Source organism: Psammomys obesus, unplaced genomic scaffold (genome assembly GCF_907164565.1).
Source record: "Psammomys obesus unplaced genomic scaffold, mPsaObe1.curated_primary_1811, whole genome shotgun sequence".
Classification (NCBI taxonomy): domain Eukaryota; kingdom Metazoa; phylum Chordata; class Mammalia; order Rodentia; family Muridae; genus Psammomys; species Psammomys obesus.
This window is the reverse complement of record NW_026596125.1, coordinates 33,956-105,549: the sequence shown is the minus strand read 5'-3', so window position 1 is coordinate 105,549 and position 71,594 is coordinate 33,956. Positions and strand designations below refer to the sequence as shown.

Genomic DNA, 71,594 nt, shown 5'->3' with positions numbered 1-71,594 from the left:
TGTGTCTCGAGGGACAGAGTGATGGCTAATGTTGAACCCTTGAGTGTGTGGGAGGGGCTCTGCAATGTATATGTCGCAGGTGCTAGTGATGATCGCAGTGCAATTTCTGGCATTAACTGCCTTAACTCCTCAATTAGACCCACAGAGCAGGAACTTCAATGTTCCAAGTGCCCCTCTGTTTCCCAAAGTGGGTATATGGGTGGGAGGGGGTTCGATGCCTGGCTTCTGTTTTAGAAGGACCCAGGATCAGTGGAGCTGCAGATTCTCAAGGGTGCACTCACTTACAGGCAGGTCACTTGGCAGAGATCGGGGTATCTAGGCTCTCTGCTCTCTGGTTTTGCCCTGCTTCTTTGATGTGCTCTGCCAGTTCCGTGTTGTTGTCACTGCCAGGTTATGAGGTCTTGCTGCAGCTGGAGATTTCAGGGTGGTCACGTCAGTAGGAATCGGGGTAACCAGCCTTTCTGTTCTCTGGTTTGGCCCTGGTTAGTCTTAAACTGGAGGGCTGATGTGCCCCGCCAGCTCAGTGCTGCTCCGCCGCCAGGTTAGAAAGTCCCGCTGTAACTGGAGACTGGGTTGCTAGTCCAGATGATTTCTGGGAAGTCCTGGGGTCTCTTCACTGTGCTCTCCAAGCTTCGGAGGCCCAGCGCCTGGTGTGTCTAGCTTGTATGGCGTTTCTGTCTGGTTTTGGTGAGTATATAGCGTATTCTCTGTCACTGTGGGATTGGGCGGGCTGTACCGTCAGTGATGGCGCTCCTGCGGAGCTAGTATGGCGTCTAGCAGACTCGGGCCCTGGGAGAATGGTGCAGCCGCCGCACGAATCTGGGGCTCCAAGACACAGTACTGCTGGCCTTTGCCGATCGATTTCCTTGTTTATAATAGCTGAGTAATATTCCATTTTGTAAATATACCACAATTTCTTTATCCATTCTCCTGCTGTAGAACATCTAGGTTGTTTCTGACTATTACAAATACATCTTCTATGAACATAATTGAGCAAGTGTACTTGTGGCATAATAGAACATCTTTCAGTTATATGTGCAGAAAGTATAGCTGGGTCTTAAGGAAGAACTATTCTCGGTCTTCTGAGAAAATGCCAAATTGATTTCCAAAGTGGTTGTATAAGTTTGCACTCCCACCAGCAATGGAGGAGTGTTCTCATTTCTCCATATCCTTTCCAGTATGAGCTGTCACTTGAGTTTTCTTCATTATTATTCTGACTGGTGTAAGATGTAATCTCAGATTTCTTTTGCTTTGCATTTCCCTGATACTAAGGACACTAAATATTTCTTTAAGTGCTTCTCCACTATAAGACATTCTTCTGTTGAGAACTGTCTGTTTAGCTCTGCACTGCACTTTTAATTGTGTTGTTAGTTTTGTTGGTGTCTACTTTATTGAGTTCTTTATATATCTTGGATATCAGCCTTCTGTCAAATGCAGTGTCGGTGAAGATCTTTTCCCAATCTATAGGTTGCCATTTTGTCCTATTGACAGTGTCCTTTACCTTACTAAAGCATTGCAGTTTTATGTGGTCCGATTTATTAATTGTTGATTTTGGTGCTTGAATTGTTGGTATTCTGTTCAGGAAGTTGTCTCTTGTGCTTATGTGTTGAAGGCTATTCCCCACTTTCCTTTTTACCAGATTTAGTGTATCTAGTTTTATGTTGAGGTCTTTGGTCCTCTTGGACTTGAATTTTTGCAGAGTGATAACTATGGATCTATTTGCATTCTTCTACATTCAGACATTCAGTTAGACCAGCACCATATGTTGAAGATGCTTTCATTTTTCCATTGTATAGTTTTGCATTCTTTGTAAAAAATCAAGTGTCCATAGGTGTATGGGTTTATTTCTATGTCTTTGGTTTGATTCTCTTGATCAACTTGTCTGTTTTTATGCCAATACCATGTAGTTTTTATTACTATTGATCTGTGGTACAGCTTTAAATAAGGCATGGTGATACCTCCAGAAGTTCTTTTATTAGACAGGATTGTTTTAGATATCCTGGCTTTTTTGCTTTTCCATATGAAGTTGAGTATTGCTCTTTCAAGATCTATAAAGAACTGTGTTGGAATTTTGATGAGAATTGCATTGAATATGCACATTGCTGTTGGTAAGATGGCCATTTTTACTATTTTAATCCTACCAATCCATGAGCATGGGAGACATTTCCATCTTCTGATACTTTCCAATTTCTTTAAGTACTTGAAGTTCTGTCATATAGGCCTTTCACTTGCTTGGTTAGAGTTACAACAGCATACTTTATGTTTTAAGTGGCTATTGTGAAGGGTGTTATTTTTATAATTTCTTCCTCAGCCCATTTATCATTTCTATGGAGGAGGCCTACTGGATTTTTGAAGTTTATTTTTTATCCAGTTACTTTGCTGAAAGTATTTTTCAGCTTTAGGAGTTCTCTGGTAAAACTGTCATGGTCAGTTATGTATACTATCATATCATATGCAAATAGGGATACTTTGACATCTTTCTTTCCAATTTTTATCCCCTTGATCTTCACTAGCTGTCTTATTGTTCTAAGTAAAACTTTAAGTACTGTATTGAATAGACATGGAGACAGAGAGCAGCCTTGGGTTGTGCCTAATTTTAGTGGAATTCTTTGTTTCCACTTAATTTGATGTTGGCTGTCAGCTTGCTATGCATTACCTTTATTGTCTTTAGGTATGTCCCTTGCAGTCCTGATCTGCTCAATACTTTTAACATGAAAAGGTGTTGGATTTGGTGAAAGGCTTTTTCAGAATCTAATGAAATGATCATGTGGATTTTTTTGTTTTTGTTTTGTTTTTTTAGTTTGTTTATATGGTGGGTTACATTGATAGATTTTCATATGTTGAACTATCCCTCTGTCTCTGGGATGAAGCCTACTTGATCGTGGTGGATGATGTTTTTTGATGGATTTAGTTTCTGAGTATTTTATTGAATAGTTTGGCATCATTGTTCATAAGGGAAACTGGTGTGAAATTCTCTTTCTTTTTTGAGTCTTTGTGTGGTTTATGTATCAGGTTGACTGTGGCTTCATAGAATGAGTTTGGCAATGATCCTTCTGTTTCTCTTTGAAGGAGTATTGGTATTAGCTCTTCTTTGAATGTCTGGTAGAATTCTGCACAAAAAACATTTGGCCCTGAATCTTTTTTGGTTGGAAGTCTTTTAACAACCTCTTCTACTTCTTTAGAAAACATATGTCTATGTAAGTTGTTTACCTGATTTTGATATAACTTTGCTAAGTGGTATCTATCAAGAAAATAATTGATTTCGTTTAGATTTTAGTATAAGTTTCCGGAATAAAGCATAATGATTCTTTGGATTTCCTCAGTGTCTTTTTATTTTGTTGATATGGATAGTCTCTTGCTTATTTGCTTTCTCTCTCTCTCTCTCTCTCTCTCTCTCTCTCTCTGCTTTTTAGTTAGTTTGGCATAGGGTTTGTCTATTTTCTTGCTTTTCCTAAAGAACCACCTCTTGGTTATGTTGATTCTTTATATTGTTCCCCCCCCCTTTTTTGTATTCATTGATTTTAGCCCTGTGTTTGATTATTTTCTGCCATTTACTCCTTTTGGATGTGTTTGCTTCTGGATTGAGAGCTTTCAGGTGTGCTATTAAATTCCTCAGAAGATCTGTCCAATTTCTTTTTGAAGGCCCTTAGTGTTATAAACTTTCCTTTTAGCCCCGCTTTTATTGTGTCCCATAAGTTTGGGTATGGTGTGCCTTCAATTTCATTGAATTCTAGAAAGTCATTAATTTTTTTCTTTATTTCTTCCCTTGCTCAGTAGTCACTGAGTAGAGAGTAGTTCAGTTTTCATGATTTTGCGGGTTTTCTGTTGTTTTTGTTGTTGCTGAAGTCCAGTTTTAATGTATTGTGGTCTACTAAGAATCAAGGAGTTAATTTCAATTTTCTTGTATTTGTTGAGGTTTGCTTTGTGACTGACTATATGGTCTGTTTTTGACAAGGTTACATGAGGTGCTGAGAAGATACATTTTTTTGTGTTTGGATAAAATGTTCTATAGATAAATGCTGGGTCTACTTGATTTATAACATCTGTCAGTTGCGTTAATTCTCTGTTAGTTTCAGTCTAGATGACCTGCCCATTGGTGATAGTGGGGTGTTGAAGTCTCTCACCATTAAAGTGTGGGGTTTGACATGTGATTTATGCTTTAGCAATGTTTCTTTTATGAATGTGAGTACCCTCGCATTTGGGGCATATATATTCAGAACTGAGATGTCATCTTGGTAGAGTTTTCCTTTGATGAGTATGAAGTGTCCTTCCCTGTCTCTTTGGTTTAATTTTGGTTGAAAGTCTATTTTATTAGATATTAGAATCATACTCCAGCTTGGGTAGCTTCCTGGGTCTGTTTGCTTTTTTTCAGCCCCTTATTCTGAGTTAATGCCTATCTTTGTTCCTGAGGTATGTTTCTTGTTTGCAGCAGAATATTGAATCCCATTTTTGCATCTATTCTGTTAACTTGTTTTTTTCATTTTGTTTTGTTTTTTAAATTTGGGGAATTGAGTACATTGATGTTGAGAAATATTAATAACCAATGACTGTTAATTCCTGTTATTTTGATGGTGGTTGTGGTAGTGTGTGTTTGTGTGTTTCCTTTCTTTATTTTTGCTGTTGCAAAGTTATTTATTTCCTATAGGGTTTTTTTTTGGGGGGGGTGTAATTAACTTCCTTGTGTTGGAGTTTATTTTCTAGTACAGAATTTTCTATAGGGTTGGATTTATGCATAAACATTTTTGAAATTTGGTTTTGCCTTGGAATTTCTTATTTTCTTCATCTACGGTGATTGAAAGTTTTGCTGGGTATAGTAGTCTGGGCTGGCATGTGTTGTCCCTTAGGGTATGCAAAACATATGTCCAGACCCTTACAGCTTTTAGTGTCTCTGTTGAGAAGTTGGGTGTAATTGTTATAGGCCTAACTTTGTATGTTACTTAGCCTTTTTCTCTTATAACTTTTATTATTCTTTCTTTGCTCTGTACATTTAGTGCTTTGATTATTATGTCACAGGAGGATTTTCTTTTCTGGTCCAGTCTAATTGGTATTCTATAAACTTCTTGTATGTTTATAAGCATTAAGCATTTCTTTCTTTCTTTCTTGGTTTTTTTTTTTCCTAAAATTTTTTTAAATTTTTTTATTAATTACACTTTATTCATTTTGTATCCCCCCATAAGCCCCTCCCACCCTCCCTCCCCTTTCTGCATGCATGCCACTCCCCAAGTCCACTGATAAGGGAGGTTCTCCTCTTCTTTCTGATCTTAGTCTATCAGTTCTCATCAAAAGTGGCTGCATTGTCCTCTACTGTGGCCTGATAAGGCTGCTCTCCCCTCAGGGGGAAGTGATCAACGAGCAGGCCAATCAGATTATGTCAGAGGCAGTCCCTCTTCCCATTACTATGTAACCCACTTGGACACTGAACTGCCATGGGCTACACCTGTGCAGGGGTTCCAGGTCATCTCCACGAATAGTCCTTGGTTGGAGTATGGGTCTCTGGGAAGTTCCCTGTGTTCAAATTATCTTGTTCTGTTGCTCTCCTTGTGGAGTTCCCATCCCCTCCAGCTCTTACTATTTCCCACTTCTTACATAGAATTCCATTCACTCTGCCCATCAGTTGGCCATCAGGCTCAGCATCTGCTTTGACGGTCTATACTGCAGAAGCTTTCAGAGGGCCTCTGTGGCAGGTTTCAAGGTTATTTCCTGTTTTCTTCTGGCTTTCAGAGGTCCTCTGTAGCAGGTTTTTTGAGACAGGATTTCTCTGTGTAGCCTTGGCCGTCCTGGACTCACTTTGTATACATCACTGGCCTTAAACTCACAGTGATCCTCCTGCCTCTGCCTCTGCTTCTGCCTCCCTGAGTGCTAGGATTACAGCCACACTGTGCCTGGCATGGCATCTCTAGGTTAGGAATTTTTTTGTTGAAAATATCTTCTGGGCCTTGGAGCTGAGATTCCTCACTTCTTCTATTCCAATTATGCACAGGTTAGGTTTTTTCATAGCATCCCAGATTGCCTGTATGTTTTGTGTCAGGAATTTTTTAAACTTAACATTTTCTTTGACTCATATATTGATTTCTTCACTCTACTTCAGTCGTGTCTTCTTAGCTAGAGATTTTTCTGTCTCATGTATTCTGTTGGTGATGCTTGCTTCTGTTGTTTCTATTCTCTTCCCTAGGTCTTCTATCTCCATGATTCCCTCCATTTGTGCTTTCTTTATTGCTTCTACTTTCATTTTCAGGTCTTGAACAGTTTTATTAATTTCACTCACCTGTTCAATTATATTTATCTGTTTTTCTTTAAAGGATTTCTTTATTTTAGATATCTTTAAAGGTCTGTCATCTTTAGAATATTAGATTTAAAGTCATTTTCTTGTGCAGCAACTGTGTTAAGATATTGAAGGCTTTTTGTAGTAGAATAGCTGGGCTCTGGAGGGCCCATATTGCTCTGGCTTTTCTTGATTGTGTTCTTAGGCTAGCTTTAACCATATGCTTGTCTCCGGATGTTCCTGTGCAGCAAGCCTCCATAAAGCAGTCATGGGCTAGATAATGACACTTAGGGGACACTGTAGAGTTCATGGCAGCTGGGCATGCCCAAGCAGACCCAGTGAGCTTGGGACTGAGTGGGAGTTGTCTAACCTGAATTTTTCTGGTAAAGGCAGGCAGAGCCATATTTCTATCCTTCTTTATGGGGTGTCCATAAGAAATTTTGCCTTAACTGTATTGGGTAGTAGTTGACCAAATATTACTGACAAATGTGAGCAGTAAAAGAGATATTTATAATGTTAATCTATCTCAAAAATGCTTTAATCTTTCAAAAATATTTTATTCTTTGAAATTAAAATATAATTGTCATTTTCCTTTTTTTCCTTATCCTTAAACTTCTTTAGCCTTTTATATTTATAATTCCTTGATTTCTTTCTAATCCATGACCCCTTTTTTCATGATTTTATATATTTATATGTATACACACATCCATATTCCTAAAGATACAAATACTTGAGTTAACTTCTAAATAAATTGAAATTCCTCAAAGGTCTCTATTTTTGGATTAGTGTTCACATAAAATTGTATGTTTTATGGATATTTTATGTGTATATGATAATTAAAAAATAAAGTCTTACTGTGTAGTTCAAGATGGCCTCAAGCTTAATGCTCTTCTTCTGCTTCCTCATATGGCTGGAAATAGATACAATATTTGTATGTTTGGCTGTGTATTTAAAGTAATTCTGACAAAATAAGCATCTTGACATACATTCTCCATAATAAATCCTTAGAACATTATTATTTATGCTTGGAGAAACATAACTAAGGCAAAAGGTGCTTTATATTAATCACACTTTTTAAAATAAGAAAATATATTGATTTTACTATATGGATTTACTATATATGTATTTACTATATATGGATTTTACTATTATAGAACCCAGTTGTGGAAGATTCAGATTACTGAATTTTTCTATTGGCAAGAAGGATATCCAGTGTCTAGCAGCACATAGCTGGAAGAACTTGGAATTTAATGTGATTATTTTGTGATTACAGGTACTTGTTTTGACTTTACCACAACTGCCCAGATTATTAAGATTCTCAATGTCCCATCATTTCAGAAGTAAGCTTGGTCCAGCTTAACTGAGCAGAAGACAATAAATGAAAGCTTTTGAAGAAGTGTATCTTCTAGGCTTTAAAATATCCCCAAAGATATTGCTGTTGTTCCCATTTAAGAATCAGAATCAATTCATACAGTGTAATGAAAATTTATAAAACAGCATTTGTTGTGATCAAAAAGCATGAGTGCTATGGCTGTTAAAATATTACTATACAAAGACCAATGTGGGCAGAACTGAATGACTATAAATGGTTATCAAAGGAACTTCATTACCAGAAGAATGACATTTATTATTTGGTGGTAATGCCATTTTCTTTTTTAATTTAATTTAATTTTATTTTATTAATTACACTTTATTCACTCTGTATCCCCCATAAGCCCCTCCTTCTTCACCTCCCTGTCCCACCCTACCTCCTCCTTCTTCATGCATGCCCCTCCCCAAGTCCACTGATAAGGGAGGTCCTCCTCTCCTTCCTTCTGATCTTAGTCCATCAGATCACAACAGGAGTGGCTGCATTGTCATCTTCTGTGGCCTGGTAAGGCTGCTTCCCCCTCAGGGGGAGATGATCAAAGAGCAGGCCAATCAGAATATGTCAGAGGCAGTCCCTCTTCCCATTGCTATGGAACCCACTTGGACATTGAACTGCCATGGGCTACATCTGTGCAGGGGTTCTAGGTTATCTCCATGCATGGTATTTGATTGGAGTATGAGTCTCCTGGAAGACCCTTGTGTTCAAATTTTCTGGTTCTGTTGCTCTCCTTGTGGGGTTCCTGTCCTCTCCAGATGTTACTATTTACCACTTATTACATAAGATTCCATGCACTCTGTCCAACAGTTGGCCATAAGTCTCGGCATCTGCTTTGATAGTCTGCAGGGCAGAGCCTTTCAGATGCCCTCTGTGGCAGATTAATAGGTTGGTTTCAGTTTCTTCTTCTTCTGATGTCCATCCTCTTTGCCTTTCAGGATGGGGATTGAGCATTTTAGTCAAGGTCTTCTCTCTTAATTAGTTTCTTTAGATGTACAGATTTTACTAGGTTTATCTTATGTTATATGTCTATATGAGTGAGTATATACCTTGTGTGTCTTTTGCTTCTGGGATAGCTCACTCAGAATGATCCTTTCTAGGACCCACCATTTACCTGCAAATTTCATGATTTCCTTATTTTTCATTGCACAGTAATACTCCATTGTGTAGATGTACCACAATTTTTGCATCCATTCTTCAGTAGAGGGGCATATGGGCTGTTTCCAGCTTCTGACTATTATAAATAAAGCTGCTACAAACATGGTTGAGCAAATGTTCTTATTGTGTACTTGAGCCTCTCTTGGATATATGCCTAGGAAGTGGTATGGCTGGATCTTGAGGAAGCACTATTCCTAGTTGTCTGAGAAATCGCCAGATTGATTTCCAGAGTGGTTGTACAAGTTTACATTCCCACCAGCAGTGGAGAAGGGTTCCCCTTTCTACACAACTTCTCCAGCATGTATTGTCTCCTGAGTTTTTCATCTTGGCCATTCTGCTGGATGTAAGGTGAAATCTCAGGGTCGTTTTGATTTGCATTTCCCTAATAGCTAATGAGGTTGAGCATTTCTTTAAGTGTTTCTCTGCCATTCAATATTCCTCAACAGAGAGTTGTCTGTTTAGCTTTGTTCCCCGTTTTTTAATTGGATTACTTGGTTTGCTGCTTTTCAGCTTCTTTAGTTCTTTATATATACTGGATATTAGCCCTCTGTCAGATAAAGGGTTGGTGAAGATTCTTTCCCAATCTGCCTAGTCGCTTTGTTTTGATGTTGGTATCCTTTGCTTTATAGAAGCTTTTCAGTTTCATGAGGTCCCATTTATTGATTGTTGCTCTTAGAGCCTGTGCTATTGGTGTTCTGTTTGGGATGTTTCTCGTGTACCAATGAGTTCTAGGATTTTCCTCATTTTTCTTCTAACCAATTTAATGTCTGGTTTTATGTTGAGGTCTTTGATCCACTTGGACTTTAGTTTTGTGCAGGGTGATAAGTATGGGTCTATTTTTATTTTTCTACATGTAGACATCCAGTCAGTTCAGCACCATTTGTTGAAGATGTTATCTTTTTTTCCATTGTATGGGTTTGGCATCTTTGTCAAAGATCAGGTGGCCATAAGTGTGTTGGTTTATTTCTGGGTCTTCTGTTCAGTTCCATTGATCCACCATTCTGTTTCTATGCCAGTACCATGCAGTTTTTTATAACTATTGCTCTATAGTACAGCTTAATATCAGGGATGGAGATACCTCCAGAAGATATTTTATTGTAGAGGATTGTTTTAGCAATTCTGGGTTTCTTGTTATTCCATACAAAGTTGAGAATTTTTCTTTCCAGGTCTGTAAAGAATTGTGTTGATAATTTGTTGGGAATTGCATGGAATCTGTAGATTGCTTTTGGTAAGATGGCCATTTTTACTATGTTAATCTTGCCAAGCCATGAGCATGGGAGATCTTTCCCTCTTCTGATATCTTCTTCTAATTCTTTCTTCAGAGACTTGAAATTTTTTTCATACAAATCTTTGACTTGCTTGGTTAGGGTTACTCCAAGGTACTTTATGTCATTTATGGCTATTAGGGCGCTGTTTCCCTAATTTCGTTCTCGACCCTTTTGTGTTTTATATACAGGAGGGCTACTGATTTTATTGAGTTAATTTTGTATCCGGCCACTTTGCTGAAAGTGTTTATCAGCTGTAGGAGTTCTCTGGTAGAGTTTTTGGGGTCACTCATATATACTATCATATCATCTGCAAATAGTGATAATTTGATTTCTTCCTTTCCCATCTGTATCCCCTTGATCTCCTTCAACTGTCTTATTGCTCTAGCAAGGACTTCCAGAACTATGTTAAAGAAATATGGAGAGAGTGGGCACCCTTGTCTTGTCCCTGATTTCAGTGGGATTGCTTTAAGTTTCTCTCCGTTCAGTTTGATGTTGGCTATAGGCTTGCTGTATATCGCCTTTACTATGTTTAGATATGTGCCTTGTGTCCTTGATTTCTCCAATACTTTAAAAATGAATGGATGTTTGATTTTGTCAAATGCTTTTCCGGCACTAAGGAGATTATCATGTAGTTGGTTCTTTTTTTTTTTTTTTTTCAATTTGTTAATATGTTGGATCACATTGATGGATTTCTGTATATTGAACCACCCCTGCATACCTGGGATGAAGCCTACTTGGTCATAGTGGATGATATCTTTGATGTGTTCTTATATTCGGTTTGCAAGTATTTTGTTGAGTATTTTTACATCAATGTTCATAAGGCAGATTGGCCTGAAATTCTCTTTCTTTCTTCGGTCTTTGTGAGGTTTAGGTACCAAGGTGACTGTGGTTTCATAGGATGAGTTCTGTAGTGTTCCTTCTGTTTCTATTTTGTGGTATAGTTTGAAGAGATTTGGAGTTAGCTCTTCTTTGAAGTTCTGGTAGAATTCTGAGCTGAACCCATCTGGTCCTGGGCTTTTTTTGGATGGGAGACTTTTGATGACTGCTTCTATTTCCTTGGGGGATATAGGACTATTTAGTTGATTTACCTGGTTCTGATTCAGCTATGGTAAGTCGAATCAATCATTTCATTTAGATTTTCAAATTTTGTGGTATATAGACTTTTGAAGTAAGTCCTAATGATTGTTTGGATTTCCTCAGTGTCTGTAGTTATGTCCCCCTTTTCATTTCTGATTTTGTTGACTTGGATGGTGTCTCTATACCTTTTAGTTAGCTTGGCTAAGGGTTTGTCAAACTTGTTGATTTTCTCAAAGAACCAGCTCTTGGTTTCATTGATTCTTTGAATTGTTTTATTTGTTTCTAATTGATTGATTTCACCCCTGAGTTTGATTATTTCCAGCCGTCTAGTACTTTTTGGTGTGTCTGCTTCTTTTTTTTTTTCCTAGGGTTTTTAAGTGAGCCATTAAGTTGTTTGAATGAGCTGTCTTGAATTTCTTCTTGAAGGCACTTAGTGCTATGAGCTTTCCTCTTAGCACTGCTTTCATTGTGTCCTACAAGTTTGGGTATGTTGTGTCTTCATTTTCATTGAGTTCTAGGAAGACTTTAATTTCTTTCTTTATTTCTTCCCTGACCCAGCTGTCATTTAGTAGCACTTTGGTCAGTTTCCATGTGTGTGTAGGCTTTTTGCTATTTCTCTTGTTGTTGATGTCCAGCTGGTGATCAGACAGAACACAGGACATTAGTTCAATCTTCTTGTATCTGTTGAGGCTCACTTTGTGACCAACTATATGGTTTATTTTTGAGAAGGTTCCATGAGGTGTTGAGAAGAAGGTAAATTCTTTTGTGTATGGGTGTAAAGTTCTGTAACTGTCTGTTAGGTCCATTTGATTCATGAATTCTGTTAGAGATATTGTTTATTTGTTCAATTTCTGTTTTGGTGATGTTTCCTTTGTTTTGAGTGGGTGTTGAAGTCTCCCACTATTAATGTGTGGGGATCTATGTGTGGTTTTAGTTTTATCAATGTTTCTTTAACAAATGTGGGTGCTCTTGTATTTGGGGCATAGATGTTCAGGATTGTGATGTCTTCCTGGTGGAATTTTTCCTTGATGAGTATGAAGTGACCTTCCCCATCTCTTTTTATTAATTTTAGGTGAAAGTCTATTTTATCAAATATTAGAATGGCTACTTCTGCTTGCTTCTTGGGTCCATTTGCTTGGAAAGCTGTCTTCCAACCCTTTACCCTCAGGTAATGTCTATCTTTTTGGCTTAGGTGTGTTTCTTGTATGCAACAGATTGCTGGGTTTTGTTTACGTACCCATTCTGTTTATCTGTGTCCTTTTACTGGAGAGTTGAGTCCATTGATATTGAGAGAGATTAATGACCAGTGGCTGTTAGATCCTTTGATTTTGATGTTGGCTGTGGTCATCAGGTTGTCTGCTTGGTTGCTTTTTGTTTTACTGTAGTGAGGTTAATTATTTCCTATGTTTTCTTGAAAGTAGCTAGTTTTCTTGGGTTGTATTTTCCCTTCCAGTGTCTTCTGTAATGCTGGATTTGTGTGTAGGTATTGTTGAAATTTGTTTTTGTCATTGAATATCTTGTTTTCTCTGTCTATGAAGACTGAGAGTTTTGTGGGGTATTGTAGCCTGTGCTGACATCTGTGTTCTCTTAGGGTCTGCATGATATCCGTCCAGGCCCTTCTGGCTTTCATAGTCTCTGTTAAAAAGTCAGGTGTGATTCTAATGGGTTTGCCATTATATGTTACTTGGCCTTTTTCCCTTGCAGCTTTTAGTATTTTTTCTTTGTTCTATATACTTACTGTTTTGATTATTATGTGACAGGAGGATTTTCTTTTCCGGTCTAATTTATTGGGTGTTCTGTAGGTCTCTTGTATTCTTATTTGTCTCTCCTTTAAGTTTGGAAATTTTCTTCAATTATTTTGTTGAAAATATTTTCTGGGCCTTGGAGGAGAGAATCTTCTTTTTCCTCTATTCCTATTATTCTTAAGTTTTGTCTTTTTACGTTGTCTTGAATTTCTTGCACGGTCTGTATCAGGAATTTTTTATTATTTTTTTTTTTTGACAGATACATCTGTTTCTTCCATTGTATCTTCCACACCTGAGATTCTTTTTTCCATCTCTTGTAGTCTATTGGTTATGCTTACCTCTGTGGTTCTTGTTTTCTTCCCTATGTTCTTTCTCTCCCCAATTACCTCCATTTGTGTTTTCTTTAATTTTTCCAATTCTATCTTCAGATCTTGAGCAGTTTTTTGAATTCTGTCACCTGTCTGACTGTATTTTCCTGTTTTTCCTTCAATTCTTTCAGCTGTTTGTTTGAAATATCCTTTGTTCTATTTATTTCTTTCAGTGATTTAAGCATTTCCTCTCTAAAGGCCACAAACTGTTTGCCTGCAACTTCCTCTATTTCTTTATGGATGGCTATAATCTGGTGTTTTTATCTTCCTCTATTTCTTTACAGATGGCCATAATCTGTTTTAGTTTATCTTCCTCTAGTTTTTTACGCATTTTATTTGTTTCCTCTGTTATCCTTTTCAAGTGCATAAATGTTAGGTCATCTTCTTGAATTTCAGTTATGCTGGGTGTCCAGGCTACTTGTCCCTGGATAACTGGGTTCTGGATATGCCATATTGCTCTGTCTTTTGTTGGTTGAGCTTTCCTCTATCCATTGGGCTATCTTAGGCATCAGGAGTTAGTTTCTGGTGGTTCCTGGGATCATGTGGTGGAGAGAATCCCCTTGGCAGGAAGATGGTTTTTCCTGAAGGAAGCCTTCTCAGCTTTTTTGGTATAGTCACTCGATGCCCAGTGTTTTCAGGAGTTGCCACTGCTCACCTCAAGCATAGAGACCTGAGTGGTAACTGTGATACTTGTTAGTCAAGAGGGCTCTCCTCTCACCAGGAGAAGTCCTGAAGATAGCTGCCCTGCTTCTGGGTTTCTTGCTGTAAATTTAGTGATCTGTTGCTGTAACCTGTGTGTTCTGTGGTTTGTTCAGTTTTGTTGGTAATGCCATTTTCAGTCAATGGATCCCTCTGTAAAGATGTCATCATGTTCTAATTCCATTAAGCAGTTTCTCATAAACTTCTTCAATATGGGAAACTGTCTTCTTGATATTTTCTTACAACACATTTATTAGTCATTACTAAAGTGAGTCTATCAATTTTCACTTGTTAAACTTTTTTACATTTGTTCAACTTTCTTTTCTGGGAAAAATTATTCCCATTTGCACATGAGAAAGTGGGCTTTGTAGATTTATAACTTTAACAAAGCCAGTGAGTGAAGATGGTACATAATGACTCGAGCCTGCACCTCTTGAACCTCACCTTTTTCCCTGCACAGAAACGTTCCATTCCCTTGTACACACCACATTTACTGACTTTGCCCTATGGCTCAATATCTACCTCAATCAGAGTCAAACAAAGTAAACAAGGATCTGGTCAACAATGTTGTCATAGTTTTTATTGCATGGTGTTCAGAAAAGTTTGCTTTTGTAACTCATAGAACTTAAATAATGCAGACTCTAGGTTATTTCTACTATTCATAACATAGTAAGCAGTAAGTTTAACTTACTCACATTACTCTATATTCCCAGAAATTCATATATTTTATTTTGTGTGGACAGCTGCTGGGTTGGCAAGTTTCTTTGTTATTGAGTATTCAGCAAAAAACATGTTTTCTCCCTGGCCCTTACCCTGAAACAAAGATAAGTAGGGTGTTTTGCCAAGTTCCTTTAGCTTGTTTGTGTGACCTTAGACCATATCTGCTATACAGAGAAATGGTCTGAGAAAACAAGTTTGACTGTTCCACGAATGCCTTCTTATATTGATGTGCCTTGTTTTGCTTTGCCTATAAAAAGGAGCTGTTGAATAAACTTGGGGCTTTATTATTCACTGACAGTCCTTTCAAGCTGATCCCTTGTGTCTTGCTTTATTTCTTTCAGTCCTCACTCCCCACTCAGGTACTGTTTGACATTGCAGGCAGGTGGTACCAGAACAGGGATCTGAGATACAGGAAGGAGGTTGCAGTGAAACACTGGGGTGTTAGTGAGCTGGGACCATAAACTAAAGAGAAATGGGTACAGTGAGTGAAATTCAAAAGTAAAAATGGGACAAGGCAGTAGCCATGTGTTGTTTTTTGTTTGTTTGTTTTATTTATTTATTTTTTTTGTTTTGTTTTGGTTTTGTATGGATTTTAATTAGAGATAGTCTGGATCCATAGCACAAGACAGAGAAAGTGAAAGTTTCAGGGTTAGAGAGAAAAAGGAAAGATAAGCAGGAGGCTTCAGGACAAAATGAAACTGAATCATGGGCTCATCCTGAAGGATTATCTGTCTCTCCTGATGACAATAATTCCTTGTTAGGAGAAGACTTTGGGGACGACTTAGAAACTGATGAGGTTGCAGTGTTGGAAGAATAAGCAGCTAAGTATTGAGAGATATCCTCCTATTCAGGTTATGAATGTTAAAAAACTTGAGCCTTGGCAAAAATTAAAGGAAATAAAAAGAAAGAAGTTGGAATGGGACTTGGAGGAAATAAACAGAAAAAAGATGGAAAATTAATTACTAGGGAAAATAAGGCTCAATGCTCCACTCCAACTCCCTCATTGATCGCAGGCTTAGACCCTCCTCCTGGGATGGCTACAGTTGCTAGAGCTCAAAAGACAAGGGCGTCTTTTTCTTTGTCAACTGGGCAAGCAACTGTATCCCCTTTAAAAGTTTCTTTAGAACAAGCTAGACAGAAAAAAGAAGATACAACTGGGTTTATGGTTTTCCAGTTACAAAGCAACGTGATAGACTGGGTAATATGGTAAAAGTGCATGCTAACATACATTTTTCAAATTAATTAATTAATATTTTATTATTAGTTACATTTTATTAACTCTGTATCCCAGCTGTAACCACCCCCTCATTCCCTCCCAATCCCTCATCTCCTCCCTGTCCCTTTCCAAGTCCACTGATTGGGGAGGACCTCCTCCCCTTTCATCTTACTCTGTTTTATCAGGTCTCTTCAGGACTGGCTGCAAAGTCCTCCTATGTGGCCTAGCAGGACTGTTCCTCCCTTGGGGGGTGTGGAGGTCAAAGGGCCTGCCATTGAGTTCCTGTCAGAAATAGTCCCTGTTCCCCTTACTATGGGAAACCAGTTGGTTACTGAGCTACCATGGGCTACATCTGAGCAGAGGTTCTAGGTTATATCCATACATGGTCCTTGGTGGAGTGTCAGTCTCAGAAAAGACCCCTGTGCCCAGATATGTTTGGTCCTTGTGGAGCTCCTATCCTATCCACATCATACTAACTCCCCCTTTTTTCGTATGATTCCCTACACTGCCGAAGGTTTGGTTTTGAGTTTTAGTATCTGCTTTGATACTGCTACCTAGAGTCTTTGAGGCCCTCTGTGATAGGCTCCTGTCCTGTTACTTGTTTTCTTCTACATCCAATGCACATCCCATTTGTCTTTCTAAATGAGGATTGATCATCTTACCCTGGATCCTCTTTCCTGTTTATCTTCTTTAGGTGTATAGATTTCATTATGTTTATCATATCTTATAGGTCTATATAAGTGAGTATATACGATGTATGTCTTTCTTCTCCTGGGATACCTCACTCAGAATGATCTTTTCAAGATCCCACCATTTGCCTGTAAATTTCATGATTTCCTTGTTTTTGGTTGCTGAGTAGTATTCCATTGTGTAAAAATACCACAATTTCTATATCCATTCCTCCGTTGATGGACATCTTGGGTGTTTCCAGGTTCTGGCTATTACAAATAAAGCTGCTACAAACATGGTTGAGCAAATGTTGTGTACTTGAGAAAATTTTGGGTATATGCTTAAGAGTGGTATAGCTGGGTCTTGAGGAAGCACTATTCCTAATTGTCTGAGAAAGCGCCAGAATTATTTCCAAAGTGGTTGTACCAGTTTACATTTCCACCAGCAATGTAGGAGGGTCCCCCCTTCTCCACAACCTCTCTAGCAGGTTTTGGTGTTTCAGTTTTTGGTTTTAGCTATTTTGATGGGTGTAAGGTGAAATCTCAGGGTCATTTTGATTTGCATCTCCCTGATAGCTAAGGATGTGGAGCGTCTCTTTAAGTGTTTCTCTGGCATTCTATACTCCTCTACAGAGAATTATGTTTAGCTCCTCACCCCATTTTTTAATTGGATTACTTGATTTATTGCTTTTTAACTTCTTTAGTTCTTTATATATTCTGGATATTAGCCCTCTGTCAGATACAGGGTTGGTGAAGATCTTTTCCCATTCTGTAGGCAGTCGTTTTGTTCTGATGACAGTGTCTTTTGCTTTACAGAAGCTTTTCAGTTTCATGAGGTCCTATTTATTGATTGTTGCTCTTAGAGTCTGGGCTGTTGGTGTTCTGTTCAGGAAGTTGTCTCATGTGCCAATGAGTTTAAGGCTCTTCTCCACTTTTTCTTCTAACCGATTTAGAGTATCTGGTTTTATGTTGAAGTCTTTGATCCAGTTGGACTTTAGTTTTGTGCAGGGTGATAAGTATGGATCTATTTTCATTTTTCTGCATGTAGACATCGAGTTGGACCAGCACCATTTGTTGAAGATGCTGTCTTTTGCCATTGAATGCTTTTGGATTCTTTGTAAAACATCAAGTATTCATAGGTGTGTGTGTGTTTAATTCTGGGTCTTCTATTCAGTTACATTGATCCTCCTTTTTTTCTAAGCGAATATCATGCAGTTTTTATTACTATTGCTCTGTAGTACAGCTTAAGATCAAGCGTGGAGATACCTCCAGAAGATCTCTTGTTGTACAGGATCGTTTTGGAAATTCTGGGTTTTTGTTTTTCCATTTGAAGCTGAGAATCTTTCTTTCAAGGTCTGTAAAGAATTGAGTTGGTATTTTGATGGGAATTGCATTGAATCTGTAGATTGCTTTTGGCAGGATGGCCATTTTCACAATGTTAATCCTACCAATCCATGAGCATTGAAGATCTTTCCATCTTCTGATATCTTCTTCAATTTCTTTCTTCAGAGACTTAAAGTTTTTTCAAACAGGTGTTTCACTTTCTTGGTTAGAGTCACCTCAAGGTACTTTATGTTATTAGTGGCTATTGTGAAGGGTGTTGTTTCCATGGTTTCTTTCTCAGGCCTTTTGTCTTTGGTATAAAGGAGAGATTCTGATATTTTTGAGTTGATTTTGTATCCAACCATTTTGCTGAAGGTGTTTATCAGCTGAAGGAGTTCTCAGGTTGAATTTTTGGGGTCGCTTATATATACTATCATGTTATCTTTAAATAGTGACACTTTGACCTCTTCCTTTCTCATTTCTATCCCCTTATTCTCCTTTAGTTGTCTTTTTGCTTTAGCTAGGACTTCAAGTACTATGTTGAAGAGATATGGAGACAGTGGGCAGCCTTGCCTTGTCCCTGATTTCAGTGGGATTGATTTGAGTTTTTCTCCATTGAGTTTGATGTTGGCTATAGGCTTGCTGTATATTGCCTTTACTATGTTTACGTATGTGCCTTATATCTCTGATCCCTCCAAGACTTTATTTTTTATTTTATTTTATTTATTTTTTTTTTGGGGGGGGAAAGAAGAGTTTATTTCATCTTACAATTCCCAGGTCACAGTCCATTTTACCAAAGGAACTAAGGGTAGAAACTCAAGGCAAGAACCTGGAACGGAACATAAACTGAATCACAGACCATGGAGCAATGTTGCCTATGGACTTGTTTCTCATGGCTCACTCAGTTTGCTTTTTTATTCAACCCAGGACCACCTGGTCATGGGTGGCACTACTAACTATGGACTGAGTTCTCCCACATCATCATCAGTCAAGAAAATTCCTCCACAATGTTGCATAAAGGCCAATGTGGTAGATTCATTTCCTTAATGGAAGTTCCCACTTACCAGATGATGGTAGCTAATGTCAAGTCAACAACAACAAAAAGCCTAAACAGCACAATTGCTCCTTTTCAACTTGATACACATCTATCAATATTGAGCCCTAACCTTGCCTTTATTTTTTGTCCTCCAAAATGTCATATTAACACAAATATTACAATACAAACCCTGGTATAACTTAAAAAGTGTCACACCTTTAAAAAAATCCAAACACTTCAAAATTTCTGTCCTTTTAAACTATCCAAGTCTCTCAATTATAGGCTCCTATAAAAAATAAAGTTATATCATTCTTATTCCAAGAGTGAAGAGCACAGATACAATTAAATTAAATAAAAAACAGTATTTGTCAGTGTAAATCAATTCCTGTAGCTCACTATTTGAAATGTGGGTTCCCTCATAATCTTCTGGGACCCACAGGGCTTGGGTGGTGGCACCATTGCTCTGGCTCTGCTAGTCCACAGCGCACCCAGCTTGTTTCACAGTCTAAGACCAGGTTCCATCAGCTGATGTCCTTGGTAGTCATTCCTCAGTCCTGGTGTCTTCAACATGCTGTGATATGCACGACAGCTGAGGCTGCCCTTTTATGATTTGTCTCTCCTCCTGGGCTCTCTTCAGACACTACAACCCCAACACATGGTGCCAAGCCTAAGTTTATTTTTTTTTAATTTTATTTTTTTCTTATCAGTTATATTTTATTAACTCTGTATCCCAGCCGTGTCCCAATCCCTCATTCCCTCCCAGTCCCTCCCTCCCTCATCTCCACCGTGCCCCTTTCCAAGTCCACTGATAGGGGGAACCTCCTCCCCATTCATCTGATCCCGTTTTATCAGGTATCTTCAGGACTGGCTGCAAAGCTCTCCTCTGTGGCCTAATAGGACTGCTCCTCCCTTGGGGGGTGGGGAGGCCAAAGAGCCAGTCATTGAGTTCCTGTTAGAAATAGTCCTTGTTCCCCTCACTATGGGAAACCAATTGGTTACTGAGTTACCACAGGCTACATCTGAGCAGAGGTTCTAGGTTACATTCATACATGGTCCTTGGTTGCATGTCAGTCTCAGAAAAGACCCTGTGCCCAGATATGTTTGGTCCTTGTGGAGCTCCTATCCTTTCCTCATCAGACTAACTCCCCTTCTTTCTTATGATTCCCTGTACTCTGCCAAAGGTTTGGTCATGAGTCTTTGCTTTGAAAACACTGCTAGTTAGAGTTTTTCAAATGAGCTCAGTAGACTCCTGTCAATGTTTAATGTGCATCCCATCTGTCTTTCAAAACGAGGATTGATAATCTTACCCCATGTCCACTCTCTTGATTATCTTTTTTAGGTGTATAGATTTCATTATGTTTGTCATATCTTATAGGTCTATATAAGTGAGTATATACCGTGTTTGTCTTTCTCCTTCTGGGATATTTCACTCAGGATGATCTTTTCTAGATCCCACCATTTGCCTGAAAATTTCATGATTTCCTCCTTTTTGATTGCTGAGTAGTATTCCATTGTGTAAAAATACCACAATTTCTGTACCCATTCCTCCGTTGATGGACATCTGGGTTGTTTCCAGATTCTGGCTATTACAAATAAAGCTGCTATAAACATGGTTGAGCAAATATCTCTTTTGTGTACTTGAGCAAACTTTGGGTATATACCTAGCAGTGGTATAGCTGGGTCTTGAGGAAGCACTATTCCTAATTGTCTTAGAAAGCGCCAGATAGATTTCCAGAGTGGTTGAACCAGTTTACATTCCCACCAGCAGTGGAGGAGGGTTCCCCTTTCTCCACAACCTCTCCAGCATGTGTTGTTCCTTGAGTTTTTCATTTTGGCCATTCTGATGGGTGTAAGGTGATATCTCAGGGTCGTTTTGATTTGCATTTCCCTGATGGCTAATGAGGATAAGCATTTCTTTAAGTGTTTCTCTGCCATTCGATATTCCTCTGTCGAGAATTCTCTGTTTAGCTCTGTTCCCCATTTTTTAATTGGATTACTTTGTTTGGTGCTTTTCAGCTTCTTTAGTTCTTTGTATATACTGGATATTAGTCCTCTGTCAGATAAAGGGTTAGTGAAGATTCTTTCTCAATCTGTAGGCAGGCGTTTTGTTTTGATGACAGTGTCCTTTGCTTTACAGAAGCTTTTCAGTTTCATGAGGTCCCATTTATTGATTGTTGCTCTTAGAGCCTGTGCTGTTGGTGTTCTGTTCAGGAAGTTGTCTCCTGTGCCAATGAGTTCTAGGCTGTTCCCCACTTTTTCTTCTAACAGATTTAGAGTATCTGGTTTTATGTTGAGGTCTTTGATCCACTAGATTTTAGTTTTGTGCAGGGTGATAAATACAGATCTATTTTCATTTTTCTGCATGTGGACATCCAGTTAGACCAGCACCATTTGTTGAAGATGCTGTCTTTTTTCCATTGAATGGTTTTGGCTTCTTTGTCAAATATCGAGTATTCATAGGTGTGTGGGTTTATTTCTGGATCTTCTATGCGGTTCCATTGATCCTCCTTTCTGTTTTTATGCAAATACCATGCAGATTTTATTACTATTGCTTTGTAGTACAACTTGAGATCGGGGATGGAGATACCTCCAGATGATCTGTTGTTGTACAGGATTGTTTTGGAGATTCTGGGTTTTTTTGTTTCTCCATATGAAGCTGAGAATCTTTCTTTCAAGGTCTGTAAAGAATTGAGTTGGTATTTTGATGGGAATTGCATTGAATCTGTAGATTGCTTTTGGCAGGATGGCCATTTTCACAATGTTAATCCTACCAATCCATGAGCACAGGAGATCTTTCCATCTTCTGAGATCGTCTTCAATTTCTTTCTTCAGAGACTTGAAGTTTTTCTCAAACAGGTCTTTCACTTGCTTGGTTAGTGTCACCCCAAGGTACTTTATGTTGTTAGTGGCTATTGTGAAGGGTGTTGTTTCCCTAATTTCTTTCTCGGCCATTTTGTCTTTGGTATACAGGAGGGCTTCTGATTTTTTTCTTGGCCCCTCCCCCTCCAAGACTTTAAACATGAATGTTTTGGATTTTGTCATATGGTTTTTCGGCATCTATGGAGATGATCATGCGGTTTTTCTCCTTCAGTTTGTTTATGTGGTGGATTACATTCATGGATTTCCGTATGTTGAACCACCCTTGCATGCCTGGGATGAGGCCTACTTGGTCAGAGTGGATGATATCTTTGATGTGTTCTTGTATTCGGTTTGCAAATATTTTGTTGAGTATTTTTGCATCAATGTTCATAAGAGAGATAGGTCTGAAGTTCTCTTTTTGTTGGGTGTTTGTGTGGTTTAGGTATCAAGGTGACGGTGGCTTCATAGAATGAGCTTGGTAATATTCCTTCTGTTTCTATTTTGTGGAATAGTTTGAACGATATTGATGTTAGCTCTTCTTTGAGGGTCTGGTAGAATACTGCCCTGAATCCATCTGGCCCAGGGCTTTTTTTTGGAAGGGAGACTGTTGATGACTGTTTCTATTTCCTTGGGGGATGTAGGACTATTCAGTCTTTCTACCTGATGTTGATTTAATTTTGGTAGATGGACTCTATCTAGAAAATTGTCCATTTATTTTAGATTTTCGAATTTTGTGGCATATAGGCTTTTGTCGTACAACCTAATCATTGTTTGGATTTCCTTGGTGTCTGTAGTTATGTCCCCCTTTTCATTTCTGATTTTTCTGATTTGGATAGTTTCTTTCTCCCTTTTAATTAGTTTGGCTAAGGGTTTGTCTATCTTGTTGATTTTCTCAAAGAACCAGCTCTTGGTTTCATTGATTCATTGAATAGTTTTATTTGTTTCTAATTGATTGATTTCAGACCTGGGTTTGATTATTTCTAGCCGTCTGCTCCTCTTATGAGTATTTGCTTCTTTTTTTTTTTCCCCTAAGGCTTTCAGTTGGTCCATGAATTTGCTTGTATGAGATGTCACAAATTTCTTCTTTGAGGCACTTAATTCTATGAATTTTCCTCTGAGCACTGCTTTCACTGTGTCCCATAAATTAGGGTATGTTGTGTCTTCATTTTCAATGAGTTCTAGGAAGTCTTTAATTTATTTCTTTATTTCTTCCTTAACCCAGCTGTCATTGAGCAGCAAGTTGTTCAGTTTCATGTGCTTGTAGGCTTTTTTCTAATTGCATTGTTGTTAAGGTGCAGCTTTAGTCAATGGTGGTCAGATAAAATACAGGGGATTATTTCAATCTTCTTGCATCTGTTGAGGCTTGCTTTGTGACCAACTATATGGTCTATTTTGGAGAAGGTTCCATGAGGTGCTGTAAAGGAGGTATACTCTTTTGATTTTGGGTGGAAAGTTCTGTAGACATCTATTAGGTCCATTTGATTTAGGACCTCTGTAAGTGCCTTTATTTCCGTATTTGGCTTCTGTCTAGATGATCTGTCCTTTTGTGAATGTATGGTGTTGAAGTCTCCCACTATTAATGTGTTGGGATCAATGTGTGATTTGAGATTTAATAATGTTTCATTTATGAATGTAGGTGCTTTTGTATTTGGGGCATAGATGTTCAGAATTGTGATGTCCTCTCCGTGGTTTTTTCCTTTGATGAGAATGTAGTGCCCCTCCTTGTCTTTTTTAATTAATTTTGGTTGAAAGTCTATTTTATTAGATATTAGGTTAGCTACCCCAGCTTGTTTTCTGGGTCCGTTTGCTTGAAAGACAATTTTTCTAGCCGTTTACTCTGAGGTAGTCTTTATCTTTGTTGCGTAGGTGTGTTTCTTGGGAGCAGCATAATGTTGGATCCTGTTTCAACACCCATTCTGTTAGTATGTGTCTTTTTATTGGAGAGTTGAGTCCATTGATATTGATAGATAATAGTGACCAATGAACATTAGTTCCTTTTATATTGGAATCGGGGGTCTTACTGTGTTCTATTGCTTGTTTTCTTTTAATTTCTGTTGGGATATTATCTGTATGCTATATTTTCTTGGGTGAAGTTTTTTTCATTGGATTGGAGCTTTTCTTCTAGTATCTTCTGTAGGGCTGGTTTGCTATGTAGATATTGTATAAATTTAGTTTTGTCATGAAATATTTTGTTTTCTCCATCTATGCTGATTTAAAGCTTTGCAGGGTATAGTAGTCTGGGTTGGCATCTGTGGTCTCTTAGAGTCTGCATGACACATGACCAGGCCCTTCTGGCTTTCATAGCTTCTGATGAGAAGTCTGATGTGATTCTGATAGGTCTACCTTCATATGTTACTTGGCCTTTTTCCCTTGCTGCTTTTAATATCTTTTCTTTGTTCTGTAGATTTAGTGTTTTGACTATGATGTGACATGATGTGTTTCTTTTCTGGTCTGGTCTATTTGGTGTTCTGTAGGCCTCTTTTATATTGATGGACATCTCTTTCTTTAAGTTGGGAAAATTTTCTTCTATGATTATCTTTAAAATATTTTCTGGACCTTGGAACCTGGAGTCTTCTTTTTCATCAATTCCTATTATTCTTACATTTCCTCTTTCATGGCATCCTTGATTTCTTGGATATTTTGTGTTTGGAACTCTTCTGATTTTACTTTCTCTTTGAGAGAATTATCAATTTCTGTGAGTGTATCTTCAGCTCCAGAGATTCTGTCTTCCATCTCTTGTATTCTGTTGGTGGTGCTTACCTTTGTGGTTCCTGATCTTTTCTCTAAGTTCTCCAGCTCCAGAGTTTTCTCAGTTTGTGTTTTCTTTATTGATTCTAATTCTGTTTTCATGCCTTGCACCATTTCCTTCATCTGTTTGAATGTGGATTCTTGTCTCTGTACGATGGTCTCTGTTTTTATGTTCATTTTTTTCTCTATATGCCAGTAATTGTATCTCTATTTCTGCCTCTATTTGTTTGGCTATATTTGCCCATGTTTCTTTAAGAATTTTGTCCATTTCCTCTTCTTTGTCTCCAATTGACTGGCCAAATCTTTGATAGATTTGTTCATTTCTCTTTCTCTCTCTCTCTATATATATATATAAATTTTATTTTTCTTTAATTTTAGTATTTTCTCTATTTTTTTATTTAACTTTTATTAATTACACTTTATTCATTTTGTATCCCTGCATAAGCCCCTCCCTCCTCCCCTCCCTGTCTCACCCTCCCCCCTTTCTGCATGCATGCCCCTCCTCATGTCTACTGATTGAGGAGGTCCTTCTCTCCTTCTTTCTGATCTTAGTCTATCAGTTCTCATCAGAAGTGGATGCATTGTCAGGGTTCTAGGTTATCTCCACGAATAGTCCTTGGCTGGAGTATGAGTCTCTGGGAAGTTCCCTGTGTTCAATTTTTCTTGTTCTGTTGCTCTCCTTGTGGAGTTCCAGTCCTCTCCAGCTCTTACAATTTCCCACTTCTTACAAAACATTCCATTCACTCTGCCTGCCAGTTGGCCATCAGGCTAGGCATCTGCTTTCACAGTCTGCATGGCAGAGGCTTTCAGAGGCCTTCTTTGGCAGGTTCCTATGTTGTTTCCTGTTTTCTTCTTCTGGATTTCACAGGCCCTCTGTAGCAGGTTCCTAGGTTGTTTCCTGTTTTCTTTTTCTTCTGATGTCCATCCTCTTTGCCTTTCAGGATGGGAATTGAACATTTTAGTTAGGGTCCTCTCTTTTGTTCAGTATGTTTAGATGCACAGATTTTAGTGGTTTTATTCTATGTTGTATGTTCATATGAGTGAGTATATACCATGTGTGTCTTTTTGCTTCTGGGACAACTCACTCAGGATGATCCTTTCCAGGTCCCACCATTTACCTGCAAATTTCATGATTTCCTTTTTTTTTTCATTGCTGAGTAATATTCCATTGTGTAGATGTACCACAGTTTCTGCATCCATTCTTCAGTTGAGGGGCATCTGGGCTGTTTCCAGCTTCTGGCTATTACAAATAAAGCTGCTACAATCATGGTTGAGCAAATGTTCTTTCTGTGTACTTGATCCTCTTTTGGGTATATGCCTAGGAGTGGCATGGCTGGATCTTGAGGAAGCGCTATTCCTAGTTGTCTGAGAAAGCGCCAGATTAATTTCCAGAGTGGTTGTACAAGTTTACACTCCCACCAGCAGTGGAGAAGGGTCCCCTTTCTCCACAACCTCTCCAGCATGTGTTGTCACTTGAGTTTTTGATCTTGGCCATTCTGATGGGTGTAAGGTGAAATCTCAGGGTTGTTTTGATTTGCATTTCCCTGATGGCTAATGAGGTTGAGCATTTCTTTAAGTGCTTCTCTGCCATTCGATATCCTCTAAGAATTCTGTTTAGCTCTGTTCCCCATTTTTAAGTGGATTACTTGGTTTGCTGCTTTTCAGCTTCTTTAGTTCTTTATATATACTGTGTCAGATAAAGGGTTGGTGAAGATTCTTTCCCAATCTGTAGGCAGTCGCTTTGTTTTGAAAACTATGTCCTTTGCTTTACAGAAGCTTTTCAATTCCAGGAGGTCCCATTTATTGATTGCTGCTTTTAGAGCCTGTGCTGTTGGTGTTCTGTTTAGGAAGTTTTCTCCTGTACCAATGAGTTCTAGGGTATTCCCCACTTTTTTTTCTAGCCGATTTAATGTGTCTGGTTTTATGTTGAGATCTTTGATCCACTTGGACTTCAGTTTTGTGCAGGGTGATAAGTATGGATCTATTTTCATTTTTCTACATGTAGACATTCAGTTGGACCAGCACCATTTGTTGAAGATGCTATCTTTTTTCCATTGTATGGTTTTGGCATCTTTGTCAAAAATCAGGTGTCCATAAGTGTGTGGGTTTATTTCTGGGTCTTCTGTTCAGTTCCATTGATCCACCATTTTGTTTCTATGCCAGTACCATGCAGTTTTTATAACTTTTGCTCTATAGTACAGCTTGAGATCAGGGATGGAGATACCTCCAGAAGATCTTTTATTGTAGAGGATTGTTTTAGCAATTCTGGGTTTCTTGTTATTCCATAAGAAGTTGAGAATTTTTCTTTCCAGGTCTGTAAAGAATTGTGTTGCAATTTGATGGGAATTGCATTAAATCTGTAGATTGCTTTTGGTAAGATGGCCATTTTCACTATGTTAATCCTGCCAAGCCATGAGAGTGGGAGATCTTTCCCTTTTCTGATATCTTCTTCTAATTCTTTCTTCAGAGACTTGAAATTTTTTCATACAAATCTTTGACTTGCTTGGTTAGGGTTACTCCAAGGTACTTTATGTCATTTATGGCTATTAGGGCGCTGTTTCCCTAATTTCGTTCTCGACCCTTTTGTGTTTTATATACAGGAGGGCTACTGATTTTATTGAGTTAATTTTGTATCTGGCCACTTTGCTGAAGGTGTTTATCAGCTGTAGGAGTTCCCTGGTAGAGTTTTTGGGGTCACTCACATATACTATCATATCATCTGCAAATAGTGATAATTTGACTTCTTCCTTTCCCATCTGTATCCCCTTGATCTCCTTCAACTGTCTTATTGCTCTAGCAAGGACTTCCAGCACTATGTTAAAGAGATATGGGGAGAGTGGTTAGCCTTGTCTTGTCCCTGATTTCAGTGGGATTGCTTTAAGTTTCTCTCCGTTCAGTTTGATGTTGGCTAAGGCTTGCTGTATATCACCTTTACTATGTTTAGATATGTGCCTTGTATCCCTGATCTCTCCAATACTTTAAACATGAATGGATGTTGGATTTTGTCAAATGCTTTTTCAGCATCTAGGGAGATTATCATGTGTTTTTTTTCTTTCCGTTTGTTAATATGGTGGATCACATTGTTGGATTTCCATACATTGAACCACCCCTGCGTACCTGGGATGAAGCCTACTTGCTCATACTAGATAATATCTTTGATGTGTTCTTATATTCGGTTTGCGAGTATTTTGTTAAGTAATTTTGCATTAATGTTCATAAGGGGGATTGGCCTGAAATTCTCTTTCTTTGTTGAGTCTTTGTGAGGTTTAGGTACCAAGGTGATTGTGGCTTCATAGGATGAGTTTGGTAATGTTTCTTCTGTTTCTAATTTATGGAATAGTTTGAAGAGAATTGGAGTTAGCTCTTCTTTGAAGGTCTGGTAGAATTCTGCGCTGAAGCCATCTGGTCCTGGGCTTTTTTTGGATGGGAGACTTTTGATGACCCCTTCTATTTCTTTGGGGATATAGGGCTATTTAATTGATTTACCTGTTCCTGATTCAGCTTTGGTAAGTCAAATCAAACAAGAAAATTGTCCATTTCATTTAGATTTTCAAATTTTGTGGCATATAGACTTTTGAAGTAAGTCCTAATGATTGTTTGGATTTCCTCAGTGTCTGTAGTTATGTCCCCCTTTTCATTTCTGATTTTGTTGACTTGGATGGTGTCTCTATACCTTTTAGTTAGCTTGGCTAAGGGTTTGTCAAACTTGTTGATTTTCTCAAAGAACCAGCGCTTGGTTTCATTGATACTTTGAATTGTTTTATTTGTTTCTAATTGATTGATTTCAGCCCTGAGTTTGAATTTTTCCAGCTCTCTACTCCTTTTTGGTGTGTCTGCTTCTTCTTTTTCTAGGGTTTTTAAGTGGGCCATTAAGTTGCCTAAATGAGCTGTCTCGAATCTTCTTGAAGCCACTTAGTGCTATGAATTTTCCTCTTAGCACTGCTTTCATTGTGTTTCACAAGTTTGGGTATGTTGTGTCTTCATTTTCATTGAGTTCTAGGAAGACTTTAATCTCTTTATTTCTTCCCTGACCCAGCTGTCATTTAGTAACAAGTTGTTCAGTTTCCATGTGTGTGTAGGCTTTTTGCTATTTCTGTTATTGTTGAGGTCCAGCTTTATTCCATGGTGATCAGACAAGATATAAGGGATTATTTCAATCTTCTTGTATCTGTTGAGGCTCGCTTTGTGACCAACTATATGGTCTATTTTGGAGAAGGTTCCATGAGGTGCTGCGAAAAAGGTAAATTCTTTTGTGTTTGGGTGTAAAGTTCTGTAAATGTCTGTGAGGTCCATTTGATTCATGACCTCTGTCAGAGATATTGTTTCTTTGTTTAATTTCTGTTTTGTTGACCTGTCCTTTGTTGAGAGTGGGGTGTTGAAGTCTCCCACTACCATTGTGTGGGGATCTATATGTGGTTTAAATTTTATCAATGTTTCTTTAACAAATGTGGGTGCTCTTGTATTTGGGGCATAGATGTTCAGGATTGTGATGTCTTCTTGGTGGAATTTTCCCTTGATGAGTATGAAGTGTCCTTCCCCATCTCCTTTTATTAATTTTGGTTGAAAGTCTATTTTATCAGATAGTAGAATGGCTACTCCTGCTTGTTTCTTGGGCCTGTTTGCTTGGAAAGTTGTCTTCCAACCTTTTACCCTCAGGTAATGTCTATCTTTGTGCATTAGTTGTGTTTCCTGTATGCAACAGATTGCTGGGTTTTGTTTACGTACCCATTCTGTTTATCTGTGTCCTTTTACTGGAGAGTTGAGTCCATTGATATTGAGAGAGATTAATGACCAGTGGCTGTTAGATCCTTTGATTTTGATGTTGGCTGTGGTCATCAGGTTCTGTGCTTGGTTGCTTTTTGTTCTACTGTAGTAAGGTCAATTATTTCCTATGTTTTCTTGACAGAAGCTAATTTTCTTGGGTTGTATTTTCCCTTCCAGTGTCTTCTGTAATGCTGGATTTGTGTGTAGGTATTGTTGAAATTTCTTTTTGTCATTGAATATCTTGTTTTCTCTGTCTATGAGGATTGAGAGTTTTGCGAGTATACTAGCCTGTGCTGACATCTGTGTTCTCTTAGGGTCTGCATGATATCCGTCCAGGCCCTTCTGGCTTTCATAGTCTCTGTTAAAAAGTCAGGTGTGATTCTAATGGGTTTGCCATTATATGTTACTTGGCCTTTTTCCTTGCAGCTTTTAGTATTTTTTCTTTGTTCTGTATACTTACTGTTTTGATTATTATGTAGCAGGAGGATTTTCTTTTCTGGTCAAATTTGATGGGTGTTCTGTAGGCCTCATGTATTCCTATTGGCCTCTCCTTTAAGTTGGAGAAATTTTCTTCAATGATTTTGTTGAAAATATTTTCTGGGCCTTGGAGAAGGGAGTCTTCTTTTTCCTCTATACCTATTATTCTTAGGTTTTGTCTTTTCATATTGTCTTGGATTTCTTGGACAGTCTGTGTCAGGAATTTTTTGGATTTAACATTTTCTTTGACAGATACATCGACTTCTTTCATTGTATCTTCTACACCTGAGATTCTTTCTTCCATCTCTTGTAGTCTGTTGGTTATGCTTACCTCTGTAGTTCCTGTTTTCTTCCCTAGATTCTTCCTCTCCATTATTTCCTCCATTTGTGTTTTCTTTAATTTTTCCAGTTCTATCTTCAGGTCTTGAGTTATTTTGTTTACTCCCTTTACCTGTCTGATTGTATTTTCCTCTTTTTCTTTTAGTTCCTTCAACTCTGTTTTGTTTTTTTTTTTTTTTTACTTCTTTCAGTGATTTAATTATTTCTTCTCTGAAGGCTGCAAACTGTTTTGCTGCATCTTCCCGTATTTCTTCATGGATGGCCATAATCTGCTTGTCTTTAACTTCCTTCATTTCTTTAGGGATAGCCATGATCTGTTTGTTTTTATCTTCCTGTAATTCTTTACGTATTTTATTTGTTTCCTCTATTATCCTCTTCATCAGCATAGATGTAAGGTCATCTTCTTGATTTTCTATTTTGCTGCATTGTACAGGGCTGTTCGCTCCTGGATGGCTGGGTTCTGGAGATGCCATATTGCTCTGTCTTTTGTTGTTTGAGCTTTTACGCTGACCTCTACCCATTGAGCTATTTTAGGTGTTGGCTTTTAGTTTCTGTGCTTCCTGGAGTCCTGAGGTAGGGAGTATCCCCTTGGCTGGAAGATGATTTTTCCTGAAGGAGTCCTCCTCTGCTTTTTGGTTATGGTCAGTGTATGTCCAGTGTTTCTCAGGAATTGCCACTGCTCACCTCAGGTTTATAGCCCTGAGTAATAGCTGTGGTCTTTGTTAAGTAGGGGGGGGCTCTTCTCTTACCCATAGGAGTTCTCAAGACAGCTGCCCCAATGCTGGGCTTCTCGTTATAAATTTAGTGACCTGCTACTGTTGTTACAGTTTTTCAGGTACAGTCCTCTTGAAGAACCTGCTGATTCCCTAGCTGTGGGGTTTTCTCCCAACAGGGAAACTCAGTCTGTTATCCTGGGGCACACAGTTCTGTCCGGGAAAGTGAGAGGAGCGCCCAGCAAGTCTCTGGGCCAGAGGCTGAATGCCCCGCTCTGGGCCTAGAGAATGTGCACCTAGGTTGAGTTGGCACTTGGGGGCACCGCTCTGGTCTATAGGCTGGGTGCCTCAGTCTGGACAGGAAGCTATGTGTTGCTGTCTGGGATGTCGGCTGCAGGCACTGCTCTGGTCCAGATGCTGTGGGTGCAGCCCTCTTGAAGGACCAGGGATTCCCACAGTTTTGACAGTCTAGCTAGGGGTAACTGGTTGATCAGTGGCACAGTATCTGAGTGCTGCTGTAATGGCTCTCTGGCTTTTGTAGGTCTGAGGATGCAGCTGTGTGCCCCAGTGCCCTAGGGGAACTCAATAATGGCGGCTGAGCACAGTGCTCCTGCCTGCAGTAGAAGGCTAGAGCCTAGAGTCTGCTTGAATCCAGAGAGTCTTTTGGTGCTGGGTGTCCTGAGCGTTAGACCTGATGATCCCCCCCGCTGGGGGTTTCCTCCTGCCAGGGACACCCAGTGTTTGCTTTGGGGACTGCCGCTGTTCTGTCTGGAGTGGTGGCGAGTAGAACCCACAGGCACAGACACCTACCCGTGGCTCCGCCTTTCTGGCCGTTGGGAGCCTGGACGTCTGCCTAAACTGGGTAATTTTCCAAGACCTTTTCAGGGTAGTGGTATCAGCTGAGTGCTCTGAGATCAGACCAGCCGTTTCCCTCCCTGTGGGTTTGCACCCAATGGTGAATCTGAGTCTCTGGTGCCCTGGGGCCCACAGTTCTATCTGAGGTGGTGAATCAGGTGCGCAGGCAGGGCTCTGTGCAGATGCTTGGGTCCCCGGCTCTGGCTCCAGGCTGGCTCCTGGGGCACCCGCAGAACCTGAGTTTTTTCCAGGGAATGTCTGGGTGACCTAAGGTCGGTCCCAATCGTTTCCTGCTCCGTGGGGTTATCTCTCGACTGGAAAATCCAGTCTGTGATGTTGTGGGCCCACGGTTCAGTCTGGGACAGTGACCAGATCACGCTGCCGTGTAGCTCTGGGCTGGTGACCAAGCGCCTGGCGGAACCAGGGTCTCTTCCTCAGTTTAGCCGGGTGAGTTAAAGCTGATTGAATCCCCCACTGGGGGGTATCCTCTCACCTGAGAAACACAATAACTTGTGTTTTATGGCCACGAGTTCTGCTTGCTGGTCACTGTGCCAATCCTGCTGTGCTGCTGTTCAGAATGAGAGTCCTCCCTGCGCCGCCATCTTGCCCCGCCCCCTGGGTCTCTATAAATTTTATTAATTACAGTTTATTCAATTGTATCCCCCCATAAGCCCATCTCTCCTCCCATCCAGCCACACCCTCCCTCCCCCTTTTTCTCGCTTGCCCCTCCCAAGTCCACTGATAGGGGAGGTCCTCCTCTCCTTCTTTCTGATCTTAGTCTATCAGATCCCATCAGGAATGGCTGCATTGTCATCTTCTGTGGCCTGGTAGGGCTGCTCTCCCCTCAGGGGGAGGTGATCAAAGAACAGGCCTATCAGATTATGTCAGAGGCAGTCCCTCTTCCCATTACTATGGAACCCACTTGGATACTACGCTGTCATGGACTACATCTGTGCAGGGGTTCTAGGTTATCTCCATGCCTGTTCCTTGGTTGTAATATGAGTCCCTGGAGAGGCCCCTGCGGACCCTGATTAAAACGCTCATTCCCCATCCCAGAAGGCAAAGAGGATAGACATCAGAAGAAGAAGAAAACAGGAAACAGGAACCTAGGAACCTGCCACAGAGGGCCTCTGAATGGCTCTGCTCTACAGACTATCAAAGGCCAACTGAGACTTAAGGCCAACTGATGGGCAAAGTGCATGGAATCCTAAGTAAGAAGTGGGAAATAGTAAGATCTGGAGAGGACAGGAACCCCACAAGTCGAGCAACAGAACCAGAAAATTTGTTCATTTCTCTTTAACTGTCTGAATTTTCATGGCTATTGCTCTGAGAGAATTGTTTGCTTCCTCTTTATGAGCCTCAAATAATTGGGTAAGCAAAGCTTTAAAGTCATTTTCCTGTGCTTCTGATGAACTGGAGTATCCATCAATTTGGGGGGTTGCTGGTGAAGTCATGATGTCCTGATTTATGTTGGATGTGTTCTTTTGCCTACCCCTGGCCAGTGGCTTATCTGAAATATTCCCTATTTATTTTTGGATTCTGCAGTTCAGACTGGTACTGTCTCTCTCTGGCATCTGGAGAATTCTTCAGGAAGCTGAGAGAGCTCCTGTGGCCTTAGTGTTGGTGCACTATCTGTACCTGTGGGAGGAAAGTATGTGGGTGCAAAAGGGCAAATGTAGGGGTGTGTGTGTGTGTGTGTGTGTGTGTGTGTGTGTACATTTGGAAGTATGCGTGGAAGTGTGTCTTGAGAGACAGAGTGATAGAGAATGTTGAATCCTTGAGTGTGTGTGAGGGGCTCTGCCTTGCAGGCTTCTAGGTGGTTATTTATGCATGAACTGAATATCTGGCAGGCACTGGTGATGGTCGTGGTGCAATTTCCGGCATTAACTGCCTTAACTTCTCTGTTGGACCCACAGAGCAGGGGCTTCAATATCCCAAGTGATGTTCTTTTTCCCACAGTGGGTATATGGGTGAGAGGGGTCAGATGCCTGGCTTCTATTTTAGAAGGACCCTGGATCTTGGGCTCTGCAGACACTCAAGGGTACACTCACTCTCAAGGAGGTCATATTGGCAGGGATCGGGGTATCTGGGCTCTCTTCTCTCTGCTGTCTGGTTTGGCCCTGCTTGGTCTTATGCAGGAAGACTGAAGTGCTCCTGCTTGGCCAGCTCAGTGCTGATGCAGCTGCCAGGTTAGGAAGTCCAGCTGCAGCTGGAGACTGGGATGCCAGTCCAGATGCCTTCTGGGAAGTCCTGGGGGCCCTCCACTCTGCTCTCCAGGCCTGGGAGGCCCAGCACCTGGTGTGCCTAGCCTGTATGGTGGGTTTGCTGTGGTTTGGTGGGTATATAGCATATTATCTGTTACTGAGGGTTTGGGCAGGCTGTATAGTCAGTGGCTGAGAGGCCCTGAGGAGCCAGTATGGTGCTAGTAGAGCTGAGACCCTGGGAGGATGGTGCCACAGGTTTGGGACTCCAAGAACAATACAGCTGGCAGTTGCTGCTAAGGGGTAGGTGCTCCACCTCAGCTGCTGGCTGCAGAGCCCAGGGAGCGAGCTCTGATCTGAGAATCTTGGTGAGTCAGCTGTGCCAAGGAGGAGGGAGTTCTGAGAAAGGGGGAATGCTGGAAGATTAAAGGATCATTTCTCTCCTTCTCCAAACAAGTCCATGGGTGACCGGAGACCAATGTTCTCACCTAATGCGATGTTCCCTGTCATTTAGAAAGCCTCACTGTTGTTTCCCTGCGTTCAGAAGTCCTTCGACTCACCAACTCAGGCATTCAGCTCTTCCACAGCTCAGAAACTGTATGTGCTAGTCGCCATCTTGGCTCCACCCCTCCCTGCTACTATACCTTTTAAACAATGAAAAGAATTGAAAACTGCATGTGCTCAAATGCATGTGCTCACCTTTTACTTAAGAGTAAAGAGTCCTTGTCTACTGAGACCCTCTGCCCAGGAGACTGGAAACAATTAGCAAGGGCATGTTTAGCAGGAGGAGATCATTTATTATGGAAATCAGAATTTTCTGAGCTGTGTCAAGCTACAGGTGAACTCATGGAGTTCAAGGAATTCCTATAACTTATGACATATTTGTTGGGTAAGGAATCTACAGGAAAACAGGACGGCAATTGGACTTTAATGTGGCCATTTATGCTCAAGTAAATGCTGCTTCCCAAAAAGCCTGGAATAAATTTTGGCAAACAGGTAGATAGGTGGAGGATTTGTCCCATCAGGGATCTGATAAATTATTTCAAGATTTCAAGAAACACGATGGTAAAGGAGGTGGAGGGAGGAACAGGAATGATTCAGCATGGGAAGACAAAGGGAGAAAGAACTCTGAGAGAGAAATGGAATCAATGTGGGAGGGGAGCATCTCAGAGATGATCTAGAAAACTAGGATAAGGAAAACTCCAAGGAATCTATGAGGGCTCATTGCTAAGACTCCTAGCAACAGCAGATATGGAACATAAAACAGCCATCACTTGTAACCAGGCAAGACATCCAATAGAGGAATGGAGACACCAACCAACCAATAAAACCTCCAACCCATAATTTTCCCTTCCTACAAGATGTACAGGGATAATGATGGAGCAGAAAGTGAGGGAAGAGCCAACCAATGACTGATTCAACTTAAAACCCATGTATGAGAGTGAGCCCACCCCCTGATACTCTTAATGATATTCTGATACACTTATAGACAAGATCCTCACATAACTGTCCTCTGAGAAACTTTACCTACCAGCTGATGGAAAGAGATACAGAGCCGCACAGCAAAATACTAGGTGGAGCTTGGGAAATGTTGAGGAAGGGAGGAAGAATGGATTGAAAGAGCAAGAGAGGTCAGGACAACACAAGAAAACCTGCAGAATCAACTCACCTGGGTCCACAGAGATTCAACCACCAACCCAAAGAGCATGCTTGGGTAGGTACTAGGCCCACCAGACATATATAATAGAAGTGAAGCTTGTTATTCATGTGGGACACTCAACAACAGGGGCATGGGCTGTCTCTAACTCTGTTGCCTACTTTTTGATTCCTTTCCCTAAACTATGCTGCCTCAGCAGGAAAAGATGAGCTTAGTCCTACTCCAACTTGACATGACAAGGCCGGTTGATATCCATAGGAGTCCTCCCCATCAAAGAGGAGTAATGGGGAAAGAGGGATATGGTAGAAGTGGGTTGTAGAGGTAGGGACTGAGTAGAGAGAAGGGAGGAGAAGCTGTGTTAGGGATTTGAAGTAAATAAACAAAACAATCAAAAAATTAAATGACCAAATACAACCAAAGCTGAAAGTAGTTTAGAGCTGGCCCAGCAGTGTTCACCATACTCAAATGAAAATAATTAGAGGAAAGAGGCTCCTTAGTGTATTAAGATCACAAAAAGAAAAATTGTGAATAACTAAGTCTGGGAGTGAAATATGCAAAACCAGATGAAGCACACAAATTCCTTGACAAAACAACAAAAACAAAAACAATAAATCCTCATAAATATTTTCTTTATTATTATTATTATTATTATTATTATTAATTACAATTTATTCACTTTATATCCAGGCTATAGCCACTTCCCTCATTTCTTCCTGGTACCTTCCTTCCTCCTTCTTTCCTCCCTATGTGCCTCCCCTAATCCACTGATAGGGGAAGTCCTCCTCTACTACTATCTGACCCTAGCCTATCAGAATTGTCTGGATCCTTTTTCTCTGTATCCTAGTAAGGCCACCTTGCCAGAGGGAAGTGATCAAAGAGCAGGAAACTGAGTTCATGCCAGTGACTGCACCTGCTAACCTTACCAGAGAACCCACATGGAGACTGAGCTGCCCATGGGCTACATCTGAGCAGGGTGACTAGTTCCTCTCCTTGCATGGTCCTCAGTTGATTCATCAGTCTCTGCTAGCCACTCTGGGCCCGGATTTTTTGGCCCTGTTAGTCTCCTTGTGGAACTCCTGTTCCTTCCAGGTTTTTATGTCTTCCTCTTCTATAAGATTCCCTGCACTCTGCCCAAAGTTTAACTCTGAGTCTCAGGATCTGCTTCAATACCCTGCTGGGTAGAGTCTTTCAGATTCCCTCTGCGGAAGGCTTCTGTCCTGTTCAGTGTCTTCTCCTACTTCTGACGTCTATCCTGTTTGCCCTTCTAAATGAGGAGTAAGCATCTTCTGTAAGGACCTAATTGTTGTTTAGCTTCTTTAGGACTATAGATTTTAGTGTATTTATCCCATGTTATATGTTTAATATCCACTTATAAGTGAGTATATACAATGTCTGTCTTTCTGCTTCTGGGATACCTCACTCAGGATGATATTTTCTAGTTCTATCCATTTACCTAAAAATTTCATGATTTCCTTGTTTTTAATTACTGAGGATTAATCCATTTTGTAAATGTACCACAATTTCTGCATCCATTCCTAAGTTGAGGGACATCTAGGCTGTTTCCAGATTCTGGCTGTTATGAATAAACCTGTCATGAACCTAGCTGAGCAAATGTTCTTGTTGTATAGTTGAGCATCTTTCAGATATATGCCCAGGAGTGGCATAGCTGTATCTTGAGGTAACACCATTCCTATTTTCTGAGAAATCTCTAGATTGTTTTCAAAGAGAAAGACATAAGTACTTGTTTGTCTTATCATTGGAACAAAGTCTAATTGGAAGAGAGATGAAACAGTGTCTAGCAGATTAATCAAAGATGCCCCAAAGTGCAACATGTTGGATCTGTGGCAGTTATCAAAGCTCTGTGCTGCCTGATCACAGCTGGGTCAGTTAGGAGAGTCTCCATTGATCCAGACATGGTCTTGGTGCTTAGTCTGTTCTGTCTGCTTCTCCTCTCACTCTGGAAACAGGGCTTTGGGAGAGGGAAGCTCCCTCCAAGCCCACTCCTCTCCCAATTATTGGCAATTTCCTCTAGATGGATGTGAAGGAGGGTATTCAATAATCCTTAACCAATGTAATTATACTTTATGCTTTTCTAGTAGTTTGTTAAGGAGATACAAGTCCTGCTGCTTGCAATGAAATCCTATTACTGAAGACAATATTGTAAAAAATGCTCATGAATTAAAAAAAAACAACCTATTACGTTTTTTGCATTTTACCTCTAATCCTGATGAGGAAAGTAATAAGGAGCAAGGTTTCAGGCTGAAGAACATCTAGGTTATTGTATTTTTATAATATAATCACAGAATTTTAAAGTTATGCTTCTTCAAATCATTTTTATAATCATTTTCCATTATTTTGGCTGAAGGTAAGGATTGAGGAATATTCTAGGCAATGATTCAGAATTTTAGGCTGCCTTGTTCTTTGAATCTCAACTGTGAAGAACTAACTAGTTCCTGGAATGAAGTAAAACCTATGGGCATGGGCTCACACAGGAAATTAAAGCAACAAACAGTGTGTTCAGAGTATGTATGCTGGCTTCCCAGTCGACTTTTATCATTTGCAAAGCCTGTCCCTTGATCCTAGAATACTTCATTGTGATGTGTTCTTCAAAAATGCTGCATTCTGTGGTGCAGTTCCTATGATGCCTGCTCTCTGTAATTTTGTAACAACTGACAAAAAGAAAAAAAAAAAGGATGCATTCATTTGTGATGACCAAAGATTTTAGATATCTATTCTTCATCACAGGGCTCTGTAGTTTCCATAGAGGAGTTTCAAATCTGATCCTGCAATAGTCATATGACTACTGATGTCTATTTCAGTTTGAATGATGCATGAGTGTTATGCTCAAGCATCTGATAGTGAATAAGGAGAGTACCAATTAGGAATCTTTACTTTGCAATAGGGCCCTGGGAATGAATGTAGGACTCTGTTCCTTCATTTCCTTTGTGAAATAAGACCAAGAGACCTGCTAAGTACTTAGTGTGATATTTTATTGTTCTCAATGTGCAAACGACTTGTGTAATTTCCTCTCACAGTATGGGTCATCCCCATGTGATATCCTCAAAAATCAAGGCAAATATACTTCAAACTGAGTTTTTTTTTTTCTGGATAAAAATAGAATAACACAACACTATCAGTAGTCTACAAGTGTTTGAAACCATGCAGAATAAGGTGATATTTTTCTAATATGCGAATTTTCTTTCTCTTTCAGTTATCAAAAGTCTATGGCCCTGTGTTCACACTGTATTTGGGCATGAAGCCCACTGTGGTGTTGCATGGCTATGAGCTAGTGAAAGAAGCTCTGACTGACCATTCAGAGGAGTTTTTTGTAAGAGGACGGGTTCCCATTTTAGATAAAGTTAGTAACAGCCTGGGTAAGAGTACGTGTGCTTATGTGTGTGCTTGGCAGTATCCATTGTCAACTGGAACGTGGAAAGCAGAGACTGTGCTCGCTCCCTAAATACACTTGGGGACATTATGGCTGCCACCAGTCATCTCCTTCTTCTGTCTCTGGGATGTACTCACTATTGTCTGCTTCCATTGTTTTGGCATTGTTTTTAGCAATGGAAATATATGGAAACATACAAGGCGCTTCTCACTCATGACCCTGAGGAATTTGGACATGGGGAAAAGGGGTATTGAGGATAATGTTCAAGAGGAAGCACAGTGCCTTGTGGAGGAACTGAGAAAAACCAATGGTAAGTGCAGGTTTAGAATCTGACATTTAATTCTTGATCTAGGTATGGATGTATGAGTCATGTTGTTCCTATCTATTCTAAGCATTTTTCGAATTTTCATTTTCCTAATAAGATTATAGGTCTCATGTTCAGGTTCCAAAGCATTAATAATCCATGCATTTCCCTTAACACAAACGTAGCTTAAAACTTCTCAAGTGCCTTGACAGATTACCAAGAAAAAAGTGTCTTCCATGTATATTTTAATGGCATTTTACAATTGTTCACAGTTCTTTAGGCTCACCCTGTGACCCCACCTTCATTCTGGATTTTGCTCCTGTAATAATGTCATCTGCTCCATTATTTTCCAGAATAATATCCATTATAAATATCAGGATTTTCTTAACTTGATGGAAAAACTGAATGAGAACTCCAAGATTCTGAGCTCCCCCTAGTTGCAGGTGAAGTCACAATCTGTTTTTTTGAAAACATAGTTACAGTCTTTCTTTCTCACAGGTCAAAATCAATAGGGACCAAGTAGTGAGGTAACCAGACATCACAGTTCTGATTAACTATTATCTCGTTATCACACAGAAACCTGTTAAATTTTATAACTGTCTTATAACACCTTGGGCTTGGCAGATAATTCTACCTACATTCTCTCAATAACCTTCACATCTACCTCAGCCCCCATCTGATGCCATCCACCTTAACTATTCCTATTTGACCTATCTCTAACACATAATTCTATAAGTACTTGCTTAGCCTTCATTTGGGTTGCTTTCTCCATTCACACCTTTTTCAGAGTCCTTCTTCCCAGCCCCTGTGGTTTCTTCTCCACACTAACTCACTCTATTGCCCTCCTTCAGCCTCTCTACCCATTTGTACACTCCTTCCCATGATTCTTCTGTCCTCAAAGCCCAGGAATCTTAGCCCCATCTACCTTTTTCTGCTTTGGCCAAGTACAAGCCTTTTTGAAACTAATCTATCAGGAACAATGTTTTAGGCAGGTTTATACAACAAATATAGGGCAGTAGCCTGATCTTGAGGGCCAGTAATTAGCATCAAAATACAAGCATTAGACCAACTCCTAACAATTCTCCTTTTCTGTCTAAATAAAAAGGCCATTTTTATATATTAAGAATAATTATGAAATAATTATAAAAACTAATAGGTAAGCCTCTCTATATAATATCTAGTCTAAATGTATTTGGTGATCTTGAAGAAAATATCTCTCTTGGAGGATCAAAATTTTGAACCTAACTTATTTTTATTACAGTTTGTATCTATCACCTTAAAACACCTTTCTAGGCCTAAAGCATCTTTTAATTCTTAAGCAACTAAGCTAATTGTAAAACTATGACTAAGTAATCTTTAACACCATCAGAGACTTGAAAAGGAATATAATTAATTACCTGAGTGAAGAAGAAGCGCCTTCTTCCAAATATTAAAAAATGGCAGCGGCAGTTTGCTGCCTGAAAGGCTACTGAAAGCTCTCCATTATGATGGAGCATCATCTTCATCCTGAAGCAGTAACTATTTGGGACTTGCTTACCCTGTCTTGGCGCATTTGGCAGTTGACTTCGCTTGCAATCAAGCTTGCACATTTTAAGTAGAATTCTGTCTGTCGTAAAGGAAAGTCATTTTCTTTGTCCTGATGGCTGTTTTCACCACATTTAAAGCCATCTCCATGTAGAGGTTCTTTGATGCTCATGTGTAGTCTAGGGCTGCTGCCAGGAGTTAACATATCTCATTGTCAAAAATATCCTTGAAATAATAAAAAACATTTTTTAAATGGTATATTCTGTAGATCTCTAAATGTTTGGAGATTTTATCTATCTATTTATCTTTATATTACCTATCTATCTATAGAATCATATCTATCTCTTAACTTAGGGTATAATTCCTGTGATATATTACATTAGTATCTGGCATGACCAGGAGTTTATTAACTAAAAATTAACTTGCATTATTTGTAATGGCAGTTTAAAAGTATTGGAAGTAACCTTGAATTTGTATCAATATACCAAAATTTATACCAATGTATCAAGAATAGACTTATTTTTGCATCAATGTACAAAATTCTATTCCAATTAGTTAAAAATAAACTTATTTGAGACTAGCAAATAAAGCCTTAACTTGAGGAATAGATTCAATAATCTACCTTTTGTCTTATCATTCCTAAAAGATATCCCTATATTGCCCATATTTTCATTACAACCCCATTCTCTGTACCAAAGAAAGAAAGAAAGAAAGAAAGAGAAAAGGACAATCCCTGAATCTAAGTTTTTATACCTTGCTTTTTTCTAAATAACACTATTAATAATTTACAAACAATTATCCTAGTTGATGACAAATATTCATAGCCCATTAAAACAACCAAAAACCTATCCAACTCCCTCTAAGGGAAATATGAGATCATTCTCATGGGTTTCTTAATGCTGATTTGGGGGGCAAAGAAATTCTATTTGAGGGCACAAAGGAAATTGAAAAAAAAATGATTAACATCTGTGGCTCAGTGTCTAGGTGTTGAGAAATTTCATGTTCTACAAATCCTGTTTGGAACAGTCTGAAATGCTGGACCAATTGAGATCAGTAGCAGTCTTTGTAGCTGTTTTGCGAGCAAGCTTTGATCATGAACAGCAACTGAAGCAGCTGAGGCTGGAACAAACAGTATGCTGGAACAGGCAGGATGCTGGAATAGATGTGTCACTTTCTTGGCATGCTGGAAGGAGGAATCCTGTGGGTTGGATCCAGTATCATCTGTCTCTGCTTCTTTTGTTAGCAGCCTGATTTTTATTTAGCCTAATTTTGATTTTACCCAATGAGGATAAATTATACTATGATTGAATATATAAACATCTTTATGTGGATTAATTAGAAGATTATAAGGAGTTAAAATATATTATTTTATAGATATGCTATTATTTTTATGGAGACAGGGTTTTCCTATGCTTTGCCTCTTTCCTGAGTGGCGAGGTTAAAGGCATTAATTATTTTATGTTGGTTATAGTTCCTATCAGTTTCTGTGAACTGTGGGGCTGTTCTGTGCATTAATTATTTTGCACTATTTATTTAGTGTTGATTAAATTACCTTTCAGTTCCACACTAGAAAACTGTTAGGCTATTCAGAATAAAATTGATTATTGATTTTGTGTTAGTCTGAGTTTTTTGTGGTTTATTCCTTATGTGGACCCAAACTAGGTTATCTCTGGGAAAGCCAGGGTGCCGCTGTGTGAGCTGATTAAGACATTCCCATCTGCTCATCAGAAATCCTCTCTGTGGTGATTTTCTTTTGTTAAGAATGTGAAGGCAACAACTGCTTCTGTGATATCTGAGGCAGCAAGTGTGCTAAGCTAGCATGCCTGCGACCCATAGGTTTGTGGAAAAAACATCTTTGCTAAGGAATCATTCCTCTCCCTCCCTTTTTATAGCTGTTAAAGTTTGAAAATGGCTTGTGTGTTGGCAGGAGAAGGTAGATGCAGCGGCAAACCAGCTTTTATGTGTTAAGTTTTTCCCCTTTCTGTCCCCTTTGCCCAAAGTAGAAATTACTTGTGGGTGTGTTTAAGAGTCCCTCTTAAAAAGACAGTATTTGACCTGAGAGTTTTTAGGCTTTAAGTTTGGGTTGTCTCACTCAGAGCTTATCTCCGACCCAAACTATAATAAAGTATGATTTTAAGGTTGTGGATACATTAAATTATTTGGGTGCCATTTGTTATTGGAAATAATATGGTGTTGGGCTAAATATCATTTGTTATTATTAGTCCTATAATTATTATAGCAGTATTATTTAACCTGGTATCACAATCAATAAGACACAGACAACTGTTAGATTTTATAATTGCCTTATAACACCTTGAGCTGAGTATATAATTCTATCTACACTAACTCAATAACTTCCCTATTGAATGCCATCCACCTTAACTATTTCTATTTGACATATCTCCTATTCATAATTCTATAAACACTTGCTTATCCTTAATCTAGGTTGCTTTCTCCAGCCATGCCATCCTTGGTGTCCTTCCTCCTGGCTCATGTGGTTCCTTGTCCACACTAAATCATCCTATTGTCCTCCTTCCTCCTCTCTTCCCATCTGTCTTCTTCCATGATTCTCCTGTCTCCAAAGCCAAGGAACATTAGCCACATCTACCTTCTTCTGCCATACCCAGGTACAGGTCTTTTTTTTTTTATTAACCAGTTAAGAAAAATGTCTTAGGCAGATTTACACATGAAAAAGACAGTAACCAGATCTTGAGGGCCTCTAATTAGCATTAAAATACAAGCATTACACTGTCCCAAATACATTAAACATAAGTTTTAATATATTTAATATGCTATATATATCTAAAAACAAGAAAGATTTTCAGTGTTTATCCATAAAATATTAAATGTTTAAAGATATAATTACATGTAACCTGATTTCATTTTAAATATATTTTCAGAAATTATTTCTCTTACTTTTTCAGGATATAATTTCATCATTTGCCCCTTCCTTTTACTCCCTCCAAAGTCTCACATATACTGTTTCTTTCCTTTTTTAAAATTAATTGCTGTTGTATATACACATGTGTAAGTGTATTTACACAATACTCCTAATACAGAAATACAATCTGCTCAGTTTGTATAGGGATACATATATGTATGTTTATAAGTAACATTATGTGTTTTTAAAGATTTATTTTTATTTATTTTTTGTGTCTGTGTTTTTATGTGCACTTCTGAGCAGATGTCCGAAGAGTTCTGAAGAGAATGTTGGAAGTCTGTAGCTGCAGTTGTAGGAAGTTGTGAGCTGCCAACTGTTGATGCTGAAACCTTATTGCAGCCCTCTATAAGAGCAGTAAGGCCTCTTAACTATCTACTGATTCCTCTTGTTCTAAATTTTTATTCATTTTCCCAAAATTAAATTAAATTAAACACTATTTTATCTTTTAAATATCTTGACTTCCTTAGTGTCATGTCCTTTAGTACAAAATGTAAATATTTCAATCCAATTTTTACAAAGAACCATATTTTATACCATTTTCATCTGTGCATAAATTGCATAGCTTGCATGAGTATATGCCTGCCACTGGTACTCTCATGTTAAAGACATGTATGCCTTTGCCACTACTATAGTGGCTAAGAGAGAACAGGCAATGTGGCTTCTGTTGAGACTGACAGCAAGGACTCATGTGTGATATAATTTCTTACTTAATAATTTTCAATGCAGTGGAAAGGCAATATAGCAACTAAAGAATAATAAAATGGTAATGCTTCCTTCGACTGTTATTCTTACTGGAAAGAAAAGAGGAGCTTAGAGACAGAGTAAGTACAGTATATGCTCATGATTAATCTGGAAGATAAATCAAAAATGTTTTAAAAATTTTAAACAGATTTATAATGTTTTTGTTTTGTTCTGGATAACATCAAAGCCTTTATCTTGCCAGTGTATTATGCCCTTGTTTCTACAGAGTGTGCATGTACTCTTGAACACTGCCTATCTATTTCAAATATAAATACTTCCAGTAACTTCAGGCAATGCCCAGCCAAAGAGCTGTCTCATAGCATCCTTTCCAATCCAGTCTTTTCCGTATGTGTTTATAAGGGAAGATTATAGGTCTGTATGTATGTGTGTTTGAACACTAGTATGTGTACGTGTGTATGTATGTATATGTGTGTTTGTGTATAGGCACATGTGGAAGTCAGAGTTCAATCTCTGGTTTTGTTCCATCAAAGCTCCCAATATCTTAGCCGTTCTGATAGATGTAAGATGAAATTTCAGTGTTGTTTTGATTTGCATTTCCCTGATGACTAAGGACATTCGACATTTCTTTAAGTGAGAAGGTGGACCCTGGGTAAGATGATCAATCCTCACTCAGAAAGGCAAACAGGACAGACATTGGGAGAGGGAGAAAACAGGAAACAGGACAGGAGCCTACCACATAGGGCCTCTGAAAGACTCTACCCAGAAGTGTATCAAAGCAGATGTTGAGGTTCATAGCCAAACTTTGGGCAGAGTGCAGGGAATCTTATGAAAGAAGGACGTGATAGAAAGACCTGGAAGGGACAGGAGCTCCACAAGGAGAGCAACAGAACCAAAAAATTTGGGCATAGGGATCTTTTCTGAGACTGATACTCCAACCAAGGAGCATTCATAGAGATAACCTAGAACCCCTGCTCAGATGTAGCCCATGGCAGCTCAATATTAAAATGGGTTCCCTAGTAAGGAGAATAGGGGCTGTGTCTTACATGAACTCAGTGGCTGGCTGTTTGATCACCTTCCCCTGATGGGGGAGCAGCCTTTCCAGGACACAGAGGAAGACAATGCAGCCAGTTCTGATGTGACCTGATAGGCTAAGGTCAGATGGAGGGGGAGGAGGTCGTCCCCTATCAGTGGACTTGGAGAGGGCATGGGAGGAGATGAGGGAGGGGGGATTGGATTGGGAGGGAATGAGGAAGGGCTCTACAGCTGGGATACAAAGTGAATAAGCTGTAATTAATATAAAAATAAAAATTAAAATAAAAAATCTCCTAAGATTTGTTTTGGAACAGGGTATCTCCTAAGACTCATATTTGCAGTGACTCTTTTGCAGGATATTTTGCAGTGACTTTAGAGAGAGCATACTAAAGAACTGATATTCCTCAGTAATGAAAGAAGTTGTGAGAAGCAGGAATGACATAGTGGCCTTCATGGGAAAGTGGTAAAGGTAGGCTTTGGGGGTGATTTTAAAGAACAACACACCAGGAGCCAGGCTTCTATCTTCATTAGACAGAAATAAAGCAGATCTGGAAATGGGGGAGAGGCACAAAAAAGAATCTACACAGAATTGGGGCTGTATCAATGTCTTTTGGGTGAACCAGAGATTTCAGTTTGAAATTCTGTAAAATGCTGGTGAGAAATAGAAACAGCTGCATGAGAGCCAGGCCCTCTCTTACACACATCCATTTTCCTGTTGGGGAAAAAAGAGGAAAAAAAAAGTAACTATGCTATGCACATAAGTGAATGTGAGATGCCTTGTGCTTGTAACTGACACAAGAGAGTAAGACTGAGAGCGGTATTTGATGGGGTATAGATGCATAGATGCTTACGGGGATAGACAAAGGTGGAACAATTTTTTCCCTGCTAACAGATGATCATAAGAAATATATTATTTTGTGAGCTGTGAGATCCAGAATCCAGGATGGAGGACACAGGCTTCTCTAGAAAGAGGAGAAAATTTCTTGTAACAACAGGTGCGGTGCAAGGTGCCCTAAGAAAGATACGAGTCAACAGCACAGTGGTGGGAACTATAACCCTGGGGCCATAAAATCTCCCAGTTGCTAAGCAAGCTACCTGGACAAGGGTTCTGCCTTTTAAAATTACATGTTGTGGACACTTGCAGCCACAGTTAGGTCTCTGAACACTCTACTCACTATAAACTGAGTTTGGATTGCCTACCTTCCTGAGGAGGCCTTTAGTGCCCCAGTAATACCCACCCCTGCTCCTCCTAGCCAGCCCCCTGCCTTCTGGGTCCATCTGGGGCACAGCCAGCAAAAGTGAGCAGCAGGCTCTCCCTAAGCACCATTGCCTTCCTCCCTGCCAATTCCCGCCAGCCTGATCCTCCTGGAGCACAGCCAACAGAGGCGAGCTGCACTCTGTCTCCTGAACTCCATTGTCAGTCTCACACTTCTGCCTCCCTTCTAGAGGAGGCCTGCAGGACCCCAGAAACATTTCAGGTACATCAGAGCATAGCCAGTAGGGGTCTCATGCACAAGGCTCTGCCTGCCTCTGCAAGGAGTCCTGCATCACCTGTCTCAAGTTTGTGTAAGCATGCCATCTTTTGTTCTCTGTATTGTTAATAAAACAACCATCCATGATGCTGAGCAATGGAGAGAATAGGGTAGGACATCATGGTCTGGAGGGGAGGAGATGGAAGTGAGTGGGAAGAGGTGGGAGAGAAAAGAAAGGCAGGATAGGACTTGGAACCAGGAGGAGAGATGAACTGGACCTAACATATGACTGAAAGCACCTATAATGTGGAAAATCTAAATGGGAGAAAACTATGAGGGCTTGGAGGTTTAGGATGGAGTAACTATTGCCCAGAATTGTGCTCTAGGCTAATTAAATAAATCTTTGTCTCTGTGTGGTGATTTGGGTACACAGCTGGCTTAGGAATAAGCGCTGCTTAACTAAAAATTAATACTAACTATTAATAATTGACAACAAATAGCAGCAAACATGGGTCAGAATTTACAGTAATCTAGCAAGAACTTACATAGAAATTAAAACTATAGAGTTTTTTTTCTTTGTCTTGTTTTTTGTTTTTAGTTCTGTCCTTAAAACCAAAGCAAAGGAAGTCCCTAAACAAGGAGTTCACAGATTCCTGATTAGACAGGCCCCCCTGTAGAGCAGCAAGGCCTCCAGCAGGGTGCAGAAAAACAAAAATTGTTACATACAAACCCTAGAGAGACAATTCCTTTAAGAAGATAAAAATATAGCTCTTTAACAAGGAAGCTTCTAAAAGCAAGACTTTGCTAGCCAAGGCAAAAAGCAACATCCCGTTGAGAAGAGGTTCTTGCCAGTCTAAGGAGCAAACATGTATGGACCCAATAACTTCACAAAATGAGGAAGGGGTCAGGATCCATTGAGGTAGGCAAAAATAATACCTTTCCCTGGAAGCAGAAGCCAGAGACGGAGAAGCTTCAAGCATCTGAACTGGTAAAGTCTGAAAGGGAAGCTGGGTCTAAATAAATAAAGTTCCTTAGGGAGAGGTTTTGAGATTCAAAAGGATAAATTTCTATATTGAAAATGGAGGAAGACACAATGACACAATAATTCTGGATAGTATTTGAGTTTGTTTCTCTTAGCATACAAATAATTTTTTCAGTGACAATTTCAGTTTTATATATTCTCTTTGGGAGAGATTGGGATAAGACAGACTTGGAGAAAGAAGAGACTGAGAAAATAGATGCTAAATTAAAGGCCATAGAACAGACGTTGAGGGAATCTTTGAATCAAAATAGAGAGCCTTCACAGCTGTCCAATCTGGTACTTACAATAACAACAAAAGAGGTGGTTCTAGATGAGAAAAGTCCACAGAAGCTTGGAAATACTGCAAAATAGTAGCCCACTGAGATGCTGGAGAGTCTTCTTGGTCAGACTGGTTATAATATGTGTTTTGTCAACGTTAAATTACTGTAGGAAGATCTATATGCTAAAGTAGAAATGCTTAGTGTTTAGTATTTAGTTTTGTCTTGGAAGAAGGTAATACAGTGGCTAGTGTGCTCCATTTTATAGAGGAGTTTGGAGAACTGAAATACATATACCATGCCATAGATTCATATTCAGAATTCCAATGGGCTTTTGCCTTAAATTCTAGAGAGCACAATCCTAAGGATACACATTTGTTAGAGATTGTGAAAGTTTTGGAGATGCCCTTGCAAATTGGGGCTGATGGTACTTCAGCATGTATATCCATTAGAATGCAGCAATATTTTAGACATTATGACATGAAACCTGTTACAGATATAATTTATAATCCTACAGGTCAAACAATTATGAAAATATCTAATAGTAATTTTAAAAAGACAGTCATAAAATAGGAAGAAAATATTTCACCCCAAAATAGATTAAATGATGATTTATTGATTTTAAAAATGTTTAAATTAAATAAATAACACCTGCTAAGACAGTGGAATTTAAAAAGGTCTACTGAATTAAAGCGGCATATAGAGGTCCTAATTCCAAAATGGAAAACAGGAAATATGTCATGCTGGGGAAGAGGTTTTGCATATGTTCATACAGGAGAAGAGAGATTATGGGTCCTATCTAGACTGATGAAGGTTAGAAATGAAAGAGGAAGACCGCCTAAAGATCTTGGCCACACAAAAGAAGAGAGAAGTCAAGAGACTAAACAAAAAGGTAACATAAATTGCTGATCCATGCACATGGGAATGTTGTGCCTGATTCAAGAGACCCCAAAAGACCACTAGGAATAGAGTCCATTGCAAATCACACAAGGATATTTATTGAAGTTTAAGCGTGGGCCACCAATCTTCCCTGACATAGCAGGTTAGAAAGTGAGGCCCCGAGTCTCAAGGAGGCAGAGTTTTTAAAGGGAAAAATGACAAGTGAGGAATTCCAAGCCTTAGCAAGGGTAAGTTTTGGGTGGGGGGTTCAGCAATGACCTTTAGGCTAATTGTTCCAAGCCACCTGGCCAAACCAACAGATATCTAAGATATCTATATGATAGCCTGCTGGGTGGAGTGGAGGACCCACTAACGCATTCTGTGGCATTTATGACAACCTGAAAACCTGTGGGGTGGAGGCCTGTTTATAGTTATCTATTTACACATTCTGTGGTATCCATGACAACCTGCAGGGTGGAGGGTCATGTGGCCCTTCTTGGAACCCAAAGGTGGGGGTCAAGTCACTCCAAGGTCAGTCAACTTAAGATAGAGTCTAAAAAACAAAATGGAGCCACCCCTGCTATCCTCAATTCCTTCAGGAACAACTCTGAAACTGATTGAGACATAAAAAAAATGTCTCCAGTCAAAGCTTCAGTAGCACATGACCAATAAATCCTTGGCTACAATAAACTCAAAATTTATTTTGCCATCCTTTTAATTGGCATGGATAAAATTGGTTTACAGTTTAGTTTCATCCTGCACATCTCATACATTTATAAGTTTAGGACTATATAATGCTTGTGAGAAATTATATGTAAAAGGAGACTTTTATTGGACTTAAAATGGGAAAATGTTAGTATAATATTCTTGTGGAATGTACCATTGTTCATTCAAATGCTGATTTCTCTATATTGATTGAAACCACTATCTGATTTCAGTCCAGACATTGCACTGTGATCATTAGTCTAAGCATCACCTGTCTCAAGTTTGTGTAAACATGCCACCATTTGTTCTCTGTATTGTCAATAAAATAACCAGCCAGTGCTGTGCAATGGAGTGAATAGGGTGGGACATGCTGGTCTGGAGGGGAGAAGAAGGAAGCAAATGGGAGGAGGAGGAGAGCAGAGGTCTGCAGGACAGGATTTCGAACCAGGAGGGAGATGAACCCGACCTAAAATATGACTAAAACCAAGTAAAATGTGGGAAATCTGAATGGTAGGAAATTATTGCCCAGCATTGTGCTCTAGAATAATTAAATAAATCCTAGTCTCTGTGTGGTGATTTGGGTATACAGCTGGTTTAGAAATAACCACTGCTTAACTAAAAGGGAGGACTTGGGGGAAAGAAAACCATTATTGGAATATATAGTATGAAAAAAGTCTACTTTCAATAAAAAAATCAATATACTATCTAAAAATATTTTTAGCTATGTGTGGTTGTCACACTTGTCATCAAAGTACCTGGGAGAGTGAAAGAATGTGTTATGAGTCTTTAATCAGAAACATTTAATCAGTGAAGGGTCGTCCACTCAATGGTTTTACCACACACTGCAGATGTCAAAATCCAATATTCATGACAAGTACAGGTCTGATGGATCAGCAAGGATCCTTATAGTATTCTCAGGGTATTCTGCCATATCTACAGTGATTCAGTGATCACATAATGATCTTGAAAACTTTCTGCATGTATACCTACATGCTAGAAAAGAGCATCAGATCCCTTTATAGTGAGCCACCATTTGGTTGCTAGGAATTGAACTCAAGACCTATGGAAAAACATCTAGTGTTCTTAACCACTGAGCCATCTTACAAGCCTACTATGATTTGGAAAATTGTACTATTTTGAACTTATATAACTGTTCTTCAATGGTTCTTTATATTCTTTTCAAGAATTAATTATGTAAAGCAGAATTAGAATCAATAAAGAAAACATAAACAGAGAAAATCCTGGAACAGGCAAACTTAGAAAAAAAGACCAGGAACCACAAAGGTAAGCATCAACAATAGAATACAAGAGATATAAAAAAGAATCTCTGGGGCTGAAGATACACTTGCAGAAATTGATACTTCTCTCAAAGAAAAAGTAAAATCAGAAAAGTCCCAAACACAAAACATCCAAGAAATCAAGGACGCCATGAAAAGGTGAAATCTAAGAATAATAGGAATTGATGAAATAGAAGATTCCAGGCTCCAAGGTCCGGAAAATACCTTCAAGAAAATCATAGAAGAAAAGTTTCCAAACTTAAAGAAAGAGATGTCCATAAAAAACAAGAGGCCTACAGAACACCAAATAGAGTAGACCAGAAGAGAAACTCCTCCTGTCAAATCATAGTCAAAACAGTAAATCTATGGAAGAAAAGATATTAAAAGCAACAAGGGAAAAAGGCCATGTAACATATAAATGTAGACTTATTAGAATCACACCAGACTTCTCATCAGAAACTATGAAAGCCAGAAGGGCCTGAGCAGATGTCATGCAGACTTTGAGGGACCACAGATGCCAACCCAGACTACTATACCCTGCAAAGCTTTCAATCAACATAGATGAAGAAAACAAAACATTCCATGACAAAACAAAATTTAAGCAATATCTACACAGTAACCCAGCCCCACAGAAGATTCTAGAAGGAAAAATCCAAAGAAAACAGCTACACCCAAGAAAACATAGGATACAGATAATTTCCCAACAAAAATTAAAAGAGAACAAGCAATGAATCACAGTAAGACCACTAACTCCACAATAAAAGGAACTAACAGTCATTGGTCACTATTATCTATCAACATCAATAGACTCAACTCTCCAATAAAAAGACACAGACTAACAGAATGGTTGCAGAAACAGGATCCAACATTCTGCTTCATCCAAGAAACACACCTACCCAACAAAGATAAACACTACCTCAAAGTGAAGGGCTGGAAAAATGTTTTTCAAGCAAATGGACCTAGAAAACAAGCTAGGGTAGCTATCCTATATTAAAAAAAATAGGCTTTCAACCAAAATTAATCAAAAAAGATGAGGAAGGGCATTTTATTCTCATCAAAGGAAAATTTCACCAGGAGGACATCACAATTTTGAACATCTATGCCCCAAATACAAGACCACCTTCATTTGTAAATGAAACATTATTAAAGCTGAAATCACATATTGACCCCAACACCTTAATAGTGGGAGACTCCAATATTCCACTCTCACCAAGGGACAGATCATCTAAATAGAAGCTAAACAAGGAAATAAGGACACTTACAGAGGCCCTAAATCAAATAGTTTTAATAGATGTCTACAGAACTTTTCAAACAAATTCAAAAGAGTATAACTTATTTTCAGCACCTCATGGAATCTTCTCCAAAATAGGCCATATAGTTGGTTACCAAACAAGCCTCAGCAGATACAGGAAGATTGAAATTATCCATTGAATCCTATCTGACCACCATGGTCTAAAGCTAGATTTCAACAAGAACAGAAAGAGCAAAAAGCCTACACATACATGGAAACTGAACAACTCGCTACTCAATGACAGCTGGGTAAGTGAAAAAATAAAGAAAAAAATTAAAGACTTCCTAGAATTCAATGAAAATGAAGGCACAATATACCCAAACTTATGGGACACAGTGAAAGCAGTACTAAGAGGAAGGTTCATAGCACTAAGTGCCTTCCAGAAGAAATTTGAAATATTGCATATAAACAACTTAATAGCTCACCTGAAAGCCCTAAGGGGGAAAAAAGCATACACACCCAAGGGGAGTAGACTGGTGGAAATAATAAAACTCAGGGCTGAAACCAATAAATTAGAAACCAATAAAACTATTCAAAGAATTAATGAAACCAAGAGCTGGTTCTTTGAGAAAATTAACAAGATAGCCAAGTCCTTAGCCAATCTAACTAAAAGGCAGAGAGAAACTGTCCAAATCAGCAAAATCAGAAACAAAAAAGGGTACATAACTACAGACATTGAGGAAAACCAAACAGTCCTTAGGTTTTACTACAAAAGCCTAGCTACAAAATTTGAAAATCTGAGTGAAATGAATAATTTTCTTGATCAATTTCACTTACCAAAATTAAATCAAGATCAGGTAGAAAGATAGAATAGTCTTATATCCCCCAAGGAAATAGAAGCAGTCATCAAAAGTCTCCCTTCCAAAAAAAGCCCAGGGCTAGATGGTTTCAGCGCAGAATTCTACCAGACTTTCAGAGAAGAGTTAACTTCAATTCTCTTTAAACTATTCCACAAAATAGAAACAGAAGAAACATTACCAAACTCATTCTATGAAGCCACAGTCACCTTGTTACCTAAATCACACAAAGGAATCTCAGACCTGTCTCTTTTATGAATATTGATGCAAAAATACTCAATAAAATACTCCCAAATTTATTCATTTATATATTTATTTATTGCAATTTATTCACTTTGTATCCCAGCTTTAGCCCCCTTGCTTGTCCCCTCCCAATAATGCCCTCCCTTCCGCTTCTCCTCCCATGCCTCTTGACCTTATACGGGAGGTCCTTTTTCCTTTCCATCTGACCCTAGCCTATAGGTCTCATTAGGACTGTCTGCATTGTCTTTCACTGTGGCCTGAAGGCTGTCACCCCAAGGGTAGATGATCAAAGAGCCAGCCACTGAGTTCTTGTCAGAGACATCCCCTATTCCCCTTACTAGGGAACCCACTTGGAAATTGAGCTGCCATGGGCTACATCTGTGCAGGGGTTTCAGATTATCTCTATGCATGGTTCTTGGTTTGAGTATCAGTCTCAGAAAAGACCCCTATGCCTAGATTTTTTTGGTTCTGTTGCTCTCTTTGTGGAGCTCAGTCCCCTCCAGGTCTTTCTATCTCCTTTCTTTCATAAGATTCCCTGTACTGTGCCCAAAATTTGGCTATGAGTCTCAGCATATGCTTTGATACCCTACTGGGTAGAATATTTCAGAGGCCCTCGATGGTAGGCTCCTGTCCCATTCCCTGTTATCACCCTCTTCCGATGTCTGTCCCATTTGCCTTTCTGCATCAGGATTGATCATCTTACCCAGGGTCCTCCTTCTTGCTTAGCTTCTTTAGGTGTACAGATTTTAGTATGTTTATCCTATAGTATATGTCTAATATCCACTTATAAATGAGTAAATAAAATGTGTGTCTTTCTGCTTTGGGAATATCTCACTCAGGAAGATCTTTTCTAGATCCCACCATTTGCCTGAAAATTTCATGATTTCCTTGTTTTTAATTGCTGAGTAATATTCCATTGTGTAAGTGTACCACAATTTCTATATCCATTCCTCAACTGAGGGATATCTGGGTTGTTTCCAGATTCTGGAAATGACAACCTACAGACTGGAAGGATGAAGAGCCCTTTATCTGACAAATGACTAATATCAGAATATATAAAGAACTTAAGAAGCTAAACAGCAACAGATCAAGTAATCCTATTAAAAATTGGATACAGAGCTAAACAGAGAATTCTCAATAGAGGAATATTGAATGAGAGAGAAACACTTAAAAAATGCTCAATATCCTTAGTCATCAGAGAAATACAAATCAAAACAACCCTGAGATTTCACCTTACACTCATCAGAATAGCTAAGATAAAACCTCAGGTGACAACACATGCTGGAGAAGATGTGGAGAAAGGAGAACCCTCCTCCATTGCTGGTGGGAATGTAGACTTGTACAACCACTTTGGAAATCAATTTGCTGCTTTCTCAGACAACTGGAAATAGTGCTACCTCTAGATCCAGCTATACCTCTCTTAGGCATATATTCAAAATATGCTCAAGTAAACAAGGGCATTTGCTCAATCGTGTTTGTTAAAGCGTTATTTGTGATAAAACTTTTTCATCTATACTTTCTACATTTTATGTGTAGATAAAACTCTTTACCTATACATCAATGGAAACATGTACCTAGGGAATCTAAATATTTTGAATACTTCTCAGTACACAAGGTTAGACTTAGTAAATTCTAGGCCTTCTTGTTATGAAGGAAGTTTTCTTTTCTACACTGAAAGTTACATCCATCAGGAAGAGGGAAGGAATCTGCAAGACTTTAGCTGCTCTAAAAACCAGACTTTTAAGAATGAAATATGCTTTGATAGTCTGCAGGGCAGAGCCTTTCAGAGGCCCTCTGTGGGAGGCTCCTAAGTTGTTTCCTGTTTTCTTCTTTATGGTCAAACTTTGGGCAGAATGCAGACAATCTTATGAAAGAAGTGGGAAATAGTAAGATCTGGAGAGGACAGGAGGTCCACAAGGAGAGCAACAGAACCAAACAATCTGAGCACAGTGGTCCTTCCTGAGACTCATACTCCAAACAGTACCATGGAGATAACCCTGAACCCCTACACAGATGTATCCCATGGCAGTTCATTGTCCAAGTGGGTTCCATAATAATGGGAACAGGGACTGCTTCTGACATAAACTCATTGGCCTGCTCTTTGATCACCTCCCCCTGAGGGGGGAGCAGCTTTACCAGGCCACAGAGGAAGACAATGCAGCCACTCCTGATGAGACCTAACAGACTAGGATCAGAAGGAAGAAAAAGAAACCCTCCCCTACAAGTGGACTTGGGGAAGGGTATGCCTGGAGAAGGGGGAGGAAGGGAGGGATTGGGATGGGAGGAGGGAGAGAACTAGAGGGGGGATACAAAGTAAATAAAGTGTAATTAAAACTAAAATAAAATAAAAATAAAAAAATAAATCAAAAGACAAAACAAAACAAAAAAGAATGAAATATGTATCCTCAGGACAATGTAGGCTGCTTATGCCTGACACAGTTAACTTCCAAGGGAGCCTAGACAATGACCCGTATTTAATTGCTTTTCCTACATCCAGAGTCTGTTTCAATCAGTCATGCCAATCAGTTCATTACCAATGAGTGGCACAGAAAGTAAAGGTCTGAGACATCTTTAAAAGCAACATAGAGAACACTGGCAGCATATTTCCAGCTTCTTACATGGTGGCTGTAGTTCACAGTCTGTTTTCTCACCTGTGACATGTGGGTGCTTCAGCAAGAGCAGAAGATCATATCTCAGTGTGGTGCTTGTTGTCTCTGCCCCCACACCAAGCAGATAAAATGTAATGGTTGTCAGATATTCAACACTAACTTCTAATGGTTGGTTGAGGTTTTCCTAAGGGTAATTTGATACAATAATCTTATAAATTGTTTACCAGCACATGTCATTACTAAGACTCTACAGTTATACACAAGTTTATATATATTTGACACTGAAAGTGTAAAATTTAAGGGGAAATTAAGTAGCTTCCATTCTAAGAAGTTATTCAATTCTGTAGGAGTTCATTTAGTTGTATAGAGTTTGGGTGTAGTTAATTTAACAAGATATTTTTTATTTATTGTCAAGGTGTTTTTATAATAAACCTTATGTAATTTTTTTTTTGCCAGCAAATATCCTGGAATGTAGAGTAGAGGAGGAATTAACTTAACATTTTAGAGACTGTAGCACAGATTTTTATAATTTCAATCTCACCCTAATTTCTTACTAGCCTAATTCTTGCATTGATGTGATTATCTGCACATAAATTTGTACAATTTTGCAATTTTATGCCTAAAGAAACCATAAATGAAACATTGTATTCATATCTCTTTTCTCCTATCAAGTCCATATGAAGAAGGATGTGTGGTAGGTCTGATCTTGGGATATGCAGATTCATCTATAAAAATTAAGGCCTCTCAGTATGGTGAAGAACAGTGGGAGGCATTTTCCTCTAACTCCCTGGTTCTTCTCTGTTAAAATAAAACTCATCTGTGATGAGCTTCATTGTCCTTGAGGTTGAATAAATCCATTCTTTCAGTGCATTAATAACCAGATTTTATTTTTAAAAAGTAGAGTAATGGGAAAAGGGACTGTTCTGACATGAACTCAGTGGCCTGCTCTTTGATCACCTCCCTCTCAGGGAGGTGCAGCCTTACCAGGCCACAGAGGAAGACAATGTAGCCACTCCTGATGAGACCTGATAGACTAGGATCAGAAGGAAGGGGAGGAGGACCTCCCCTATCAGTGGACTTGGGGAAGGGCATGGGTGGACAAGAGGGAGGGAGGGTAGGATTGGGGAAAAAACGAAGGAGGGAGCTACAGATGGGATACAATGTGAATAAACTGAAATTAATAAAAATAAAACATATCTTTTTAAAACAAAGGTAGTTAAGCAAAACAGTGGGAGCAAGGTATTAGGCTACATTTTCCCATGGATTCTGATTCAAGTTCCTGCCTTTTTGTCTGCAGGAGATGCTTCAAAAAACCCTTTCCTTTCCAAGTTGCTTTTGATAAAACTGTTGATCATAGCAACACATTTATATCATTCTATTTTTTCAATCCATTTTTTCCTTTCAGTGTTTTACTGTATGGATAATGACCTTCCCAGGTTTGTCAACAATGCCTAGTCTTTTTTTTAGGAACTTGTGGTTTGAGTAAGAATATCTCTAATAGGTTCATGTGTTTGAACACTAGGTCCCTAGTTGGTGGCACAGTTTGGGAAGCCAGTGCAGCTTTGCTGAGAGAAATACATCACTGAGTTGGACTTTGGAAATCAACAGCCTTGCCTTAAGCCAGTTTGCACTCTCTGCTTTGTGTTTTTGGTTTAAAATACCAGAGGAAGACAATGCAGCCAGTCCTGATGAGACCTGATAGGCTAGGGTCAGATGGAAGGGGAGGTGGACCTCCCTTACCAGTGGACTTGGAAAGGGGCATGGGAGGAGAAGAGGGAGTGTGGGATTGGAAGGGGCTAAGACAGTGCTACAGCCAGGATACAAAGTGAATAAACTGTAAGGAATATAAAAACTAAAAATTTTAAAAAGTAGCATATCAATGTGTGTACTCTACATATCTTATTCATCCATTCATTAACTATGATAGATTATCTCATCTACTGTGAGAGATAATGTAAGAAAGAAAAATGAATGTGCAAGTGTGTTTTTCATAGTCTTTGACTATAAGCCCAGATACAAATATTTATGTCCGAAGATAGATGTATAGAGAGATTCTAAAGGACCCCAGACATTGTTTTTCACAATGGCTGTAATAATTGACACTCCCACCAACATTACGTTAGTGTCCATGTTATTTCGGGAGGACCAGTAGTTGTTTTCTTTGAAAAGAGCCACAATTACTAATTGTTTGATGGTAGCATTATCTCATTTTGATATCATTTGTTCTCTCCTGGTTTTTTTTTTTTTAAATGGCACTCATATTTCTATTGGTCTTTTGAATTTATTCTTAAAGGATAAAAACCTAAAGGTATGTGGGAACTTTAAAAGATAAATATATTTAAGTGACTACATTTAATATACTTAGGACAAATATATTTAAGTGGCATAACAAAAGCTCTTTAAGGGTTACAATTTCTGGGGAATTATCCCCTAATTCCATGATTGCTTAAAAAGAAAATAAGTCTGCTTAGCTCTGTTCCCCATTTTTTTAAATTAGATTACTTGATTTGTTGGTTTTCAGCTTCTTTAGTTCTTTATATATACTGGATATTAGCCCTCTGTCAGATAAAGGGTTGGTGAAGATTCTTTCCCAATCTGTAGGCAGTCGCTTTGTTTTGATGACGGTGTCCTTTGCTTTACAGAAGCTTTTCCATTTCATGAGGTCCCATTTATTTATTGTTGCTCTTAGAGCCTGTGCTGTTGGTGTTCTGTTCAGGAAGTTGTCTCCTGTACCAGTGAGTTCTAGGGTATTCCCCACTTTTTCTTCTAATCGATTTAATGTGTCTGGTTTTATGTTGAGGTCTTTGATTCACTTGGACTTTAGTTTTGTGCAGGGTGATAAGTATGGATCTATTTGCATTTTTCTACATGTAGACATCCAGTTAGACCAGCACCATTTGTTGAAGATACTATCTTTTTTCCATTGTATGGTTTTGGCATCTTTGTTAAAGATCAGGTGTCCATAAGTGTGTGGGTTTATTTCTGGGTCTTCTGTTTGGTTCCATTGATCCACCATTCTGTTTCTATGCCAGTACCATGCAGTTTTTATAACTGTTGCTCTATAGTACAGCTTAAGATCAGGGATTGAGATACCTTCAGAATTTCTTTTATTGAAGAGGATTGTTTTAGCAATTCTGGGTTTCTTGTTATTCCATATGAAGTTGAGAATTTTTCTTTCCAGGTCTGTAAAGAATTGTGTTAGTAATTTGATGGGAATTGCATTGAATTTGTAGATTGCTTTTGGTAAAATGGCCATTTTTACTATGTTAATCTTGCCGAGCCATGAACATGGGAGATCTTTCCCTCTTCTGATATCTTCTTCTAATTCTTTCTTCAGAGACTTGAAATTTTTTTTCATACAAGTCTTTGACTTGCTTGGTTAGGGTTACTTCAAGGTACTTTATGTCCTTTGTGGCTATTGTGAAGGGTATTGTTTCCCTAATTTCTTTCTCAGCCCTTTTATCTTTTGTATACAGGAGGGCTACTGATTTTTTGAGTTAATTTTATATTCGGCCACTTTGCTGAAGGTATTTATCACCTGTAGGAGTTCCCTGGTAGAATTTTTGGGGTCACTCACGTATACTACCATATCATCTGCAAATAGTGATAATTTGACTTCTTCCTTCCCAATTTGTATCCCCTTGATCTCCTTCAACTCTCTTATTGCTCTAGCAAGGACTTCCAGCACTGTGTTGAATAGATATGAAGAGAGTAGGCAGCCTTGCCTTGTCCCTGATTTCAGTGGGATTGTTTTAAGTTTCTCTCCCTTCAGTTTGATGTTGGTTATAGGCTGGCTGTATATTGCCTTTACTATGTTTAGATATGTGACTTGTATCCCTGATCTCTCCAATACTTTAAACATGAATGGATGTTGGATTTTGTCAAATGCTTTTTCAGCATCTAAGGAGAGTATCATGTGGTCTTTTTCTTTCAGTTTGTTAATATGGTGGATCAAATTGATGGATTTCTGTATACTGAACCACCCCTGCATACCTGGGATGAAGCCTACTTGGTCATAGTGGATGATATCTTTGATGTGTTCCTAGATTCAGTTTGCAAGTATTTTATTGAGTATTTTTTGCATCAATGTTCATAAGGGAGATTGGTCTGAAATTCTCTTTCTTTGTTGAGTCTTTGTGAGGTTTAGGTACCAAACCTATGTGGCTTCATAGAATGAGTTTGGTAATGTTCCTTCTGTTTCTATTTTGTGGAATAGTTTGAAGAGAACTGGAGTTAGCTCTTCTTTGAAGGTCTGGTAGAATTCTGCACTTAAACCATCTGGCAGAGAGACACCATCTAAGTCAACAAAATCAGAAATGAAAAGGGGGACGTAACTACAGACACTGAGGAAATCCAAACAATCATTAGGACTTACTTCAAACGTCTATATGCCACAAAATTTGAAAATCTAAATGAAATAGACAATTTTATTGATCAATTCCACTTACCAAAGCTGAATCAAGACCAGGTAAATCAACTAAATAGTTCTATATCTCCTAAGGAAATAGAAGCAGTCATCAAAATCTCCCAGCCAAAAAATGTCCACTCTTTTTTTATTGTAAGAAAAATAGCTGGCCTCCAAGAGATGACAAAGGGGACTAATAATGATACAGTAAAACAAGTAAGAGCCCTCATACCAAAGCTGCACAAGATAATCCAATGGGAAGGAAAGAGTTCCAAGAACAAACAAAAGAGTCAGGGATACATCTGCTTTCACTGTGAGGAGTTTCACAAAAACACCAAGCTAATGGCCATACAACTTCTTAAAGAAAGGTATCGGGATTGTCTCTGTCACACCACTCCAGAAGTGAATCCAACCTGGTATAAATGACTACAGAAACATGAGAAAATTGAGTACAAAGTGCTTGAGAAAGTGCTGTTGGTCCTTCACCCTATAGTGTTGCCACAGAAGTTGTTTTGTTGTTTTTATTCCTGTCTTAGGTAGGGTTACTTTTGTTGTGATGAAACATCATAACCAAAAGCAAATTGGGGAAGAAAGAATTTATTTGGTTACCCTTCCATATCACTGTTCATCATTGGAAGAAATCAGAACAGGAACTCAAGCAGGGTATGTTTCTAGATGCAGAAGCTGATGCAGGGGCAATGGAGGGTTGCTCTTGACTGGCTCTCTTCCCATGACATACTTGGCCCACTTTCCCATTGAACCCAGGACCACCAGTCCATGGATAGCCCCACCCACAATGAGGTGGGCCATCCTGAATCAGTCACTAGTTAAGAATATGCCTACAGCCACATCTTTGGAATCATTTTCTCAAATGAGATTCCTTTCTTTCAAATGAATCTAGCTTGTGACAAGTTAACATAAAACTACTCATCACAATTCTCTAATTGTTAAGAAGAAAAACATTGCTCTTCAGTAAAGGATGTTGAATACAGAGCAGTTTCTGTGGCTTTAACAACTCATGGGTTCACAGAGATGCTTGAAGTCATAGTATGAAATGACCAGAGTGTTCAGTATGGAAGGTGAAGACACAGGAGCATAAAGATTTAAATAGGAATGGAATGACATGATATTATAATAATAATAGTGAAGTTAAAGCAAAGGATTGATTTGTAAAAAAATTCATCCTGCTTGTTTTCAATTGACTAAACAGATATCCCTGTTTTCTCTTAGCACAGAATATTGTATTTAAATACTGTTTCACAATATTTCATAAATTATAATACACGATTTCTGTGAATTTTCTTTAAATGCTTACAGCAATATCTCTTCCAACTCTTTCTACTTTCCTTGTCTAAGCAAAACTTTTTCCCACTAGGGATTTAATGGTAAGCATTAGAGATTCAGTGCTTAGGCCAGACAGAGATTACAGGTAGTAGAGCTAGAAATTGAGCTGTAATTCTACATTTTTTTTTCTCCACAAAAACATTTACCCATGGTCTCCACCAATCTTTACTGACTGGGTACTGTGATTCAATATCAATCTTATTCAGTCCCATTCAAAAAGAAGATGAGTTAATAATTACATGATCATTTAGGACTTGGAGGTCATGAAAGTTTGATTTTAACGATCTTTAGACTCTAGTTAATAATTAGATCATCATTTCTCGACATAAAGTTCAGAAAAGTTCTATTTTAATAATCTTTAGAATCTTTTTAATAGGTAGATCATCATTTTTTCACATGAAGGTCAGAAAAGTTCTCTTTTAGTAATCTTTCAACCTTTGGTGACCCAAAGACTTCTTCACTTGTTATCTTAGCAGGGTAAGCAGAATTTGTTGATCCATCCCTATTGATCAAAATTTCCAGAGAAACAAAGTTCCTTTCACTGAACATAGGCTAGACTAAAAAGCACAGAACTTTATATTGGAATTTATATTGAATGTTGGTAAACTCTTAAATTGGTGAGATCTAAATGGCTATTTTTCCAAGAGTAGTAGATGAGGACAGACCTGTAGGAAATGGTTTGAGACACATGTCCTAACCTGTTGTATTTCCCATCTCTGTGTGGCTGCTCAAATCTTGAGCTACACTTCACCCACAGAGGTAATCAGTAATATATTCAGCACATCCTTGGACCTTCCACAGTGCTGAGCTGGCCTCAGCACTTATCTGAGCTATGGATTTAGGATGGTGTACAACATACAACATTTGTTTTCAAAGGGCTGTCTACACCATCCCTTCCCCAAGCTGAAGAAGCACAGTTAAGAATTTTCTTTAGAGGAGAGAATGGAAGTGGGTAACAAGTTGTAACACAAATGATTACATTTTGTAGGATGTCTCCCTGAGAAGACTGTTTAGACATGGGTTTAAACCAATAGAAATTCTTTATTAGACAGTTGCCAACTACACTGGAAGTTCAGGGTGCCAGCATAGCCCAATCCTTTTCAGGGTGAGCTTTTAAGCACAAAAACAGTATTCTGGGTTGGCATACTTCAGTTAACAAGAATGGTTAGCCAGATACAAAACTACAGGAGCCAAAATGCAAGGTTAGTACATTTAGAGACTTTGCCAGAAATATGGGCTTTAATGGATTATGTCTTCTTTTTTTGTGTTTTTGTTTATGTCTCTGATTTTTTGTTTTGTTTTTCATTTTGGCAGGTAGTACTCAGTCTGTGTGCTGAGTTTTATAGCCTGAATGCTACTTCCATTATGAAATCAGTTGTGCTAAAATCTGGGTGTCTGTTACAATTACTACTGGTCACATCACAGTTATTTTATCTATTGCCAAGCAAAATCATACAGTGTCTGATCATGGATAGGTGACTACTTCAACTCAGGTAACACTATCATTTTTTTTTGTTAATATTTTAATTCTCTGATAATTTTCATATATATTTAGATCATATTTATCATCTTTTCCCATCTTCTAGATATGATCTTTATTGAAAACACATCTGTTGTAGGAGACTATTAATATTTACTATTGGTTTATCTTCTAGTAAAGCTTGCTGCTAATCTTAAACAGCTGTATAACCAAATCACCACACAGAGACTGGGTTTTTAGTTAACCTAGAACACAATGCTGGGCAATATTTACTCCCTCCTAAACCTCCAAGCCCTCAGTTTCCTAACATTTAGATTTCCCACACTATACTTGCTTTTTGTGAAATCTTAGGTCTGGTTCATGCTCCATGTCCTCCTCCAAGATCTCTCCTCCAGCTCTGCTCTCCTAGCTCTCCTTCTCCTCCCACTCATCTCCTGCCTTCTGGCTCCTCCCCTCTTTCCTTTCCTCTGGCTCCTCCCATTGCACAACTCTGTATCTAGTTGCTTTATTTTGTCCTGTTTACACAAGAGTTGAGACAGGATGCTTATAATGAGTATCACAATGCAATATCCGGATTGAAACCAGAGAGTTGGGGGTGGGGAAATCAGAATTTGAATTAACAAGGGTAAGGCATATACATTTTAAAAGAACATTAAACCAACATTTCTCCCTTTAAGTCCAATAAAAGGCTCCTTTTCTTTCAATACACTAATAATTATGAAATTATGAAAACTTAAGTAAAATCTACGTGTGCAATGTCCAGTCCATGTGTATTTAGCACATGGAGAGGGTATCTTAGGAGAAAGTATCTGATTATCCTATCTATCTTTACAAGTTTAAAGTTCTATGCCCAAATTAACTTTTATCCTTATTGGTATTACCTATATGAAAAGATTTCTTAACTTCTAAACAACTTAATCTTGAATGTGGTATTGTAACTATTTGGTCTTGAGAAGACCCATCAGAGACTTGAGAAGGAATAAAATTAGTTATGAGAGTAAATAGGAAGTGCATGTTAGCAGCTTCCAAAAAAATAAAAAAATTGACAGAGACAGTTTGCTGCTGGGCAGTCACCCATAACTCTCTATAATATTGGAGCATCATTTTCAGCCTTCTGGCTCAGAATATTTTGCCAGACATATACATGAAGCAGGAACTATTTAGGACTTGCTTACCCTGTCTTGGCAGAGTTCAGCAGTCACTTTGTTCTGCATTTAAGCATGCACATTTTAGGCAGAACTTGTCTGTTGTGAAGTGAGGGTATTTTCTTTACCCGAGTGGCTTGTTTGCCACACATATCCAACTTTGTGTTCTCATTCATGTTTGTGCTTAATCCATAGAGTCTAATTAGTGCAGTCTGTATAATCCTGAGTATATGGCAATCAAGTGCTGTGTTTTACATTTATCAGGAACCAATCCCTTACCAACAAAAAAAAAAAAAAAAAAGAAGAAAGAAAGAAAACAAAAACGATCTCTCCCTCTTCCAGAAGCTATGTGGAAGATGGATTCTCAGGTAGGAGTGATCTTCCTGCCTATTGCTAACATCCATGTCTTGTCTGGCTTGGGCTTGGTCATGTATGTTATTATATATGCTTTGATTTCATCTGTGCAACTGCCTTATTGTGTCAGGAAAACACTGTTTCATTGTAGTCATCTCTTACAGTATTTCTGCCCACTGTTGTCCAATGATCTCTGAGACCTGCATATCAGCTGTGTGTGTGTGTGTGTGTATGTGTGTGAGAGAGAGAGAGAGAGAAAGAGCTGGAGATAGAAACAGAGAAACAGAGAGATGGCCTAATTAGGGATGAGTACCCCATAGTTAGTTATTCCCTATATTTCCACCAGCTATGGCTCTCTGTATTAACTGACATCTAACTTCAAGAGTAAGTTTCTCTGATGAAGGTTGAAAGATTCATTTCCCTATTGTCTAATGAGTTGTTGATAGAAATTGGCTTAATACTATGTCCCATTAGCAGCATAATACTAGTGGGTTCTGTCTTCATGCCCATGACCTGTCTAAGTCACAGGTTCTTGGTTCTAACAGTTGTGTCAGGTATTGGTTCCGTTTGTGGAGGGAGGCACCAATCCAATCATAACTTAGTTAGATATTCATATGACATCTGTTCCACTGTTAAACCAGTAGGCATATCTTGGCAAATGGTCATTATTATAGCTCACAGTACACATGGATGAATATGAGTAATGATTATTTTTCTCCTCTAGTAGTAAACTTAGCCCTGCCAGCAATAGAGATATAATTTCTACATCAAGACCAGGTTGATTCCTCCTTTCTTTCTAGGAAAACAAATTTGTGCAGGAGAGAGCCTGGTCTGCAGAGAGCTGTTTTTTATTCCTGATTTCCATTTTACAGAACTTTAAACTGAAATCTCTGTTTCACCCAAAGGACATTGATAGGACCTCAGAGGTGAATGGATTTACCTCTCTGCCACCCACTTACCAACTCTGCTCCATTCCTCTCTAAATTGAGCAGACTTTCTGGCCCTGGGCTTGTTGTCTTCTGTAGTCTTTTCCAGGTCTTCATTCATCCTTTTTCTCTATCCAACACATCATGTCCTTCCTCCCCTCTCACACAGCCCCACTCTCTCAAGACCTACAAAATACCGATCAACCCGTTTGCAGTTTCTGAAGTCACTGCACAAACATACTAATATTTTATATTTGATATAACTATTTTACTATCATTTCTGCTTATGTTTATCCATTCATGAGTTCAAAAAAAGTTTCACTGTAAATTAGTAATTATTGTAAGATAACTCAGTCATTTTTTTTCTGCATGTTTTCACTAATAAATATATTTGCTTTGTATAACTGTTCTCAGACTTGCTTACAATTTGGGTATGATTATATGAGAATAGTGTTCTCTCACATCATACTTAATCACTGCTAGGGAGATATGTCATCCACTGAGGAGCTTGCTATACAAACATGAAGACACAGTATGATCTCTAACATGTTTCTAAAAGACCAGAAAATGTGATTTGTGCATGTTATACCAACAGAAACTACAGATTCCTAGAGCTTGTTTGACACCCTGCCAGGCCTAAATAATGAACCTCATGTCCATGAGATACCCTTGTCTCACAAGCTAGCCAGCTCCCGATATCCAAAACTCAAGGGTCGCCTCAACTTCCCATATGTGTATGTACATGTACATGCATTCTCTCATACACATGCACCTGATTGATTATGTACACACATCTACAAACCCACATGTATACCAGAAAAGAAAATGTCAGGAGGAAGGTGGTATCACAGCTCTTTGGTTGAGCAACACTTAGAATCACTTGAAGTATTTGTGTTTGAAACAAATAGTGTCTAGGAACAAGACTTGTTCCTAGACTCTGTAGAGAACAAGTCACAGGGAGGATGAACACACATGCATGATGAAGGTCAAGTCCTACTTTAAATTACTGTCAACAAATGTAAACATTTCAATGTGCCTTTGAGTTGATGTTCACTGCTTAGAACTGAGCATACAATTTGCTTTCTTATTGCTAGCCATATAATCTGTGTGCCTCTGTACTCTCCAATGAGAACAATGATCCCTGGAAGTGACATTTGTATTATTTTCTTCCCATGGCATTAAAGGTTATATACTGAGCAGTGACCTCACTCATTACCTCTTTATGTTTCAGTCTTAAAGAACAACACTGTGTCTGATATTGCTGAGTTCCTACCTTGGGGCTTACTGCCGAGTCATGTCTGTATATACCTTACTCCACAGGCAAAAATTCACACATGTTTTGTGATCTATATACAGATGGTTGTGGTACAAAATGCGGTTCTTTATAAAATTAAACTAAGATTACTTACATTTTATACAATTATGTATTATTCTAGTAAAGATGTGTTACACACTTCTGTCCACTATGCTCAAATCTCTAAACATGATTCAGACACACCACTTATTTTCCTGTGTATTCCTGTTGCAGTCAGATTATAGTGGAAATTCTCAGTCTAAGACCATGTTAATCAATTGCTGTAACAAATCAACTCTCATCTATGAAACTGTGTATCTATCTGTGATTATGTATGTATCTATTTGTCTTTCTATCATCTATCATCTAGATATATCATTTATTTATCTATCTAACTTTTCCCACTTCTCGAAGTATATCAATCTATGTTTCTACCTACCATATTTCTTCCGTTTCTTGTGAAAGCTTAGCATTTAAAGAAGTAATTTCTTTGTTGCATATGTGTGTTTCTTGGATGCAGCAGAATGTTGGATCCTGTTTCTGCACCCAATTTGTTAGTCTGTTTCTCTTTATTGGAGAGTTGAGTCCATTGATGTTGATAGATCATAGTGGGTACCCTAGCAAGGGGAACAGGACTATTTCTGACATGAACTCAATGGCTGGCTATTTGACCTTCCCCCATACCTAAGGGAGGAGCAGCCCTGCTAGGCCACAGAAGAGGACTTTGCAGCCAGACCTGAAGATACCTGATAAGTTAGGGTCAGGTGAAAGGGGAGGAGGTCCTCCCCTATCAGTGGACTTGGAAAGGGATAGGGAGAAGATGAGGGAAGGAGGGTGGGATTGGGAGGGAATGAGGGAGTGGGATACATCTGGGATGCAAAGTTAATAAACTGTAACTAATATTAAAAAATAAAAATTTAATTAAAAATAATATAATATAAATATAATAATAAAAAAGAAAAAATAAATAAATAATTTCTTGCATTGTTTTATCATCTTTCTTGACATTTGCCAGACATATACTTCTAGAGTGTAATTAATTTATTTTGGTATTCGTCAGATATTTAAAAGTTAATTTCAATGTGGAGTGTTACTTTTAAGGAATTTTATTCCCTACTGAATTTTGACCCCTCATTTGCAATGTGTTTCTCCCCTTGATATTTTAAAATGTTTTTTTCCAACTTTGTAGCAAAAATTTCACTGTGACACTCTTCATTCACTGGTATTCAGTATCTTCATCTGCATTCATATTTCATTTAGTTAAACAGAATCCTATTGAATATTATGTTTGCCTTAACTATAATTCTTCACTGTGTCTCTGACCTTCATATCTGTATTGTATAATGCTCTTGTGGCACTTCTCAGTTGGTGTGAGGCTAGGGTACCATGGAACTAGGAGGAGCTGGTCTGGAGCAGTAGGGTTGCATCATCTACACACCCAGAAATCTTGTCTTGAGAGGGGTAGGAGTGAAGACCACTCTCTCCCATTCTCAGGCCTGCATATCTGCCTTGACCTCTGCCACCCTTGAGGTGGTCAAATACTCTTGTGGCCAGATTACAGGTTAAATTTCCTCTCTTTTCATAAGGTTCCATAAGCACCTGGGATTCTTCTTTGTGCAAATAAGTCATTCCCAGTACCTTGGCCCTGGCGATGATGGGCACTCACCCAGAAAGCTTTTACTCACTCCTGGAAGCTTTAAATAATGTTTATTTCCCCGCTCTCCCCCCCCATTAAACTACCAGATCAATGAAGCCTGCTTCCCAAGAACTGTTTTTCACTGAGCCATCACTGCCTGAGGTATCCATCACCCCTCAGGCTGTTCCTGAATTCCTTTTCCTCTTAGGCCACTGGCCATGATCAAGGGTAATCATGCCAGTAAGGGACAGAGAACAAAGAACATGGTTTGCTTCCCAGCACCCACATGGCTGCTAACAACAGCCTATAATGCTAATTCTACAGAATCCTACACCCTCTTATGGCCTCTGAAGGCATTGCATAAGTATGCTGGGCAAACAGGCAAGTAGGCAAACACAAATACACATAAATAAAAGAAACTAAGTTATCTGTTTAGTTCTCATTTACAATGAAACACTTTAACAGTTTCTTTATGTTTTCTAATTTTACAGCATATTTTATCGCAAATACAGAGAAGCTCCTATTTAACTGTAGTAGTCAACTCTTCCCTCAGCTCTCTCCTCTCTATCCTCTCAAAATTTGACTAACTGCCAATTTGCTTTAAAGTTCTATTAACATCAACATTCTTTAAGGCTTAAACATACCTGTGCATGTTCAATGCACCTTTGTAATATTTTATTGATTAAAAGAAATAATTATTACTGTTGCTCCATAGCACCATTTGAGATCATGGATGGAGATACCTCTAAAGATCTTTTATTGTACAGGGTTGTTTTAGCAATTCTGGGATATTTGTTTTTCTCTATCTGATTGAGAATTGTTCTTTCAAATTCTGTAAAGAATTGTGTTGGTATTTTGATGGGAATTGCCTTGAATCTGTAGATTGCTTTGGATAGGATGGTCATTTTTGCTGTATTAATCCTAACTATACATAAGCATGGGAGAGCTTTCCATGTTTTGCTATCTTCTTCAAATTTTTTCTTCAGGGACTTGAAGTTTTTCATAATGGTCTTTCACTTGATTCATTAGAGTTACACCAAGGTATGGTACATTATTTGTGGCTACTGTGTCTCAGGCTATACTATGGAGCAACAGTAATAAAAATGTTATGGTACTGGCATAGAAACAGACTGGTGGATCAATGGAATCCAAACAAAAGCCAAAAATACACCCACATGCATATGGATACTTGATTTTTAATGAAGAAACCAAAAGAGTATAATGGAAAAAAAGATAGCATCTTCAAAAAATGGTGCTGGTCTAACTGGATGTCTGCATGTAGAAAGATGCAAAGAGATCCAGATTGATCTCCCTGCACAAAACTCAAATCCAAGTAGATCAAAGACCTAGGTATAACAGCAGACCCACTAAACCTATTAAAAGAAAAAGTGGGGAAGAGCCTTGAACTCATTGGCACAGGAGACAACTTCCTGAACAGAACCCCAACAGCACAGACTCTAAGAGCAACAATCAATAAATGGGACTTCATGACACTGAAAAGCTTCTGTAAAGCAAAGGACAGAAAAAAACAACAGCCTACTGACTGGGAAAGGATCTTCCCCCAATCCTATATGTGACAGAGGGCTAATATCCAGAATATATAAAGGACTCAAGAAGTTAAAAAACCAACAAAGCAAGTAATCCAATTAAAAATAGGGAGGTGTGGTGAGACTGGCAGGAGAGGAGGGAGGGGCCTATGACTAAGATATAAATTGACTTAATTAATTAAAAAAGATTTCAAACTTTTGAAAAGTTAAAAAGAAAAAATAACATTAAAATACTGTCCTTTTTGACTGCACAGTATCAAAATCCAGCTCTGTCAGGACAGGAACACCTGAGGCATGTGGACATACAGTCAACAAATGCAGACAGGGGCTAATAGCTCCTGCAGTCTGAGGTTAGGACTCATGGTACCCAATGGTAGTCTTTGCTTTAAACAACAATTTAATTCTTTAGAGGCCAGTACTTTACAACTGGCAAAAAAACATAACAAAACAAAACCAAAACCAAAACAAACCAAAATAAACACAAAACACAAAACACCTATTAAACTCTCTTTAAACAGTCCTGGGTTCAGAATTTCAGACTATGACTACAGCCTCTTGCTGAGTAGCAGCAGGCATTAAAAAAAAAAATAAAGAAACTTAATTGCCTAAGCAGGACATCAGACTCTATAGCTCAGTATTCTGTGGCACAGTTCACAGATGCAAAGAAGCTAAGTGACAAGGAGGACCCAAGGGAAGGTGCCCAAATGTCACAAAGAAAGGAGGACAGAATAGACAGCAGAAGTGGGTGAAGAGAGGGAACTGGGCAGGAGATAGAATGAGGGGAGAAACAATGGTGAGTATAAGATGTGGGGAGAATGGGGGTGGGGGCAGGAGGTGAGAGGGCTGGGATCAAGAAGGGAAACTGAGGGGTGATATTTCTTTGACAAACTGGAGGCCTTCAATAGGGTAAACTCTTAGGAGGATATAAGTGTGACTCTAGCTGAGACTCCTAACAGGGGGGAACATGGAGACTGAAGTGACCACCTCCTAGCCAGACAGAGGTAGTGAAGGGAGGAAAACAACAACCCACCCACAAAACCTTTGATCCAAAAATTACCCTGCCTACAAGAAGTTGAGGAATAAAGAGGGAAGAGAGATTGAGGGAATGTCCAACCAATGATTGGCCCACCATAAGACCTACCCCACCCCACAGAGGAGAACCAGGCCCTGACACTCTTAATGATGCTCTGCTATGTTTGTAGACAGGTGCCTAACATGACTGTCATCTGGGAGATTCCAGTCAGCAGTGAATCAAGACAGATGCTGGGTCTTGCAGCCAAGCATAGGGTGGAGCTCCTGAGGTCTTGTGGAAGTGTTGGGGGAAAGGTGAAAGGACCTAAATGGGACAGGAACCCCACAAGGAAACAAGGAAACTAACCCAAACCCACGGGTGCTTACATAGACTGAGAAATCAACTAAGGAGCATGCATGGTCTGGAGCTAGGCTCCCTGCCTACATGTTGCTGTTGGGAAGCTTGGTCTTCA

At 38.9% G+C, this 71,594-nt stretch overlaps 1 pseudogene; it reads left to right on the top strand.

The window, feature by feature from the left end:
- The first annotated feature begins 34,074 nt into the window (after positions 1 to 34,074).
- LOC129665183 (cytochrome P450 2C37-like) lies at positions 34,075 to 39,645 on the top strand (annotated as a pseudogene).
- Positions 39,646 to 71,594: the final 31,949 nt, after the last annotated feature.